Consider the following 63,532-nt stretch of genomic DNA (forward strand, 5'->3'; position numbering starts at 1 on the left):
GTGTGTCGGCTGATGTGCCCATAAGAATTCTAGATTCACGGATGGCATGTGGATATGGAATGGGGATACAATAATCATCATCATAGTTATCACACCATACAAAACATATCACTAATTACACAACTATCATAAAAGATATTGCTAATCGCATCACTGTCGTCAAGCGTCTCCAAATAATCGAAGCGCCACCATTTTTTTTTGTTTTATACGGTTTATAAGTGAAACAGCCGGACTGTTTGATTGTATACCAAATGCATTTTCTTTTTGTAGATCATTCAAAATTTTCAAAAATTGCCTACGTCACATAGCGCGATTGTAATCGTTGAACTGGGTGGCTCGGTGAGGCGTCCACAATAAATCGAAATGCAGAATAAACGAAATAACCAAATTTCACTGAATAAGTTTCCAACTAATTGCTTCGTGCCCCATTGAGATTTACGCATCGTAGCCGATGAGCTTGCAAGGCATATCTACTCGCAACGACTTCTGAGGGTGGCTGAACGGAGATGTTGATGATGTTGCATCTTTGGTTACCAGTGCGACGATCGACATGGGAAGTAAGAGAAGTGACGGGAAAGGAAGAAAAATATCCCTGGCAATATTTCATAAATTGTTTTATATGTCACAGTGTAATTAGCTAAATAGTGAGATTGGGTTCGTTAGTCTATTATAAATTTTTATTTCTCATGCAGATGTTCGAGTAATTCTGCTCGAGGACTAGAACGAAACTCCTGAGGTAGACCTCAGGAGCTCTGTTTTAATGCGAATCATTACAAAGGAACCTGTCAGAAACGTCACGCAAGATCATTTTAAACTTTTTGGTTTACCTTAAAAATCAATCTTCCCCTAGGAAATCCGGCAAAAGGTTGCTGCAGTCTGAAACTATACCTAATAATGTCTCTGATATCCAAACATCATGAGGATATGAGTAGTCAGTTCGCTGCTGCATTCTTTTATTCAAAGAATCAAATACCGATAGGGACACGAAGAACTTTACTGAAGGGATCCCGAGAAGCGCCGCCCCTGAGGGCGACACCACGGGCCGCTCCCACGTGGGGACAGTTAGGCCTAACTCAAGTAATCAAATGAAACGGATCTTCTTTTTTTTTTCGGGTTTTGCGAGGAGTGTGAAGTGATACGCTAACATAGGAGTTTGAAAATAGCCAATCTGCAATACGTATGTAGTATGGGTTCATTTTGGTTGAGTAACGTGACCGCAAAACATAGTGGGGGCGCTGGGTCCTCTTCTGGGCACGAAAGCCACGTCACGCGCCAGAATGTCCGAATCGAGTAATTTAGATCAAGGGTTAGAATTGTGCCATCGGCCATAGGCAATTTTTTAATATTTCGGACCTTCTAAGAAAAAAAAAACGGTACATTGCTTTGCAAAACAATGATTCCCGTTCAGAGTGTTTCGGCCACATTAAAAATATTTTTTTTTAGTCAGAGAAAATAGCAGCTATAAGCTTTGACACCACCATGGAAGAGAGAGAGAGAGAGATAACTTTATTGTTTGCCCGGGTTGGGGTCAAGGGAAAGAGAAGAGGTGGTAGATCCTCTTCCGTCTTCCCCCTTTCTTCCCCCTTTAGGCGGCAGCCAGGTGCCCTTGGGCCCAGGCGGCGTCTTCAGCCATCCGGTGGAGTGGGACTTGCACTACCATGCAAGTTACTTTTCTCAAGAGCTCTTGCCGAACCTTGGTGCATGTAAATTTACTCTTTAGATCAATAGTGCCCACCTGCAAATAAAATGTTGGGAAACTCCTTATACTGAACACAAGTGAACCCTGTGGGAACTGTAATTCTAAAACGTGCTCCCTTTTTTGCGACTGTTAGCTACAGTGTTCGTCTTCTCGAGTTCTTCATCTCAGCTTTTTTTTCTTTACTGCAAGCTTTCCGTATGCAACACCCTTTATGAGAGTGAGAAAGGAGGAAGAAAGAAAATTGCGCTGGAGAACGGGTCCCGTTTGCTGCCAAGCACGGGGGAAAGCGAAAGAGAAACGTACAAAAAAAATAAAGGCAGAAGATTGTAAATCGTGCACGAAGCTGAGAGCCAGCAGGCTTGACGGTGAAAGCGTACAACTCAGGTGACCACATCCCCACCGCCTGCACCTGGGCAAAGACGGACAAATGAACCCACAGCGCATTGGTGCAGTGCACTAGATGAAGAAGTGAAAAGACAGCCCCAAGTCTCTCGGTCAATTGAGAGCAGTAACTCAGAACTAGAAACAAGAGCCCTCAGTTTTGTGAAAACGTGGCATGTAATGGGGTAGAGCATCTGTAGAGTAAGTTATAGTTCTAGCTCAAATCTTTTCCAACCCCTCCTCTATGATTATTTAGTCGCGAGCCCCTCGAAGCCGATAAGTACAACTGGTTCTGATCCTGGGCACATTATTTCCGCTGTACTTGGTCGGTTAGTGTAACCTTCCCTTCGCTACCGACACGAGGTAAGTGGACCGCGAGTACGCTTTCCATTTCTCTCGCTTTAGCAGCCGAGTTGAATGCGCTGTGGCCGCGCTATGGATAAAGTCTTATCGAAAACATTAAAAAAAAAAAAAAATCGGCGCCCTTCTATGCAGTATCTGAGCAGCGTTGGCTGCGAGCGGTGCGTGACCCCGCACGCTACGCTGAAACACGCACTCGATTATCTTTGGATAGCTGTCGTCATTTCCCGACCACGTCTTTCGTTTTATTTCTTTCTTCACGAGCAGCGATTAATCGAGCGAAGCCTCGCGTTTCCCCGGATGCCGCGTTGTTTGCGCGTCGCCAATGTCGACGACCTTCCGCGCTGTGGTAAGCACTAATAGCTCGTATCTGCCTATCGCGTTGCGCCTCTCTCGTCCCCGCGCTGAACGGACGACAAGGACGCCCAGCTCCCTTGAAGCCGCGCGGTTTTCCGCATGGTGCTCTATGTGCACGTGTTCTTCGTCTGCTCTATTTCCCTTCGTGTTTTCCATCACGAAACGTCCGCCTCGCGTTCTGCTACCTGAGCCAACATACTCTAGGTAGCACGAGGCCTGTGCGCTTCGATCCATGCGTGGCGTCACGTATACCTCGCCCGACTTTCAGAAATTCCAGCGTGGATGCTCCCGAGTAAGGCACGGTGATTTTGACGACGCCGCATTCGTCGCGCCGGGCTCGGTGATGGAAATTTCGGTCCGAGTAGCATGACGTCATAAGGCAAAGTACACGGGCCTGCTGCCTAGGAGTTGCTGTCTCAGCGCAGGACAGTCATAGAGCCAACGGAGACGATTTTTAATGGGAAGCATTCTTGGCGATTTGAATCGTCCCCTCCCAGATGCAGCCTGGGCGCTCTGCTTTATGACGTCATGCTACCTGGACCGGGATTTCCATTGCCAAGCACGGCGTGACGAAAGCGGTGTCGTCAAAATCACCGCGCCTTACTTGGGAGCACCCCATTCGATTCTATGGCAGACGGGCAAGGTAGCGGGGCGTCACGGATCGTAGTGCACCCGCCTTTTTGCTTTCTAGGACGAGGTGATTAAACCCAGTTTCCTGTAACGACTATTTGTCTATTATGTGGCGCTTTCCATGGGTTGGTGCTCAAGATAGTGCACCTCAAATATGTGGGCCGATCCCGAAGGTATGTGAAGTCTTGAAAACGTGGGCCGTTACCATGGGTGTGCGCCTGGTGGGTCGCTGAATATGTGCCGCTCTTCAATGAATCTCTTTGACGCCCGCTTGGGTCACTGTGTAATGTGGGCCATTACCATTGGTATATGCCGAAGGCTAAGTGCCCCTGGGTCTGTGCCAGTATCCAAGGAGCTCTTTGATTGATTGATTGATAAACTTTATTAAAAGAATAATCAGAAAAACCGCTAATGGTCGGGGCCCTTAGTCCAGGGCTCCGCTGGCTCTTGCCATCTTCTCAGCTCTCTTAATCAGCTTGAGCTGGTCGTCGAGGGCCGAGCTGGACAGCAGTGCCTCCCATTGCTCCCTCGTTATGTTCGTGTCTGGGTGTTCTATGTTGTGTAGTGTGCACTCCCACGTAATGTGGTATAGGGTTGGTGTGGCCCCACACCTCTTTGAAACCAATTTGGGTGTGTGATACTGGTTATGTGCGGCTCTTCAGTGAACTTTTTTTGAAATCAACTTGGGTCACTGGGTGATTTAGATTGCTGCAATGGACAGTTTTTAGTGACTCCAAGGCAGCCTTTCAATGCATGCAAAGCCGGATGCGCCACGGACCCAATGAACGACTGGCCCCAGAAATTGGACAGATATACCATCGCAGCCATGACAAGAGCCACAACATAATATTTCGCTGGCTTCCAGGTCATTGCAATGTCAGCTGGAATGGACACGCCGACGAAGTCTCCCGATCTGCGCATGAAAGTGGTCAATGTGTCTTGATTTGGCTCTCGCGAACCGGGCTGCGATTCATGTCGCGTAAATGTACTTTGCCCCTGTGGAACCCGAACGTTTTCACCATGTGTCGTTTGCGTTCGTTGTCTCCGGACATACGGAAGAATCTACCGCCGGGGCTGCCACGACGTCAACAGGCCATGCTTGTAGTGTCTATGACTAAACGTTGCATTTACCAACTCTTATGACTTTCTTTCTGGCATGGCCAATAGCCCCACGTGTGACACATGCAGCTGTGAGGAGACGGTCGCACACATTATCTCTCTCTGTCTGCCCGCGCTATAGTGCCGAGAGGCAGGTGTTGTGCAGTGTGATGGTACCATTGTGCACTCGTCCACTGTCATAACCAAAAGCTTTAGGTCAGTGCTCCCAAGGAATATGCGCGCAGAAGGCCTTACTCCCGTCACTAAGATTCCTGCGGTCAATGAGCTTTGACGCCAGCTTGGTTGAATGGGCATTGCAACAACCACAAACAGCACCATGCCCAGCACTCCGCATCAGTTTTCTACACATCTAAAAGACGTTAGCCGTTCTCTGGGAGTGACACGATATTCTTAAGAACCGTTCTTTACCAAAACGAGATTGCTTCTCTTTACGCGGAACTGCATTGAGTGTGATTCAATGTTTTGGTGTAGTTAGTGTCTCTTGGGTTCAAAGGGAAGCGCTTAATATGTTTATTGAACGTTTGGTTTCATTGTTTCCTTCTAGCTATTCGATTCATTTACCAGTACTTAGTAAAGAGTTCATTTTTTAATGTTATTTTCGGGTTTCATTAAGAATCTGCCTTCGTAAACTCTGAACTAATATTGCGCGGAAACGTATCGGGCCAGATGACGACAATGCGCAATAAATCGAACATGACGGCGCTTCCTTTTTTTTCTGGCTCTCGTCGTACTCGCGATGCTCACATGCTGCTGGCTCTTTCGTTCGCGTTCCATTATGTTTCTCGCGCTACGCCGCTGTGGGCCGCAGCATTATCTTGCCACTCACAGATCCGTACATATCTTCTCTGCGGTTTCCAGCACAGCTTCTTTGGTAGCGTGCTGGTAAGTCGCCTAAAGCAGAGCGTATCTGTCGCTCGTAATAAATTCCCTATTAGCGGCGAGAATTTGGAGTGATGCCCTCTCGCGAGTGACGTCACGGCCAGGACGCCGCTCGCTTGGCTGCCGCGCGCACTCGTTCCCTCCGTGTATTCTTGGGGCATGTGCCGCTCGTGGCGTCCTTGTTGAAGGGCATGTCGGCCTCCTTCTGCCGCCATGCCTGAATCAGTTTCTTCTCCAAAAGCGCGTGAGTCGAGAAAATTTACGGCTTGGATATCGCAAGCTATGTAGCGTTGAAGGGGTCTACTGGTTTTACAATGCATATATGCGCTGTGTCTGTCCATAAATTTTGCGTAAAAAGAATGTGTGCGAATTCAACACGCGAAGTTGCGTATGATGCTTCGCTAAACACTTAACACTCCCTTAGTATTTAGCTATGAGAGACATTGCATTTTACATGGAAGAAAAATCTTGGTAATTGGCGTCAACATGTTGTCCGTGTTAGAAAGACAATGCCCAGCGAAGCTGTCATCGTGATTCTTATTACTCTGGTGAGTCGTTCTAATCAAGTATGGTCATCTATTGATGCGTAAAAAAAAGGTAGGCGCGCATTAATGCGCGCCTACCTTTTTCTTTTACGCATTATTAAATGGTCATACTTGACTGTTTCTTATGAAAAAGCTTGCTGCTACTTTCACAAACCCTCTCTGAAACAGGCCTCCAAGAAACGAATTGCTAATGGCTGCTAACACGACGGCGCGTCATGTAGAGTATTTACATCGTTAATTCACAAATACCATAGTATATCAATCACTTGAGAGAAAAGTTTCGTGGTTAAGACCAAGAGCCAATCAATTGCAATCAAATGGTGGCCCTCAGTAGCCTTTATCGACAGTATGGCACATCCCTCACGCAACGGTAGCACCCGACTGTCGGTATGGCACGCACCCATTGTTCGCGAAACCCATCAGTTCACTACAGCTGCGAATTGAAACCATAAAGCATTTTTTTACATCGCCAGTTGGAATGCCTAAAGTATTCTCGAGGTACTGCAGCGCAGCTTAGATTGCCTAGAAAAGGAAAATTCAAGCACCTTCTGCCTCACTGTGTCTCGGTCCAACGTTGTTTAATTTTATAAACGGAGAACTATTCGCTTCGTCGGTACATAAAAGAGAACCTCGTAAACCTTCATAGAGAAAACACCACAAGCCTTGCATGTTTCACTTGATTTTTGACCCTCCACCGGGGAGTTATGATATTTTCAATATGTCCCATGCTACGCATGATTGACGCTACGGCTTCTTTCTGGCTGCAACCATACGGTCCAAAAGGCATATCTCACTAAAAAATTTGGGCCGAGCAGCCTGTGTCAGTTCGCCAAACAGATGTATATGTCATGTATATTCCTCAAGCAACAAGCACCAGTAAGTTTCTCAAGTGATCGAGTTGAACATGTAGCGCAGAAAATGGAATATATTGGTACATTCCTTTTCTTATTCTGAAAATAGCTGTAAGCCTTCATTAGCTTTACTTCAAATTACCGCCACTTAAAATAAACACGTGAGGAATTGCCTGATTTTGAGATGCAGATAAAGAAGCAAGTAGTGCTTGTAGAATCTAAACTGCAGTGTTAGTTATGTCCTCATGTTACTGCCGAGCGTTTTCCTGAAGAAATGCTAAAATTCGATATTATACCATGAATCACTCGTCGTGAGCAAATCTGTTTTAATGGATTAAAATCAAAGTAACTGTTGTAGAAGTGGTGTATACTGCTGGGAAGTCGTGTATATCAACGTAACTGTTGTAGAAGTTGTAGTGCAGAAGTCGTTTGTGACATACTTGTTGCACCGCAACTGGTGTGTTGTCATAACTGGATTCTTATGTACTACGCTTTTGCGGTTGTGGATCCGCGCATGAAAAAGCCGCAGTGGGCTGATGCGCGCTCCTTCAGGTGGCACTGTAGCGTTGCCTTTGAGAGCTGCATTGTCGTCTAAGAAATGAGCTCTTTAAATAAATTTTCGCGAATGAAGACGTCGTAAAAATATATTGGAGACGATCGCCATAAGTATACAAGCAGGGAGAACGACGGCGAACAAACCAAAGCACCGCAGAAAGCACCCGGACACCGCCCGAACTATAAGTCACTGTACCCGAACTGTAGCAGACGACAGGCGCGAGTCGGTGCCCTGACGTTACGCGAGCGGCGCTCGCAGCGCCCTTGTAGTTCGCTCTCGGGACTAATATCTACATACAGGTGCGCGCATCACTACGTACAGTGCTCAGCAACTGGAACGCAGTACTCGGACCGCATAGCGGCGTGGTGTTTTCCACGCAGCCACTGAGCGCTGGCCGATGGCTGAAAAATTCAGTCACACTCGCTCTCGTGTGATATAAGAATACATCAACCTCGTGTACCCAGAGGCCAACCGGTGGAGCGAAAGAAAGGTGCCGTCAGCTATGCGCTGCTAGTACCGCGTTTCAATCGCTGAGCACTGTACCTGTGCTTTGAGGGAACATCGAAGAAGTGTATGGTGCCGTGACCTCGCAGACAGCGTTGAAGAAACGTTCGCGATGTCGTCGTACGAAGGTGTCGCACCACCACGCGCGGCAATACGCACTATGAATGCGTCTGACGCCTGCCCAAAGCTGAGCGAAGGGCACTGTGCAAGTTTTCGCCAAGCTCCGGTGCGAAAACCTTCCGCAAAATGGAACTACAGCGATAAAGCATATCGCCGGCGTCATCACGGTCGCAACGTTTGGTCAATCCAGACTGCTGTCTTTATTGCCTTGAGCCGCTCACGACCTAAACGAAAGTTCACGTCTGGCTTCCGCAGGCATCGCCTAAATTATATTACACGTCAGCGATCAAAAATATAACGCGCGAGCTGTAAGGCTTATATTTCGCTTAAAAGCGCTACAAACAAATAGGCTTAAACTTGCCTCTAGGTAGAGGCGCCTCTGTACACTCTTAAGCAAAATTACACCCTGTTGCCACACAACGATAATCGTCATCTGTCCTCTCCGCATTTCTTTTCTTTAACGCTGCGAGCCCAGTACTTCCCAATAACGAACGGCATGCGCGTTATCAACATGACATAGCATTCCCGACAGGAAAGTAGCGCGCACGGCGTTTTCAAGAACGGAAACGCAAGCAATGCAGACGACGATTATCGTTGTGTGGCAGAGATACACCTCAAAGGGTGTAACTTTGCCTAAGAGTGTAGTTCGGAGGTGCTGGCGTTTCATGGCGTGGCCGCGAAACCCGACTTTTGTTCCCCCGCTGCCACGCGTTGCTGCTCGTCCGCATTTGACTCGTCGTAACGAAAGTCCTCGCGCCGCCCCGTTCGTGCCCCAGACGGACGCCGCCGCGCCGTCGAACAGTCTGGACATTCACCCTTTCTTGCGCACGGCTAGGAAGGGTAACCGCGCTTTCCCCCTTCTCCTCTCTCTCTCCCCTTCCGCGCGAGCCGCGTCGCTGAGCGTTAGCCGGACCGAGCAGCAGGCAGAGTTCAGATTACCCAGCCTGTGCTGCGTGATAGCTCCCGTCTCCATGACCTAGCCGGTCGGCACGGCGGCGAAGAGGAGGAAGGCGCAGCAGCCACGGACGGCAACGGCCGCTGCATCGGCGGCGGCCAGGAACGGAAACCCCCCTCCCGCCCCCCATTCTTTTCTTCCGGGTGGAGCGACCGGTCGGTCCCTCGGCGATAGCCGGCGAGAGAGTTGCGAAGGGGGAGTCCCCCCCCACAACAGCAATAGACGTGCAGAGGGGGCCACGCAGGTGCCTCATACACGCGTAGTGCATCGGAATCGGCGAGCGTCCACTCGGGTGCAGCCAAGTGCAGCAACAGGTGTATTCCGTGACTGAGCGCTCAGGGTTAAACGCCGCGATGCTGGGCCTGGTGTATCCGTCGGTGTGCGCGTCGCTGGCGCTGGTCTCCTGGCTGATCGCGCCGGGGCTCTGGACGCTGGCCCAGACGGCCGGCGCGCTGTGGTTGCTGTCGGTGGTCGGGCGCCGGATCACCGAAGAACTCTACGCGCTGATCGGAGGAAAGCACGTGGACCCCAAGGGAAAGGCCGTCCTTATTACCGGTACGTGCGCGTGACTCACGCCGAGTTTTCCGCCTTTTCTAAACTTGCTTGCACTATTGAGGCGGCGAGTGGCTGCAGTTTCCAGAAGGCTCTTGCGATGCCAGTATAGCCGAAACGAAATTATCGGACGGTACCGCCTAAATGATTCCACACTTATAGTAAGACGAATGAAACTTGACTATATTAAGACACCAGAACGTGCTTCCTTAGCCTGAAGAATTCGAGGGACTCGTTTGTCGCACTAACGGCAAGGTTTTAATTTGCTTTCAGTTTAAGCGAGCACTTGATCTTCTTTCAAACGAATTTCTGGCTCTAGATATATGTCAGAGCGTGGTTCGGTTGCGTATCTTCAAGCGTTAACACGCAACTTATCTTTGATATGGCGGCAAGGCGCACTTATGGCCTTGAAGTCGGCTGCTGTTCGGGGCATGTCCAGATGTAAAAACAAACAAAAAAAACCACATGAGACAGAAATAATTTCGAGATATGTGCACTTTTGTGCAAAGGGAACACTCGAGTGTAGAGCAAGTGCTCATATTACCCCCTGGCAAGTGTGGAAACGCCCGGCTTTGCAGCAGACGATTTGTGGCTGGTAGCGATGGCACCTTCTTGCATCATTGTGCGCTACATTCGCATAGGTTTAGCCAGCGCTTGCAGCCGAAATGTTATTAAAGCGACAGGCGCAGATTAGCCTGTTGCATTTAACATGTACGCTTCGGTCTACGGTTAGCAAGAAAGACCCTGAGAGAAAATGTGTTCGGCATGTGCATACACTGAAGGCGTAGGCAGAAAAGATCCCTTCAATTCCATTTCTCTGGAACTTACGGCACCGAATCAGTCATAGATATCTTGCATTGTTGCCATCGTAGCCGCCATCTTATGGTACCAGCAAGTCGAGAAACTGCGTAAGCAAAGAATAAATAACGCAACGCCAAGACAGCACGAAAGTCGCGTCTTCTTTAGTGGGACCACACAAGCGATAAGGACAGTTGATTTCTAACATGACATCGCTGAAAAAAGAAACACAGGAAATGACACAAGCTATTTATGGTCTTGAAAGCAGACGCTGATGGCTTGGCCGAAATCTTCCCAATGCAGAACTAGAGCTGTGGGATAGTGTATGGTATTGCTTTAGCGTTAAACAAAGCCGGAGCAGCGGCCAGATGGACGATGCTAAATCAACTTTAGAAATCACCCAGAGGCTTAGGATCTGGAAGAGATAGCTTGAGTTATCGTTCTTCTGCGGCCACACTGGCTGAAGTTGTGTTCCGGGGTGGCAGATGAGTCACGCCTTCGAGCGCAGATGTTTACGAGCTGATCGAACGAACTTTGCTTCAACGGCATCTTGCACGCCGCTGTCGCCTGGTTATTTGTCGAATATTAAAGCGAAGCCTTATTCGCCTACCGTCCCCGATTCGGCATGGCTACTTCTGCAGCCGTGTGCCACTGAGCGTGTCCATCTTGTTCCATTCTCCACAGTGGATATGTGCCACAAGAGGTGCGGCATCCTTAGTTAGATTTGTGTGGCACTTTTCCTCGTGCACACCTGCCATCACCGTTGTTCCACCGACAAGCCTGACGCATTGCCTTCGCGACGAAGGGAGGCGGCATCACGGAGAGAGGCGTCGTGACGGCCGTTTCTACACCTCGCTGAAGAAGTAATCTGTCAACAACACGCCGCCGTGCTTGAGGGCAAGCCAGTTAACCCTAATGAATTTTACAGAAAATTATCCGGCTCTCTCTGTTCTCTTGTACGTCCGATGATTACAGGTATAACATACACGTAGATATGCACGGCGATCGGAGAAAAGTCTACAGATAACACGCAGTAGGGGCGGAGGTGGGGATGAAGGAACTCGGCGAAACCGCTTATGCAATGTTGTTCTTTCGTCACACGGCACCGCTGCATTTGTTGCGATGTAGCTGTATTCGCTGAGCAGCAAATGGAAGCTTTCAGCTACGATGGCAAGTGGGCTCGAATCGTGGGAGTAAGTTGCTTCGTTTTGCTGCGGTATGTGGAAACCAACACGATTTGCCAAGGCAGGGCTGCCGTGAGTTCCGTCTTGAAAGCTTGTTTTCTTCATCCGCCTGTCACTGCTTACCTTGAAGTGCTACAGTTGCAACAGGTATGTTGCGTTGAAAGCAAGCGAAAGGCAAAACACACACCTACGTACATACAGGGCGTTTTGTAGCAAGGAGATAACGCAAGCTGCTCGCAGAGTCGGACTGGACTCGGAGACGTGACGAAAGACGGGTTGCAGCCAGTTTCGGTTGCAAGTAGCCTGCCAAGGGGAACTAATTGTTCGCGTAACTCTCATATGAACTCCGCTATTCAAAATTTGATGGTTGGGATAAGTTTAGTGTCGAGGATGGGCCCCGGAGTACTAATTCTGTCTAGGCAGCTATTGTTAATTAGGAAGTTAATTACCGTAATTTCGATCATTACGCTGGTAAGTGCGGCAATTGCCTTGTGTCTAGAGGCTTGGAATGCGTAGAATCGAATGGTAAACATGACGTCAGCGTGATGTACATTTTTCTAAATTTAAAAATTTGGTGCCGCTAGAAACAAAGCTCCCTCTATATATATATTATATACAGACAATAATGAAAGTAAAAAGATAAGAGATAACGACGTACTGGAAATTGGCCATCCAAGCTAATAAGTATAAAGGTGCCGCAAGGAGTGTTCACAAGCAGAGTTCACTACTATTGGAGGTGCTGCTTTCTTTCACATATATGTATATATGCTTCCACGCAGTTCTTTTTGGGTTATTTTGGGTGACATTCGTTGTAATTCGCCGCACTTTTAAGCCACGACCAGAACGCACGAAAGCGCAGTCCCGAGTCGCTGCACTGCGCGCAACGACCGACCTGCGCGCCCGCCTCGGCATCGCGGCCTCGCGAAGCGCGCCGCGCGTTTGATACGCTCCGCGGCGGCTCCGGCCTTGAACGCTGCACAACACGAGGAAAAAAGACGCGCCAGAGGAGGCTGGGCGCGTGCCGCACTTTCTCCGCGGCCGCGTGACGACGATACCGTGTGGGAGGTCGGCTGGAATCGTTGATTGGCGAGTGGCCCTTTAGCGTCGGGGAGTAGGGGGGGGCGTTCGGCGCCGAGCCGTGTCAAGTGCACACTGCCGCGTGGCGTTGCTTTTCGTTCTGTTCTCCACGGAAGGTTCGCCCGGCGGCTCGAAGAAGGTGTAGGTGCATGCACGCCCGGCTGGTAGAGAGAGAGAGATTCTTATTTGTGGGAGGCGCGCGTCGAGGGTGTAGGGCTTGCCCGTCGCGGTAGCTCCGTGGACGGAGTTCTGCTGTTCGCCGAGTGCGAAGTCGCGGGTTCGATTACCGGCCGCGGAGGCCCCATTTCGGTGGGGGTGAAATGCAACGAAAATGTAACTTCGCGCGTTGAGGTGGACGTTAAGGAACCGCGAGCGTTAAAAGAAAATCAATCCGGGACCCTCCACTGCACCCCGTTCCTTATGACCCACTCAGCAGCTCAAGGCAACCTTTCCATGAAAATAAGGCGGGTATCTTTACTAGTACAAACGTGAATAATGCCTACCGTTCGCCATAAAGACGCGTAAATCGGCAAAAGAGAAATGAAATAAGGTATATCTGACAGGTACGCCTGCGAGATGCACCTCTCATTTGCTGGACAAACAAGGAACCACATCAAATGCACTCGCGCAGGAAAGAAACGCAGGGAAAACACTGCCAAAAACAAGTAAACGAGCGAAAGTCTAAAATAAAGATTCCTAGTAGCGTTTTTTGAAATAAGTCTGGAAGAATTTTAGAGAAATATATATTTGTTGGAGCAATCACAGTTCTTTTACGGTTAAGTTTCTTAATTTTCGCTTTTCCTTCCTGTTTGGCTCTTGCCTCGGCTCTCCCCATTAGCTGATCGCGTAATTTCTGAACTCCTTGCGACTCTTGTTTCCAGTTGCCAATTTGCACGACACGAGATCGCGGGGTCGAATCCCGGCCATGGCGGCCGCACTTCGATGGGGGCGAAATGCGAAAACACCCGTGTACTTAGATTTAGGTGCACGTTAAAGAACCCCAGGTGGTCGAAATTTCCGGAGTCCTCCACTACGGCCTGCCTCATAATCAGAAAGTGGTTTTGGCACGTAAAACCCCATAATTTAATTTAATTTGCACGAAAAGGGCTATACAATTAGGGAAAAGCCAGACGAGGTAACGGGTGACCGTCATGTTGCTTATGGGTTTAACGGTTATTGGAAGGTCTGATGACGGGCGCTGATTCGCATTAATTTAATTTCCACCTTATCTAAACCATATCACAGGTTCCGAGGATCGGCCAGCGCCGCGGTGAGCCATCACTCGAGGAAGTAATGAGGAAAAGTTAAACGCAGCTGGCGCTTTCTCCGGGCGCAACTTCTTCCAAGAGCATAAAGACCAGCTTAATGCGAACTGAATCCCTTTCCTGGTCCCTGGATGAGTCTAAACAAAGAAGGTTCAACTAACGAAGGAGCATCGATGCGCTTTACCTCTGCAATAGATGGTGACAACTCAACGCCTCTCTAATTAATCGCGCGGGCACCAAATCGATCAGAAAACTGGCCTTCACACCCCAGGAGAAGGCGATAACTATCACCATCCGAAAGCAGTGAAAGAGGCAGCAAAATGTTGACCGCCGAGTAGCTGTCAAGTATCAAGCGTGATTTGGCAGCCCTTGGGGAATGTGTGTGGTGGCGTGGGGTCAGGGGGTGGCCCCCCCCCCCCCCTCTGGGCACGTGCCTGGCTCGTGCCGTGATTTCGTCCATTGTTCTCGACTACTCCAGTGCTTCAAATTGTTAGTCGTAGTAATGGACAAACGTTTAATGCGTGGTTTCTGTTAACTCATGAGAACGCATGCAAATTCATGCACATATACTGGAAACTCAACAACGTATTAAGTTTTACCGAGATATGAATTTGGCATATTTGGAACCTCACTATTGTCTTCAGTGAAAATGAAAGTTCAACGAAAGCATCTTGCAGTGTGACCAACCGTTTTACCGCGTGTTCGCGGGTTGGTTTTCACGCGAAATGTAAAGAAACGTTGCTATTGCTACATCACACCAGGTGTTTCAGCCTGCGTGAAAACATTCGTAATATTACTATAGTCTGTTATCATTTATTCGTTATTATGTCTCCGTTATTTGTGTGATCGAGTGAAACATGGCCATGCGCAAGCGGCAAGAATCTGTATCGCTTTCCTTCGTATTACTCAGAGTATTGTCACCGCAACCAAAGCAATCATGGTGGCGCAGCTTTAATTTCTTCCAACTTCCAGTATCACGGTAGGCTTGACTTGGCGCTTAACGTTTTTAAATGTGAATCCGTTTCGATTGAACTGCATGAATCATGAATTTCCCAAGATAAATATAACTTAGCTGCGGCTTACATTTATAGGTCACGCTCACCTTCTCTTAATGGTTTGTTTGGCTTTGGGCGAAACATTTCATTAGCTATCATTAGAACAAGAAAATTAATCAGCCCTTCCACTCTGTGAAGGACGAGCAGCAAAGCTGTGTCGTGTGTTACCTCCATCGACGCATCTATGCATATGTAGGTATTACGCACAAAGCGTGTCAGGCCCATACCAGAGCTCCGTGGAAACTGCCGATAAGGTCGCCTAGGTGACTATGACGTAACCACAGCACACAACGCCCACTGGTGGTAGCAGTGTGTATAGGACGCAGGTGGCCGTTAAACCGAGCCTCGACGCGAGCGACGATATGCATCGAGTCAACGGAGTGCACGAAACAAAACACGTCTGTTTGTAATTTCCTATGTGGCATACTTCCTAGTTCATTAGCTGAATGAAACGTAGAAGGACTAGATTTTTATTCTAGCGGACAAGCATGCGGCTGTACGTGTCCCTCCCGTAGAAGCCCATGTATTGACAGAAGACGGGAATTCTGTAACGTTCACAACTTGACTGTGAACTAACTAATTATGACTACTAAATGGATCTCGGCGTAATGATAGAGTCGTCTTAGCGGCATATTTCAGCGTGATTTTTTCCAAGATACCCATATTAAATTGAGAGCCACAGAGCATTCGCGGGAAACTGCAGAACATTTTCACGCGTCGATGGACGGACATCGACCACCGCCGGAGGGTAGCTACATACAACTTCGCTGTAAACGTGGTCTTTATATTAGGAGACATAAAGACTAATCTTTTATGACAGTCCACCACGTCTGTCAATGATTATGTTACAGGCATCAACGTATATGGTTATGAATATACCTGTTAATTGTTCCAATGCGTTGAACTTCAGACGCATAAGGTACTATTATTGACCACAGATGATCTAATACTATTACTCCTCCTAATGCTGGTGTTATTGAAGCACCTATAGACCACTTTTTCGTAGGCGCCACCATATTGTGAACGCAGTGGCGCCGCCTATGAGCAGCGCCATACTGGCTTGGGTGAAAGCGGTCTTTTGCATGGCTGGTATACGCAAGGCGGTAGGTTCTGGCGTTTGTTTTCGCCGTCGTGCGGTCTGTTTAGTACGACGTGCGTCTTCTACGTGGTAAACGGTTCTGTGAGACGTGCTGAAGGGGTTTAAGGCGTCATGGCCGAAATTTCTGCTGGCGTTGAGGTGGACGGAACACGCAGCACAATGTGTGCGCGCATATTTGAGCCTACGATCAGCCTCGGAGATCGATTGTGTATTTCTGAATGTTCCAGTCTATAATGTGACCTTATTGCAGTATTATCCTCTATTTCTAAGCTGCGGTTTAGGAGCCATGAAATATACTCGACGATCGTAACACCGTGGGTACCGTTCTGCTAAGATAGGATCGAGCTGTGATGTTATACTTTGACAAGCGTTCAAACTGTTCGCTGCAGGTTACATTGCGTGACTACTTGGTTTGATGGATGAGGTTTCCGCCCCTGAATAAAATAGTTTTGGCAAGTAATAGTAGCATAACTTACAGTCTGAATTAAGCTTCTCCAGCAAAGGTAATGTTTACGAACTGCGCGAGCGTCGTAAGCAGTGGTAGGTGCTGGATTAGAGATATCTTTGTTCTATATACCGCATGGTCCAAGCATACGGCATCAGCGGTTATATATTCATAAGCGTTGTGCGGCGTGACTATGCGAGGTCGTATTGCGGCGTGAGCCCGTTTTTTCTTGCTTTTTTGAGAAAGAGGATGATAACCGAATTTCTTTTTTCGGTTGTGTTCGTTCGGTTCTCTGCGACGCACTCACACGTATTACGGAAATTTTGTCCTCAAAAATAGCCATCACATTCTTTTTATGGAATCGCTCATATATTGTGGCTGTATACAGTCCAAAAAGGCAATGCCGAAGCGCACAGACTACATATGTATCGTGCTGGTTCACCAACCGCAGTGATCGCTGTCTTGAGCAGCACCATAGGCCTCGTGCAGGAAGGCTAGCGTATAGGCATATGAACGGTACTGGTGCATCACAAATATTTGATAGCGCCTGCCGCTTAGATGTATCGTGGTTGCCTTAGGTTGGCCGTGCACGAGCATGCACTCTTATGCTTTGTTTTACTCCCTACGCCAAGCGATCAGATAGTGAGCAGATTTACCATTTCATGCTGCTAATACGGAGAGACCGGTTTTCTTTGTTGCATTAAAAGCGATATAAGCAAAATAGTTCACGACACATACACACACCGCGACTGATAATGTGCGTACACCGCGGCTGATTAAGCGCGTCACACTTTTGCTCCCCCAAGAGATATTTCCGCCTATTGTAGTTATCCATGCACCGAAAGGCTGCCCTGACGACCTTATATATACGGACATGGCGTAAATTTCACAAAGTACGATCTAAAACATCTCGAAATCGTTCCGCAGCACGCGGCAGCAATACTTTCAAGCAGCGCCGCGCCGGATCGCCCAAGCCAGAGAGGAGGAAAGGCTCTCCGCGCGCCCTATCCTCCTCGCCCGATGACAAGGTCTATAACTGACCACTATCCTGTGTTCACTCAATTAAGTATTCTGTCTGAAACTAAAAACAGCCGTTTAACAGCAACCTATAGAACTCATTATTCATAGATGTAATCAGCTGCACAGGCTGGACACCAGTAACAGCAGCATTAAATCCGAAACTTGCTTATCAGAAGTTCTCGAGCATTATAACTAACGACCTCACTACAAGCACTAAATTAGTTGCAGTAGGCATAAGTTTTCGACTTCATACAACACGTGGATAACCACTAGCCTATTGAACTGTCTGCAAAAGATAGGAAATCTTTATAAAAAATACGAAGACACAGCCATTCCGCATTGATTTACCTAATGGCTATAAGACATATTCTAACATATTAGGGAGACTTCACAAGGATACTAAAGATACTTATTGCGAGAACAAGATTAAAAGCGCAGGCAACAATCTGAAATAGCAGTGCAATGTGATCAATGCTTTTCCTGCAGGAGTACGTCTAATACCCTCATAGCCAAGATTTATTCACGAGATCGCGCCTACGATAGCCAATATGGCATTAGAAATGTATTCAATAGTTCATTTTCGCTACACGAAGCCGACTATTTTAAACCTGTCGATTCCTCGTGACCTCGTTGACTTCACACCTTTCTTTATTCTCTCTCACCCGAAGAAATGCACATTGTCATCCAGAGTGAATTTCTTCAAATAAACACCAAACGCTACAACAAGATTATAACGTGCGGCGATTTCAATCTGCCCACAATAAACTGGGAACAACTGAGCTCACTACCGCCTTGCTTACAGTCTGAAATGATGCTTGAAACTGCGTACTGCTTTAATCTCACACAGCTTGTGCAGATACCGACACGTGTCACTTCCAGTTCCAGCACCACACTTGACCTTGCTTTTGTTTCTCAAGCCATTCTTGAAAAGGGCCCTTCCGTGGAAGTTTTACCCGGAATATCCGATCACAAGATTATTCTCTTAAAATGTAACTTTGCGTTAGCACGATCGCGCGGACCTATGAAAGAATTCTTAGATTTCATTAACGCCGAAGACGAAAGCATTCTCGACTACTTAGAACAAGATTTTGACACCTTTTCCCAAAAACAAAGACAAGGTTTCCTAGGCGTCAATGAGATGTGGCTGCACTTTAAGAGCGCCGTGCACGAATGCATCAAAAAGTACGTTCCTAAAAAGCGGAAGAAGGTCAACCGAAAAAACCCGTGGATTACTCGTAATATCCTGCACTTAAAGCGTCGATTAAAACGTTTATCATGCTATCGGTCAAGCCACTCTGTTCTGGCGTCCCTCCGAGCAGATCTTAGATCCGAATTAAAATTAAGTAAATACCATTTCTTTAATGTCAGAATGCACAACTTTTTAAAAAACAACCCAAGGAAGTTTTGGATGCATATATCGAAGCGGAACAGTCTCGTAGACAAGATAAAACTGAATGATGTCGAAGTTACCGACACTCAGCGCCTTGCGGAAGCTTTTAACACGTTTTTTTCGTCAGTATTTTTACGTGAACCCACCCAGAAAGATGATACTCGTGGCGTTGGTCTCAAGCTTTCAGATCTTGTCATATCTGAGGAAGGCATATTTTCGTCACTGCTAAACTTAGATCCAAAAAAATCTGCAGGTCCTGACGACATACCTAACGCTTTTCTTAATCGGTACGCTGAATGGTCCGCGAAATACCTGTTCATAATATTTAACGTAAGTTTAAACGAAGGGGATCTGCCTAACGACTGGAAAGTCGCCAAAGTAGTCCCAGTCCACAAAAAGGGAGACAAGCTTAATGTAGAAAATTACAGACCTATCTCCCTACTCTGCACCGCTTCTAAAGTTATGGAACACTTTATTTCTAAGCATTTAAGTTCCTTTTTAGAAAATAATGACTTCTTTAGTGAGAGTCAGCATGGATTCAGGCGTGGCTTTTCTACCACTACGCAGTTACTTCATATGACCAACGAAATACTGGCAATCTTGGATCAAGGTGGGCAGGTAGACATTCTTTTTTTAGACTTCGAGAAAGCCTTCGATCGGGTTTCACACAAAAAAATGATGATACAGCTAAACAGCATCATACGCAACGAACAAATTTTGCGTTGGCTTGATTCGTACTTGACGCATCGAAAACAATTTGTCAGCATAGGTGCTTCGAATTCATCGCTCGCCTCTGTACTTTCGGGCGTTCCACAGGGCTCGGTTTTAGGGCCACTTCTTTTTCTTATCTACCTAAATGACCTGGCTTGCAAATTTTCCGTGCGGTGCCGCTTTTTTGCGGACGATTGTATTGTTTACTCGAGCATACAATATGTGGATGACCAATCTAGCTTAACTGACTATCTAATAGCAATACACGACTGGTGTATCCAGTGGCATATGACCCTAAACATCTCGAAATGCGCGCACATGGTTATTACACGTAAAAAAAATCCGCTAATTTGCACTTACACGGTAAATAATATGGACATTAAACAGGTAGAGGAATTAACATATCTTGGAATTACAATTGATTCCAAGATGAGCTATACCGCTCACGTTAGGTATGTTTCTGCGGCAGCAATGAAAAAGTTATGGTTATTAAAGCACCGTTTAAAAAACTGCACTAGTGCTACCAAATTAACCGCATATAAGGCAATTATTAGGCCAACACTCGAGTATGCCGATATAGTCTGGGACCCTCACACAAAGGCTGGTGTAGACATTATCGAAAGAGTACAAAAAAAAGCTTTTAGATTTATCTACAATGCTTACAATTGGCGCATTTCAGTCACCTCTTTAAGGTTGCGATCTGCGCTCCAGACACTAGAAACTCGTCACAAAATGCACCGTCTACAAGCAATGTATAACATAGTTAACAACCACACTAAAATGAGATTTGACAACTACATGCAATTTAACAAATCGCGACTGACCAGAGGTAAGCACAATCAAACAGTATTGTTGCCGCGTGCTAGAACAAACGCATATGTTTATTCCTTCCTGCCCAAGACAATTCGCGAATGGAACACTCTTCCGCAAAGCGTGGTCAACTCAGCCACTCCAGATTCCTTCTTATCTGCAGTACAGACGTGCTTGTAATGTCATGCATTCACTGTACCCTTGCTTGTTACGTATTCTGATGACTCATTTATTACGCCTTTCCTATTGGCAGCAATGTGACGGCATCATCGTATTTCCTTTGTGTATTTGCATGTGTTTACTTTGCCTATTAGGCTGTTTTTTTTTTACTTTATTTATTTATTTTTTTTTATCCCCTTGAGGAAAAAGTTTGAAATCACGTGATGTTTGTACCACTCCTGCCTGGGCTTCCAAATGGAAGCCGGCAGTATTCTGAAATAAATAAAATAATAAATAAATAAATAACATGAAAGACACTATTGCTGGATAGGAGGGCTTTCGCTCCATTTACGTGAAATTAGTCGCCCATTTAATCTACGACACGTTTTCACGCATCAACATAATAACTGAAACAAGCATCGTCCCGGCAGCATTAAAAAAAAAAAAGCAGCGCTAATTGCTGTTTTTACGCAATGTGACAAATGCCTCAGCTCGAACCATCGTCTCATCGTCATGCTTTCTTTCTTCAGCAAATTTCTTGAAAAAGTTATTGTTACTCGTTTGACTATAACTATTTGACGAATTTAACACTCTTGGTCCACGTCAATTTGTTTTTCCGCCAGGCATTTCTACTGTGCTCGCAATACTATTTTTAACAGACGACATCAAATCTGCAATAGATGCTGGTAGTTTTGTTGCTGCGTTATTCATTGTCCTTTCAAAGCCATTCTATTCCATTGTTCACTGCATATTGTTTCGGAAGTTAGAATCGATTGGAACTGGGTCCAGCTTTAAGCTTGTTCCGCACTTACATGATCGAGAACAATCTGTATACAAATCTGGTACTTGCGCACAGCCTCAAATAACTAATATTGGTGTGCCGCGAGGCTCTATTCTTGGTCCTCTCAATCTATATCAATAACATTCCCTTATGTTGAAGCTCATCTAATTGTATACTCTATGCTGACAACGCTATCATACTAAGTGAAGGTACATGTATAGACTTACTGTTATGCAAAATTAACAAAGACGCCGCCAATGTATTGAGCAGGTGCCGTAGTAATGGACTAAGTATTAACACTAACAAGTCTAACTTTATCTTTTCCTCGCACAATAGGTACCTTTCTGGAACTCCATCTTTCCATATTGGTAGTAACATAACATTCAATTCTGACAATACTACCTTCCTGCTAGTAAAATTAGGCATCTAAAATTTACTACGCATATAAACTCATTATTGAAGAAGTCGGAATGCGGCTTAAGAATTATATTAAAGGCTAGGTCATACTTTGATATTAAAAACCCTGCTATCAGTTTATTGCGTAATTATTCAGTCAATTGAATTACTGTATCTGTACATCGCGTAACACTGACCCCACACAGTTGTCCCCATTGCAGCTCATTCAAAATCAGGCTATGCGGATCGTGCCAGTTAGCAGTCCTGCAGCCAATGCTTCACTGTTGCTTCACGTGGCGCGGTGGGTTAGTGGCTATGTTGTTGCGCTGCTGAGCACGAGGTCACATTTCGATGGGGGCCAAATGCAAGAACGTGTGAGAGTACAACGAGAGTGAGAGTGAGAGTGCAAGAAGAGAGTCAGTGCAAGTGCAAGAAGGTGTGAGAGTACAACACCGCACATTGTCTTGCAAGTTATTCAAATATTTAGAGAGCGTGCTTAACCGAGTTGGTTCACGGCCTAGTTGGCACACTTCTTGAAAACTCGGTTTGTGCGGCGCAAATGGACGGGACACAAAGGAGCAGCGCATACTGGCATGCACGTTTGCGAGAACACAAACGAACACGAACCTAAAGCGAGATAACAAATTCTTATCTAGGCTTCCTGAGAAATAAACGTTTTCGTGTGTGTGTGTGTGTAAAGAATATAGATTATTGAGCGTAAGTTACCTGCCCCGTGCGCTGGCTCATAAACTGGTGGTATGTGCGCAAGCAAAGGAAGAAAAATCGCGGCTTTTTCTTACTTACAGCAGAATAATTCGGAACAATCCCCGTGGGCATTGATCTCTCTCTGCTGTTATACCTGCTGTGCCAACAGACACGAATATTCGACTATATCGAGTATTGAACTCGCGAATTGAATGCAGTAGCGAAGACTGCTCGACTCGTATTCGAAATTTCCAATGCTCGCACGGACGTAGTATCGATAAATGCGCAGAATATGGCTACGTTTCATTTGGCTGTGCGGATACAAAGTCTGCCGTTTCCAAGTTGAAAAAGAAACGGGGCGCAGGCCCTTTCTTTGTTAACGAGGAAAGGTCAACGGCAACCGAACCCGGCTGATGTCCGAATGCGTTGAACACGAGCTGCTGCGAAGGACAACTTTAGTTGCGTTTCAGCGAAGGCACGGTTTCGCTTCTCTCTTAACGCACACCCAACATACGAGTTCCTCGGCAGTCCCAGCACTCGATGTACAGTCGTCCGCGAAATTTTACGGAACACGAAATCTGAGAAAGAAGCTGTCTATCTGCGCAGCCTCACAACGCAGCGTTGTATTCGCATTTACGGCCTCTGCCAGTATACGCGAACAACATTGTGATGTGCGATTTTACTGACTACTGTTACGGGCTGCTCGTAAATTGAATGTTTTCTGAGACCCGTGGTCCGTAAGCTTTTTTGCTTGACTCTACATTTTGCCGCCCTTCGTTATTGGCCATCAAACAGCAGCTGGGTCATCATGGTGTGTCCGCCACTCGGAGTGACGGACGATGTAGCAATAAACCACGAATAATAATCCCCATTTTATCCCGACGGCTAACCGGCGCCATTGTTGCCTGGACACTGCGCGGTTGACAGAAATGAGGCGCTGCGGAGACCGGTTACCCGGACCGGCGAAGCGACGGCTGTCGCAACGACCTTCTTGTCTGTTAACTTACGGCAGCGACTCGAGACACAGCGCCTTGCCGCAAACATAAACGCAAGGTATACAGCGCCTATACCGTAGGCGTTTCACAAACGTATCTCTCGTCCGAGGTCGCGCACGGTTGCCACAAACGAGCTGTCGCGCGCAAGTTGGTAAACACATAAAAAGCAGTGTCGTGGCAGTGGCCATGATGGAAGGGGACGAGTTGCTCGTTGCGAGCGTGTTTCCATTTATTCGGTTTACCTCTGCGCTCAAGCACAGTGCGTGCGGCGGCGCTTGCGTGTCACGTAGGCGGTGCGCTCTCTAGCTTTTGTTTATGTCGTTGTTGTTCATGTTGCAACGTAAGTGTGAAACTATAAAGCCTTTTTTTTTTTTTTAGGGGGGTGGGTGGAGATAGGGGGGGGGGGCAGAGAGGAGTTACGGCTGGGGATCGCGTGTCGGAATGTAGGAAAACTTCGCCACCGAAGCGAAAGAAAAGGACCATTCGCCGCTGCGCAAACCGATGGCGTGTGTGCGGAGACATGCCCCGAATAGCTCTGCTGGCCCACTTTCTTCGTCTGTGCATTCGTGTTTCGTACCTGGGCCCCGAGCGCTCGTAATGTTCCACAGCGTGCGACGACGTCTCGGGGAATCGCGCCACACTTGCCTGAAAAATTTTGTCTTCCTGCGAGCTATTCGCGCTGTCGCATTCTTTAGTGTTGCCGCCGGAGTCCCGAACCCCGAAGCAGTATACGTTGCCTCATCCTCTGCGGACGCTGTGTAGCTCCAGGAATGCCGTGCGCTCAGCTAAAGCGAGGCGTGTGCGTACGCGAGTGCAGGCGCAGAAACATTGGGATTGGCAAAGGGTGGGACGCCCAGCAACCATCTCGTGGCAGTACTCTATAGGTTTAGTTTCCGGAGGAGCGCATCCACGAGAATTTTAAGAATAATAAGAATAATAATAATAAAAAAAAGGCGGAGACAGGCGACCAAGCGGCGTTGTTGAACCGCCGGGGTCTTCTTTTTTTTTTTTTCATGCCTCATTGTCTCGTCGTTCGATATTTACCTAGCGCAATCTTACTGGATAGCAAGCAAAACACCTGGAAAGAATGCGTCACCGTTTATGCTACTTGAGCAAAACTGTAGAACACGTCCCGGTACTGCGAATGCCATGGGTACGAGGTCGTATCCATTTCGCTTATCCTGTCCAAGGCCGACAGTTCTCTTCCTCTTTTCTTTCTTCTGTTCCACCGAGGTCCGCCATTGTCTTCGTATCCCGACGGCGCTGCCACAAATCGAAGATGCGTAGCAATTTCCTCGTGGAAGGCCGCACTCTGCGTCTCCATTCAAGAGTGTGTACCGTCACCGGAGTGTAATCACGTCCTGGCCTGAAGTACAGCGCCACTAAGACTTATCTGAAACAAAGAAATGTATTGCGGATGTACCGACATCCAACGAATGCTTCAATCAAAATTTATGGAGCCAGTGTCGCAGCACATAGGGGAATATTTACCGAGTATGGTGGAGCCCGTAAGGTGGAGTAAGGTCTAAGAAAGCAAAGCCAACGTCATCCACCAGAATGTAACAGGAACCACCGAAGGAAACCGACCCGGAAAGATCTTGGTTTCAGGTTCGAGTCCCGGAGCAGGCCAAATTTTTCTTCTATTGCGAAGCTTCCTTTCTGGGAAGCCCGTATGGGTTTCCTTTGTAGCTTCGTGTAACACTCGGGTGAACGACAATATTCCCTTCCATGAATATCGACTATTCTTATTTATTATCTTGTATGGAACTCAATCTTATTGGGTGTTCGGCATGAGTATATTTTTGCATGTATATTTACCCACTTCAGTGGATCGTATGCCTGAAACGGGCGAAGTTCTGATGGTTGGTTCAGTATACATTGTGGCTGTGAACATCTTAGAAAAGGAAGAGGAGCACGCACACGTAGCAGAGTGCTTTCGTGTAGGTTTCACTGCGAACGTAGCAAGAAATAGCTTTAACAATCAACATGTGAAAGCAAGCGCTCATGTTTCGCGTCCTCCTGCTCGCGTAAACACTCGCTCAATATTTCGCGCGCAAACACTCGAACGATTTGATCACAATTGCGTGATTCAGCAAGATTTCTAGTGTTCCAGGCCTAATTGGCCTAATGTTCGTTTATAATGCGATGTGGATTGCGCCTTGACGTCATCGAAGATGCCGTTATACTGTGCAGTCATGGCTCGAAGAAAGCCTCTGTGTTATCTCGATCACCTTATCTACAACATCGCTATGGAAGCCACAAACAAAACTACAATATGGCATGCGTGACGACATGGAGACGCTATCTATTCGTCGCTTTTGATGGTTTTGCCCCTGTTGTAAATATAGTATTTTGACTCCGTCGTCGAGTGTTGTTTTTTAATTATGTCGTCTCTATTTTGTCTCCGTCATTTCGCAAAAAGCGTCTGCCTTTTGACAACAGCCAGAATTCCGGCGCGTTTTTGTCTGATTGCTGACTCGTTGCTTGGCATTCCTCCACAAAGATTTCTGCACTTGTATCGTATAAAGCTCCCTCTCATTTCTTGTCGTTCCAATGGAGCATCGTGCTGTGGGTCCGGTGTGCTGACATTCTCCTCGCGAGCAGTTTCCATTTTAGAGACAGATAACCTAAGCTCCCCTTGCGGGGACACATCCCGAAAACTTAATTCAGACAACATACATTCGTTCACTAGCTGGCAGAGCTTCCATTCAGCGCTCGACCTTGGCTTCTTATTTTCTCTCACAGTGCCTGCTTTTTCCTTAGTGGTGTCGCCGGCTAGTAATTCTCGTCTCGAAATACATGTGGCTTTTGCCTTTGTGCATTGCAAGCTAATGGTTTCCTGTGCCTGTTTTCCTTATAAGCGGATTAAGAAGAGGAAGTCATGTGCGGTGCCAATTTGCCGACGTGCATAGTTTAACGCATTATTCTGCGGAGATCAGGCGATGGTTGTGCGAAAAACGCGAATATAGACGGAGAAGATTTCCAAGACTACTCATTTTGTTCGGGGTCTCAGTTTGAGCTCCTGCTGTGGGCGGAACGTATTACCTTGATTTGAATCCGTACATCGAATGTAGTCCGCGTAGTTTTCGTTGGTGCAGAGGAGCCGAGAAGCATCGCGTCAACGTAGCAAAGCGAGGAAGTCCAGAGTCTGACTGTGTCGATCAGTAATCACAGGGTCGACGTACGCGATTGAGAAACAGTGGGCCTGGGAGGAAGGGTGGCAAGTTTAATCCCACTGTGGAAGTTGCAGAAGGGCCTGGTGCTCAGCGTGGTTCGTGTGCAGAGCTGGGTGTGCACTTACGTATAGGGCAAAGCGCGATTGTTCGCAGGTCTGCGAAGGTGATGCGTACACGGTGTTTTGTCGGGACTTCACAAACTTGCTCAAGTGCCTAAAGTTAACCGTTCAGCTTCCTTTTGTCGACAATCTGGCTGATTTTTGTTTGTAAGAACATGTTTTCATTGGTTATCTGCTTTGGCTAATACTTTTATTCGCTATCACGCCATGCTTTTGTAGCCTGTACGTTAGTGGCGTCCTAGCGGGTTCTGTGAGGGCGGCCGCTGTTTTCCTTAAGAGTAGACCGGCACGCCTGGATCGCTGTGCTCGGCTGGCAATCAATTGTGCGATCGTTACTTAATTTCAAGGCCGCGCGTGAGAGTGCAACTGTTAGTGTTTCTTTTTCCGATGATCTTTTAGTGCAATCGTATAATGTTAAAGAATCTCCGAGCATTTTGCACGGCTTTCTGACTCTCATAATTTAGTCAGTACTAACAGGAATTATGCGGATGCACTACGCGTGCATGTACTTAAAGAATCACTCGTGCTCTTGTAAAAAAAAAAAAAAAAGCCTTTTCCTCTTTGCATTGACACTGACAGTACTGCAGCGTTAAGAGGAAGCTTTAGCTCGGGCCCAACTCCGACGCGGCCTATCCAAATACATGTAAAACGCAAAAACGTTTTTATGAGATAACCCCTGGACCGATTTTGATGAAAGTTTTTGCATATGAAAGAGAAAGTTAAATTCTAGTGACTGTTGGAAGCGGAATATTGATTTAGGGCTTGAATTTTCTTAAAACGATTTTCAAATATTTGACCGTTTGAAAAAAAATAGAAGCACGAAGTTTATAAATTCATAGCTCTGCATCAAGAACTGATATCGCGGTTCTGTAAACGGCATCCATTAGATCATTCAAAGCGGACAAATTCGATATGTCATTTTACATCTTACGTGAATTTGTTACGTTGGTTACAACGGTTTTGCAAAAGTTGTATTTCCCTTTGATTAAATTTTTTATATTCATGTGTAATATATCAATATTGTCCGCTTTAGATGTACTATTAGATGCAATTCACAGAATTGTATTATCATTTTTAGTGGTTGAGTGACAGAGTTGTAAACTTGATAGTATCGTTTTTTCAAAATTTTCAATTTTTGACAATTTTTAATAAAAAATTGACAACCTAACTCAAAAATTCGAAACCAAATGTCACTAGATATTAAGTTTGTCTTTTAAATGCAACAAACCTCGTCAAATTTGGTGCAGTGGTTGCCGAGAAAAACGAATTCTCCTTTTACATGTATTTAGATAGGAGCACTCGAGCTAAAGCTTCCTCTTAACAGAGGCTCCTAGGATCTGAAGTACGCAGCAGCTGACGCTTCCGGACCACAGCTTCGTACTTTTCGTAGTTTCGTACCAGTTATCGTGCACCAAGCCACAAGACAAAATTAAATGTGGCAGAAACCGTTTGGGCACGTCTGTCAACGCTCATCCAATTAGCGTTCAAACAGCGTAGCGACACACACTGTATTGCGATGGCCGAAATGCGTCTTGTGCGTGGCCTGTACAGCAGATGGGCTCCGTTCTCGCGATTTCCTTCACTGAGGATCGACCCATGCCCAGTGGCACGTATGCGATGACCCGAGTTGGTTAGGAAAAAAAAAAAGAAAGCGATAACAACCGGTCATACATAAATATCGGAAAGAGCGTCAAGGGTTCTGAGAACGCTGGTACATTAAAAACCAAAACATTCTATGCGGGTGAAGCCAACTGGATTTTGTTACCAGCAAAATGAAGAAGTCCCCAGAATTTTGTATTGTGCGTAATTAATTAGTTTGGAATAATTCACACATTTTAGCTATTGCAATTTGTTACAGTTACTGAAAATATGTCAACCCCGTGTGCACGTTGAAGAAGCCCAGCTAGTCCGAATTTCTGGAGTCTCCCAGTGCGGCCTGCCTCGTAATCAGATCGTGGTTTTGGCTCTTAAAACCCCATAAATTAACCTAAATATGTCAACATTCTCTGTTAGAAATATGCGTGTGCGAATGTTCAAAATTTTGAATACCAATCTTGTAGTCCTTGGTATTTCATTCTTATTCGATGCGAGGATTTACTATTCGAAGTTGTCAAGTATTAATTTCTTTCGCGTAGTTCAGGAATGGAAACAGTCATTGAAGACTCGAGGTAGAGAGAATGATGGCCCTTAGGGGACAGCTACGGATGATTTCGCTGCAAGAAAGCTGCGGCTATTGCACACGAGACATTGCACGGGGCACATACCTGTTGTTCAATATTTTCCATTTATTCTATAACAATGGCCCGCTTTTTACACGCTATAGACGGATTTGTTGAGATGTATTATTCGAGTAGTCTCACCATGTCTGCATCCAATCTAAAACAATGTGTGATACTATGTAGTACCGCACTTTTCTTATTTAGTGAACACAGCACGGCATGTGAATCTGTTAACGCGCTGTTTTCTTTCACTTCCGTGTTGCCACAGTTTATACGAAGCAGCTGTTTATCATTTACAAGTTCCTCAGTCATTCGGACGCCTACTTGTAAATGCCATTACATGCAAGTGTCGGTGTGTATAAGGCAGATTTCTTTTATTGAACCTACTCCGCACAAACTTCGTATTTTATCACGACGAACTGGTGGGCTAGTTGGTTACGTAAGTCTATTTGATCGCAGCGCACAAAACATTGACAGGGACCTACAGCGCTTTGTGCTGTCTACTCTGTCGGTCCCTGTAAATTTTGGTGCCATGTGGTCAAAACATTCGTATGTTATGTTGCTCCAGAAATGGTAAAAGATTCGATTCGGTAATCGGGGGTCCTTTTTTGATATTCTTATTCGAGCTGATTAAGAAGCTTCGCTAATGGATCACCCTTAGTCAGAGGGCATTCGGAAATATAAATTTCTATTCTTTGGAGCATGCTATCACTCGTGTGACTCGTTTCCAAACGAAGGTCCGCGAATTATAACAAATCTGATTCCGCCCCCCCTCCCCCGTCCTCACTTTTATGCCGCTGCAGTGCTGCTCTCAAACAAGAATTGATTCTGTCCGCGTAACGCATATTGTTTCCTACAAAAATTGCCACAGGGAACTGTGGCGCTGAAATCGTTCCGAGCTTAGTGCCCGTGGCATCATGCGTAGTTGCGGCTTTGTTTCCACCTCTTGTCCAATTTTCTGTAGTTTTCAGGCTATATTCACTAAACAAAATTCAAGTCAGAGCAAACCGAATCGCCGCGTACTCATCAACCTATACAGCATCTACCACGGCACTGCCGCGCTCAGTGTTACGATGCGCCAGATGACTCCGACCATGTTACACCGGCATTTGTGAGCTGCCAATTCCGACGTTACTCGCGCGCTATAACGAAAAAGATAGGCTATGCCATAGTGGTTGGAGTACTCGGCTTGAAAAACACAATATTCGCGGCTGTCTCTCAGGTCGCGGATACGTTTGAAAGCGAAGGTTCCTTGGCAAGCTCTCCCGGACTTTTCTAACTGTGGCTGCTGCTGTCTCACCGAATGGCTCGCACTTAGAAAGCAAGTTGAACTGCGTGCCTGACGGTGGGATTGAAGCTCGGTCTTCCTGCACGGCAGCCCGATTCTCCATTGAGTGTAGGCCGCAATCGCGTGTACACTTCTATCGTGCCAACGCCAACTTGTTCTTTGAGATGAACGCCGCGTGTGTCACAGTGCATAGCGCGGTTACGCGAGAACGCGTGCTCGCGCGCGCCACCTTGCTTTGTGCCAAAGGCGCGGGAATGAAGTGGGCAAATTTATAGCGTTTCATTATAAGCTCTTCACGGAAGCTTCGCCTCACGTGTATTCCAGGATGTGCGTTGAATGTGCATAATTTTTAGAGCGAGCATGACTTCCTCATTTTCTAGTTCGTATAAGCTATGTTCGCTCCAAGTGAAAGAACAGGAAAAAAAGTATGTTTTGGCATGTAGGTAAGATTTTATTCCTGGCGCGACGCCACGAAGGTGTAACCTATACTGCGCCAACTGGCGCCTTTATATATGCACTACCCCGCGTAATTTAGCTTTGCGATAGCCGATTAAGCCAGGTGATCAGCATAATTAACTGGGCCCGTGTTCTCGGGGAAGTTGACGGCCGCCCTGTTCTTCAGTGCCCCGTCTGGGCGCTTTTGAAGAGCTACGTTCCTTTTTTAGGTTGTGGAGTTATCTGTCCGGTTTCTTTAGCGTGCATCGATTCGTGTAATTCACAAGCTCTCCGAAACTCGACGTTCTGGTGCTGGTCCGTCATTTCCTAATTTAATGTGTGGGTAGAGTTGGGCAACTTCGATAGACTGAATATTGATCTTCAAGGAGGAGCCATTTCCATTGAAATGAAGGGGATTTGTAAATTATGCGCTTAAACAGTAACAACAAAAGTAAAACGCATTCTTATTGTGGTTTACACAGCGCCCATGTGAAAACAGCCAAATATTAAAAGGAAGTGCAAATGACTATAGTGGACAGCGGCTGTCCTGTGCATTTACTCTTCTGTTGTGCCCGCTTTTATGTGAGCGCCGCAGAAGCGCTAAGGCGAATGCTTGAAAACTTGCTCTGCTTTCGATCCTGATGAAGTAAAGGAATTGAAGTGGTGAAACAAATAAAATAAACAGAACCTGCTATTTAACATCCTAAATTTGTGGCGTTAGCTAAAGATGGCGTCGCACTGGATAGGTCGTGATTAATTTTGATCCCCTACACATTGCGTTTTAATTCAGCCTGCCGCAAAGCCCACTTAACGAGCCCGCCTTCAATCTGCGCCATGCTGCTGCATTCAGTCCCGCATTCAGCTCTGAGCAGCAGAAGGCCACACAACCACTGAGTTGACCTAAAATATAAATCATGGGGTTTTACGTGCCGAAACCACGATCTGATCATGAGGCACGCCGCAGCAGGGGACTCCGAATTAATTTCGACTACCTGGCCGCGGTTCTTTAACGTGCACCTAAATCTAAGTACAGGGGCGTTTTTGCATTTCGTCCCCATCGAAATGTGGCCGCCGTTGCCGGGATTTGCACGCGCGATCCAACACCAAAGCCAAAAATAAGCACTGAGTCACCGCTGCGCATAAGAGTGAAGAGCCGGGCAAGCAATTGATGTCGTAAGGATCGACTGTGCAGTGGCACTAATGCAAAGACGCGCGTCAGCGAAGCGAGAGTTGCGTGTCGTAATTCATTTCGCCTGTGCTCCCCGGGAAAAACATCGGTTCAGTTTCGGAATTATACGGCGACACGCGTCTATTTTTCCTTGTAACTGAAGGTTGTATGTTCTCGTTCGTGTGGGCATGGTCCGAAGCCTCCTATTTCATTTTCGTTTTGTCTTATCTCGTTGTTGGTACGCAAAAGCGCTCGCCCCCAACGAAGAACGCGAATTCCGCGCAATGGTATTGTTGAAGAACAAGTAGTAGAAGAATAATAAGAACGTTTATTGCACTTAAAGGTGTACAAATTAACTGTGACAGCATGTGGATCCATAGCCGATATGGCCCATCACACAGTTGAGGACCAATTACGAAAAGGCTGTGTAAGCAAAACATCAATTAGCACTTAATTGTAACCTCTCCTCACGTGAAAAAAAAAAACAATTACGGCAGAACTCATCTCACGTTGAATGTTGATGGTAAGGCGAATAGCAATCGAGCAATGTAGTGCCAGACCGTACTTCGAAATTCAAGATAATGTCATACACGTAGTGGTAATTCTGATAATTTTCTTGCTTCGTTTATATTCGGCGTACTCCGATATCGTCCCACATTGCTGTGGCACTCGCTTGTCAAGGTCGCCCATGAGCATGGAGGAATGTGAACGACTGTACAACGCCGAAGCAGCGACGATGAAACGGCGAAGAAGAAATGACGTCGATGGAACGACAAAGGCGTATAGCGTCGGTGGCAGGATAACAATGAGATGACGTTGCTCAAGTGATCACAGTGATAGGACGACAGCCTGACGAAGATGGCGTGATCGGGACGGCATGAAGAGAGTAGAATGACAAAGCTGGAATGGTGACGACGCCACTACCACGACGGCCTTTCGACCCCAAACATTCAAGCATGGCACAAGCTACTCGTACTAGACAACTTGTATCACTGGGTCGTAGTAGAGGGCCTGACGACGGCGCACGGCGAGAGTAAAATCACGAAGCTAAAATGATGACACTAAAACGACGACGACGTCATTACGACCACGAGCCTATACCTAGTGGCCCAAGCTGGCAGACAACTTGGTCCACTGGGTCGGCATATCAGAGTATATAGATAGATATCCAACATGAAGAAGGGGATGGACAGATGGAGTAGCCACTGCGGTACAAAGGTTCAGAGGGGATAAGGTGGCCCAGAAGGCCTTCATGAATCACCTTATCCCTGTTTATAACATTCAGACAATGGATTGATTGATTGATTGATCGATCGATCGGCTAAAGTAGACAAAAATGATATTCCCATTAAAAGAGAAGCAAGGATACGGCCGTCTAAGATGACCTGAATGGGGTCTTTAACGTAGCCTCATTAAGAGGAAGCTTTAGCTCGGGCCCAACTCCGACGCGGCCTATTCAAATACATGTAAAACGCAAAAACGTTTTTATGAGATAACCCCTCGACCGATTTTGATGAAATTTGTTGCATTTGAAAGAGAAAGTTCTAGTGACTGTTGGAAGCGGAATTTCGATTTAGGGCTTCAGTTTTCTTAAAACGATTTTCAAATATTTGACCGTTTGAAAAAAATAGAAGCACGAAGTTTACAAGTTGATAGCTATGCATCAAGAACTGATATCGCGGTTCTGTAAACGGCATCCATTAAATCATTCAAAGCGGACAAATTCAATATGTCATCTTACATCTTACGTGAATTTGTTACGTTGGTTACAACGGTTTTACAAAAGTTGTATTTCCCTATGATTAAATTTTTTTATATTCATGTGTAACATATCAATTTTGTCCGCTATGGATAAAGAGCGATCTTTATATATCTCCTGTTCTTCGAGTTGCTAATCATGCGTCCACCGGCAGGGGTGCTTCCACGCGGTATCCGCAGATTTTGGTCGATTCGCTACCTGAACGCAGGGAATGTAACTTTCAAGGTCAGTTCTCGTCAAGGAGCGTTTCATCACGGAACTGCTTGAATGGGGCATCATTTCATGCTGAGTACATTAACCGCACAATGACCTTTGTTCAACGCCGGCAGGCATAACAAGTAAGGAACGGGGATGTCTTTGAAGCTCACTATTTATGAACACGCGTTACTAGGTTGACGTAGCGAGCACCACATCAGGGAGACCAGGGCTCGCATTGGGAAAGCTCTCACCTGAGTGCTGTTCGCTACGCTGTTCATCGGTGCGCTTGTCATTCGGCTATCAAGTGGGTCGCTATTATCACTGGTGGACACCCGATGGCTGGCCAGTCAGGAAGCCCTCTTGCAAACAACGCAGCTCACATTGGTCAACGGGAATCTCGGGCACGGATAGTGTGTTGGTTCTATCGAAATTATTCCCTTTAGTGGCAAATTATGGTTGACTATTAATGAATGTGCCAGTTTCATAATATTTTCATAATTTTATTCCAATGTGCTGCAGACTCGTCTGGTAGTCTAGTCGTTACGATGATATTTTGCGTACTTATATGGGAGGCTTAGTAATTGGAGTAAATAAATCTCGATTTAGGGAGCACTCGCTCACGTGGTGTCTTTTTCTGAAGAAGAATTGAGTAGTTAAGCGACTTGAAGGACGCGCGTGCGCGAGTTAGCAATTATGGTGTGCAGGAATTAGGATGAAATAAAACCCATTGTTCACCGCTGCTCTCGGAACACAGTACGTCGTGCGTGCCGTCAAAGGTGGTCGTGCCTTGAGTAATGTGGCCATATATATTAGCACTGCCGTGCTCGTTCGAGAGAAGTGGAGCAACCTTGGCCAAGCAGAAGGTTGCATTCACCCGCAGATTAACTGCCTGTGTTTTTCTGCCTTGCACATAAGTTTCTGCACGAAAGTTGCAAAAACAAGTAACGTGCGAAAATGTGTGCACGATTACTGAAGTTATTATTTTATTTTTATTGCTGCGCGAGCTGTCCGAATGCTGCTCATTTTATTGCCAGTCCCGACCTGTCGTGGGCGTTGTAGGGTGAGAACAAATAAAATCGTGCAAAAGGGATGGCATAATTGTACTGGCTTGGATGTATCATACGTTTTCATTTACACTTGACATTTGTGCATGTGACAAAGTGTTTCGCTTGGTAATACCTATTACAAAAAAAAAGCTAAATAATTGGTGAACAGACTCGCCCTGGCTCGATACTCTCCAATTATAAACATATGGTGAGTCCGTGCGGAGACATAATTTGGCGGTTGAATATATTCATCCCTGCTTATCCCAGTTTTCTTGTTGCATATGCATAGAAAAGATTTAGTCCTTATTTCCTTGTAGGGAATGGTAACTCATCGAGATGTATAGTTTGGCATTCATCTCTGTACAACTGCTATGCCGGCCAAGCCTGCTCACGATGAACCTGGCCGCATTGTTTTTCATCCCTTTTATTTTCTCCACCAGGTACTTTTGTCACGAATCCCAAAGAGGGCTAGCATATTCAGTCATAAGCAGTTGTGAGTATTCACCGGCAAGAAAGTTGTGGCCATGGTACGGTCTTCATGCTCATATATTTAGCAATTTGCTAGATAGGCATTACCCTAACCACTATAACGAAGGACGTTTACTTCCTATTTTTCTTCGGCATTTGATGATCGATTTGCCTTATATAGCCGAACTCATTAAAAAAAAATAAACGCTTAAAAGCCATTGCCTTGAAGGCAGGTCAGGAAACTCCAGGAAATCGGAGGCGGTTATATGTCCAGGGTCGCCTGCCGGCTCCTTTCACTCCTGGCACGCGCTTTTGATTGCGGACGACCTCGAATCTCACTCGATCATCATCGTCGGGGCGCTAATGTCGGCTCGCTTCTAGTTGATCACTCCAGGAAAACGCACTGAATGCCAAGGACATCTGGTTGGTGCGAATTTCCTTGGCGGCTTTCAAACACGCACACGCACGTTAGTACCGCGCTGGTTTCGAGCTCCCGATGCGCAGCGAAAGTCGGGCAAAAGGGGCGGCCAGTCAGCTGACGAGGAATGTCGATATGTGGTTTAACCTGGCGCACATGTGATCGGGCATAAAGAAAGATATCTTTTTTTCATGTTGTCTGGGTGATGGTATGTCACATGCCACGCAATTTCATTCTTGAAGCCTTTTCGCAGCGTTCTTTTTTTCTTCGGTTTTGCTTTTCGTGTTTCGCGGAGTTTGTGCAGTGCGCACAAAGGAACGATGCTGCCTCTCTGTAAATTTCACTTTAGCGAGGGTGTTCTTTTTTTATTACTTTGAGAGTATAGAGGAGTACCCGGCGCCTCTACGAGGTGTCAACATTTTCTTACATAAATAGAAAAACCTGAGTGCTGCGCTTGTCCTGTCTTTTCTTTTTCATCCGCATTACACTATTGTCAGCGTTACTGGTCCTCTGTCAGCATTGCTTTTCCCCGTCCTGCTTCGAAATTGTACCAACTTAGTCAAACTTCGATGTCCTAATAAACTTGCACAGCCAACAGCCCACTCGACGCATCTATTTTAGAGAGCGCGACGTCGGCGTGGCGCAACATGCGCGTTTCCACCGCCTAGTAGAGGTCGCGGGGTCTGGCAAATTTCGCTTTCAGAAAACGGTGACACATCGGAAATCCACCAGCAGTCACGCAGCCCATGTGTACAGTGGACACAGCTGCTCCAGTAAGTGGTAAAACATTCAGGGTGATAAGGTAGGCCTCCGCAGTGCATCTTGTCGACCGCCGAGGCTCGCCTCGCGTAGGTCGCTATCGTTTGTTAGTTAAGTGGAGTGGCGGCGAGAAGCAGGAGTATGTAGCGACGGGGAGCTAATCTAACGGTGCGTACTCAAAAAGCGTGCGGTTGTTTAACAGCGTCTCGCTGTGCGATGTTCGCACGTTATAGGCAAGCATGCAGTTGTTTCTACATGGCAACGCACGCGCACATACGCACACGCACGCACGCACGCACGCACGCACACACGCACACACACACACACACACACACACACACACACACACACACACACACACACACACACACACACACACACTTACACACTTACACACTTACACACTTACACACATACACACTTACACACATACACACTTACACACATACACACATACATACACACATACATACACACATACATACATACATACATACATACACACACACACACATACACACACACACACATACATACACACATACATACACACATACACATACATACATACACACATACACACATACACACATACACATACATACATACACACATACACACATACATACATATATATATATATATATATATATATATATATATATATATATATATATATATATATATAGTCATATCATAAGAAGCCAACAAACATTGACACCAAGGACAACATAGGGGAAATTACTTGTGCTTAATAAATGAAATAAAGAAATGAAGAATTAATGGAAAATAAAGTGGATGCCAAGGTCTGTGTGTGGTGGCGCTGGCTAACACTCCCAGGGTTATACTAGGACACATAAATACCCAAGAAAGTGGATGGGAAAACAGCGCCGCGGTAGCTCAATTGGTAGAGCATCGCACGCGAAATGCGAAGGTTGTGGGTTCGGTTCCCACCTGCGGCAAGTTGTTTTTTCATCCACTTTATTTTCCATTAATTCTTCATTTCTTTATTTCATTTATTAAGCACAAGTAATTTCCCCTATGTTGTCCTTGGTGTCAATGTTTGTTGGCTTCTTATGATATGACTAATAAAATCGGGACCCTCGGTTAACCCCCTTTCCTCTCGTTTATATATATATATATATATATATATATATATATATATATATATATATATATATATATATATATATATATACATATGCACACACACTTGCATGCGTGATGTCGAAGCTGGGATATTGCAGGGAGAAGGATAAACGGGGCGTTACAGCAATTATGGTTTAATGAACGATAATTGAGTGAAGTGAGATAAATGAGAGAAGTAAAGCGTGCGAAAGAAACGCCTATCACTCGTCTAAGTGCTGCCGTGTTGACTGTATCGGATATGTGTGTGCACCCGTGTCACAGAGCGCACGTAAGAAGCGTAGGTTCGTAAAAACTTACGCTGAGAAATTGGGCAACACAGGAGGCATGTTTAGCGAAGACGACTCTGTCAGCAGCAAACAAGTCTTACGAATAAAAAAGAAAACATAGCAAATTCGGTCTCTCTTTATTGACGACTTACGAATCGGGCAAAGTCTGCAAACAAAACAAAAGAAAGCTGTGCATGCCGAATGCACAGGTGGCTGGTACAAAGTGGTGTTACGTGAAGCAACACATCATCTTTTATTTATTACAGAACACACACACACATGCACATGCACAAGAAATGAAAGACGATAGATCGTGGAAAACAACAGTGGCGGAAACAGGACTACATCATCAACGGCATAACAACATTCTAACGACTGCGCATGAGTGACTCTTTATATAATAATCATGTATCAGGACCTATTCGTTTGACTGCGCACCGTTCCGTGTGTGTTGTTGTCGTCCATTTTCAACCTCGTTGTTCTGCATTTGTCTTGAGCAGCCCGGCCCAAGTTTTGAACGTGCAGAAGTTAACCAGTCCACACTCTAAGAAAAAAAGGACTAAAAGGGGTAGGGAGGTTAGTCCTTTTGGGGACTAACTGATTTGCCACAACCATTAGTCCTTTTGGGGACGAACTGACATGGGATTAACTGTTACTCCCCATGCGCTTACTCCTTCGGGGACTAACAGTTGCCCCTGCCCGATGGTCCTCAAGGGAGTAACTGTAATTCGTTCCGATGCTCCGCAAAGGTGTAATTAATTAAAATAGGCATTTATACCCTAATAAAAAAATTAGTGAGCTAAAAAAAAAAGTGCCCGACAGCAGGATTCGAACTCACGTCCTCTCACTCACAAGCCAGGTACTCTAACCACTTCACCACGCCGCTTGCTTGGCAAGACGGGCTATTTCGACAAGATTAAGCATGGGAACGCCAGTGCGGCAATATAAAGGTGACTGTATTTTGTGCAAGCTATGCAGTCAGAGTCTAACGTTGAGTGCACTTGCAACCATAAGCGACTGCGAAAAGAAATCAGCCCGAGTATTTTTAGGGTGATTTAAACTGAGGCACTACGCCATGTATACGTGTAGCGAGCTCAAACGGGGCACCGAAGACGACAGAGAAGCGCAATTTCTCTGTCGCTTAGCGCGTGCCGTTTGAGCTACACATCGCTTCAGTTCGCAACCTCCTTGGAACGGAAGGAACTCAGGTACTATAGACCAAGAAAATCTAGCCGTCTATCAGTGACTTGCGCGTTTAATGTGTATCGCTCACTTATGGGGTGCGCACGAAGGGCATGCCTCTTCACATTCCAGTTTTAAGTTTCACGTAATTTTATCACGAAGAGGCAAGGTGCTGCTTTGCATGTAGTTCAATAGACAATGCACGAACTTCGAACCATTCACGATTTATAGACAATACCGTTTTCGCCGCATCGCTCTATGACACGGACGAAAACAGCGAAGTGCCTGGGGAGTAACTGTTGCCGTTCGTCCTCCCATTGCTCTCTTTCCGAGCAGGGACTAAACACTTACTCTCCGAAATTTGCACACGGCCCGCACATTCATGCAGTTAGTCCTTTGAGGGACGAAAGCGCCCTTTTTAGGACTAACGGCGCAGTTACTCCCGTTTTCCCCGGGATTTTTCTTAGAGTGCAGTGTCTTGTTTGTGACCCTACAGATGGGAGTTCCGGAAACGCGATATCGGAAGATGAGAAAGCGGAGAAACCATCACAGCTCCCGATGCACAAGAAGTTAGGAAGCACAGCTAAATGCGGACGCAGCGACCTGTCGATCCTGGAAAACGTAGTAGTGCTTTGAGCATTTTGTAAATTGGAAAGTGTCGACCTGGTGCTCAAATATGGCCATTAAATTGACTCTACACTCGGCTATATATCCTTGAGAAGATCGCGCGCGAGAGAGGGATGCTGGCTTTAATGAGAAGCGGAAAGTGTCAACCTGGATGATGGCCTGGCGCGCTACTCGGCGAGCGATTTCTCTCTGTGCGTTATACTGGACGCTCTCGATAGAGATTCCTCTCTACCTCAGGAGTAGCATCAGTGTTTCACTAAGCTCAGAAAAAAGCGCTTGTGAATGCCATTCCCTGTCGCACTATCCTGAACATATTACGGAAATTGAAACTGCACTGAATTCTTCGCAGAGTACAGTCAAATGTGCGCTAAACTTCAACTTTTCCATTCAGCTAACGAGAGTATAGGTTAATGTGAAACAGTACGTTTCACCGGATACCGGCTCACTAATAGATTACAGGCAAAGAGCAAGTAGACGGGCTGCTGCATCAACCCGCAAAGTTATGAATTACCTGCGGGCCCAGTCTACTTTCAATGTTCGGTGCAGTGAAGCAGTTGCGCGTTGGTACACGCACCTGTTATATGAACGTCCGATATGCCGGTCGTCTCGATCTTACTGGTTATCGGCGAGGACTCTTTGATGGCAGCAGACGATGACTGGTCATTCGGAATCGCACCATTCTGTTTGCTTTCGCTATAGCGTCTTTGTTACCATGTGGTACTTTCACCCTCCGTCGCTTAACGTGAATTGTTACCCTCCTGGGTGAAGATGCCTGGCAAGTATGCTGCTGAGGTGTCGCGTATAGCGGGCAAATATGTCAAGACCACTTGGCGCAGCAAGCGAGAAGCACGGATAAGCGCCTTCTGATAGTCACACCATTGAATACGCTGGTTTTGGTCAGATTGTTCCTGGTCAGTGTGTGGAAAGGGAGACCTCTTGAAAACAGCTCTTGGTTCCGTGCAACAATTGAGTTGTCTGTCTTCAGCAATGCAGCTGCTAGTTCCGCTTCAGGAGATGTCGTCCCGTTTACCTCGTTGAACGAGTGGTGCTGCTTTTTCTGTTCACGGCGTAATGGGAAAATTATTTCAAGGTGTGCTATGTAAGTCTCAAAGGCTATCAAAAACGCTACTATCACAAGGAAGGCGCGGTATATTGCTGGAACACGAGAACCTGCGAAATATTGACTATTGAAAACATGAAATTTTCGCGATGGGGAAATTCGTCGTTTGTGCAAGGAAACTTTCACGTTTATATTGTCGCGACTCCTTCGTCTATGACTTGTGTAACCTGTTACTTGATATGTGTGAAATTTTTTGTGCACTTGTGAAACCCCTCCCCAGCGAAAGGCATATCCACTTATAATGGATGGCACCATTTTCGAGATATGGGCTGTTGAACTTCCCTTTAAAATGTACTGTCATTCTACAGCGTCCTTGTTTTTTAACGCCGTTTCATGCATTGAAGGACAAAAACAGCTGTCCATCGGTGTATTTCTTTGAAAAGGTCGCGAATTAATGTATCTAAACTGGTGTCATCCTGGGGATTCGTTCCAATTGTATACAACTTGTAAACTGCCCAGCTGCGCTTTGCAAATGGCAATGTGTGCTAGTAATCTCTCACGTGATCATAAAGCTATTTACCTGTCAAAAAGATAATCAGTGAATTTTTGTTAGTTATGCATTTCCGCTTGTCGTGGAAATATTGTCCGCATATTTTGACAATCTAGCTCGAGGACCAGAGCTGTGCTATCTGCCACAGGTGATATTTCAAAATTAGCTAATGTATTCAAATGAACAACCGGTATATCCTTACGTTAGTTGCCCACTTTTATAAATATCATGGTACTCCTCATGAACAGTGTTCTTGCTCTGAGGTCGCGGAAGATATGTGCGTAGTATGTAAATTAATAACTCTGGTTCAAAGTGCTCGTGTACGTGCGCGCAGTATGTAGATGAATGATCGTTTCGTGCTTTGACCTAGTTGTGGCCGGTGACATAATCAGTTGCTTTTGTGGCGTCTCCTCGCGCGGCGTACACTCATTCTTTCTTTTTTTTTACGCTCCTCGCAGGCTGCGACAGCGGCTTCGGCTTGGAGTTGGCTGTTCGCCTGCACTCTCGCGGCATGCGCGTGTTCGCCGCCTGCCTCCTGCCGGACAGTCTGGGTGCCAACAAACTGCGCGCGCTGTCCTCTTCCCCGTCGGAAGAGGGGAGAGGGAGCGTGCACGTGATCGCACCCATGGACGTGACGAGCGACAGCCAGGTGGAAGATGCCGTGCAGCAGGTCACCAAAATTCTAGCCAGCGAAGGTAGGCTGCGCGTCATCCCGACGAAGCCCAAGCATTTTGGGGGGGGAGGGGGGCATTGAGCTAATCGGCTTTCCATAAAAGGTGCAGCGCAAAACAAGACAGAATGACGAGTAAAAAAAGCGCTTGTCCTCGTCTTTAGCTCGTCCTTTCGTTTTATTTCGCGATGCATAAATCATACCTAGGCATGGGCTTCCCTAGTATAGTTAGAACAAGAGCGGCCCCTGCCTGGAACCAATGCTTCGAGAAGGGGCTTTCTTTCGTTAGGCCAGCAGCAAGTTTCTTTTATAGGGTCTATGCAACTCACTTTCCCTCCCTGGGCGAGGAGAATAATTGCACGTGAAAGCTAAACTGAGGGCTTCGTAAATTAAGCGGAAGTATACGATCAAAAGAAGTGAATAATTGTAATAATGGAGAGGAGATGGGGTTATGTAAAAAGTAAGATGGGACCTATCTAAAGGCATTGCGAATAGGTTTGTGGATGAGCTCAATTTTTACCTGCATTAGTTCGCCGTCATTTTCATGCTGAAATGCTAGCTCTGCTACGAACAACTTATCAGTCAAAAATTCGCTGACGATTACTATACTAACTAACTTCGAATTTGATCGCAGCTGTATGCGTGTTTTCATTTCGCGATGTATATATTGGCTGGCGCGGACAGTCTGTCTCGTGCAGCACGTTACAAACCGAGCGAAGTGTGCCACGACTGCCTCGCTAATCTGGAGACCGCGAGGACCAGCGCATGGGTGACGGGTGGGCACTATTCACAGCAGCCGCCTCCGACAGACCCCGCAGACTACGTGCGTTACTCTGGCGCCATTTCGTAGCCGCCGTTGCCGCTCTGCGCTTTTTCTTTCGCCCTTTCACCATTCTTTGTTCCTCCGATTTCCGCTTCATGGTTTCGCTGCACCTCCTCCTCCGCTTTCCTCTTAGCGTCTTTCTTCCCCCGCTCCCCTTCACATTCGCTTTCATCTTTCGCTGTGCTCGTTCGCTCGCTTACGCCGACGCTCGCCCCAGAAACGGGCCCATAAGAGCTCCGTTTTAAAATGAGACACTCGCCTAGACTATTGCATATATGTAAACGATTCTTTACTTCATTCTTTCTTCTATGCTCTCTCTCTTTTACTCCCCCTTCCCCCCTCCTACGCCTTACTCTCCTACCCACTTCGATCCGAAGGCAAGATGTGCTCAAGTTTACCAATCAACCTTTGTGTGATGGGACCTAGGCCGGCTTCTTGGCCTGATGTGATGTGGTGAAGACTCTAATCAAATTATTGCACGGGAGCGGTCTAGATCTCAGACTCAGAAGTCCTTGCGGTTCAGGTTTGCTCTGATTAACTTCGCCCTCTAGATCAACACCTCACTTCCTCTCTCTATTTACTCCCGCCTCCCTCTCCCAATGCTGAATAGCATGCCAGAACTTTGACTCAGCCCGACCTCTCGGCATTTCTACTAGAATAAATCTCTCTCTCTCTCCCTTTCTCGCCCTTGCTATACCAGTTCTGCATCGTGACAGCCCTAAATAAATGGTAAAATCGACGATTGCTTAGTCCTTTGTCACGCTGAGGACCAAGTGTTAGCAACGTTTTACTGTTAAAGTGATTCGCTGTTCGTTGCAACGCCATAAGGCATAGAAAGCTGGCACAGAGTCGGGAAAGTGTTTCGATTTTCACCTCACAGACGGCGCCATAAGCTTAGCTTTGGTAGAGTTACTGTATATGCTACCGTAGGTAGCAGAGTTGCGCGTAGGTCCGCCATCTTGCCTGAGAAGCAACCAAGTCTATGCGGCGAAGCCGCACTCCGTTTTTGCAGGCGATATGCCTAGCGTATCGTCAATCGACCGTGGGCGCTTTTGCATCGCTTGTGCACCGCTTTTCCGCCTAATCGCAAACAAAGCGCATCGAAATAGCTGACTGGATTAGATTGTGAAGAAAAAGGCGCTGCCCTTTTTTAGCGCGCGGCGTAAGATGCAGCGCGTATATTAGTTTTTTTTTTGCCTTGCATTCACTTGTGCACTTTCTCCGCCCTAATAACGTATGGGCACTCGCGTATCTAGGATAGATTGTGTATTCTATATACGCCGATCAGATGCAGCATTCGTGAACCGCGACGGTAACGATTAGATCGCACCGAATAAACTTAGGGAATATGGTGATGTTATATTATAGATTCCGGAAATCTTACAAAAAGTTTCGTGCGAAAAAGCTAATTCACAAGGTAGTATAAGGTTCGAAATAACATAGCCTATTAAGAACTGGACAAACTTTAGTAATTGAGGTAAGCAATCAGATACTTTAATAACTTTCCTTCGCTTGAATACTGCTTGGCACTTAGGTTTTGTTTCAACAGAGATAAATACGCTACTAAGAGCAGTGCAGTGCTCTTTTAGCATGTAAACAGTAACAAAAAGCACCGAGCCGCAACTACCTCTTTTTTGGCAATAAAATCACAATGCGAATTTCAGAGAAAAAAACAAGAACACTAGTGTATGCGCGTGCAAATATTTTGATATAGTGAGCTTTATCAAGTTGTGCTCTTTTACAAAGGGAACTGTACTAAATATAATGAGGCCCATACTTGCTTATGTGCCATAGCTCTCAACATGTAGCCAGTCTAAAATATAACTGGTGAATCAATGACCAACCATTGATTTTTCGACTCTGGTACCCCATTAGATCTTGTGTAGGAACATATCCATCTACCAGCAAGCAATGGATATCAGCTACACCTGCAAGTGTGATTTCATTATGTGCCTTTTCACTGCCGGGATTCCAAAAGTAGCCTTCTGTAGGAGTGTAGCGAAAGTTTTTCTCACAGGATTGACATAGCTACATTATAGGGAATAATTCAAAACACAGTTAGGCCCTTACCATATGTTAAATGACGACATTCATTCCTCTTGCATCCTGATTCACATAAGCTGTAGTAGATTAAATATCTTTGCTTAGTAGTAACCTCTTTCATATTCAGAAACAACCCAAGCAGTGCATAATCATGAAAATGTGAGCTGGCTTTTTTACGACGCTTCTGTGAAAGCAGTGTGGTGCATCACATGCAGAAAACTGGTAATTCCAGCTAAATCTTTTGTATAACTCTACGCGCTTCCATTATTTTAAAAAATCCAGACTTGCAGTAGCTTTTATTATTCCAGCTGTGCATTTTTTAGCACAGCCTAAAGAGCACGTAGCTGTTAGTCAAGCAATTTCATCTCATACACACTTGACGCAATAAGCAGTTGACTGAAAATTTGTTTGTTCAAGTGTCTTTACCTGAACACCCTTCACTAGTTTTACAAAGGAAGAAAAACAATTACTGCAGTAAGGTGTCACGAGGCAGGCCGACGAAACAAACGTGAGATGCGCTGCGCACGTTGCGTTGTTGCTACGCAGCTAGCACGCACGTGGACAGCGAACGGCAAGATCGGCCGGATTGGATTTGAATTTGACTGGCGATAACTTGTGTCAATCCAGTTCAGTCAACCCGGCGGCGTCGGGAAATACAAAAATTGGCCCGAACATCTGCTTCTCCGCAATGCATGGTTGCTTGGCTACCACGTGATGACGTTCTGCCAATAGAGGCGTTAGCGGCGTGATAAAACAGACGCGCAACTCTGCTACCTGTGGTAGCACATACAGTAATTCTAAGTTTTGGTGATGCAGTCGCTGTGCGGAACGTTCTAAAAGCCGAATTCTTCAATGCATCATTAATTTGATTCTACGCTCCAGAATGGTAGACGATGAAGGCTTCTCAAAAGTTGATCTCTCGGAAGTCTGCTGCGGTTTTGTGTAGAGGCGGCAACATGCAATGAGGCCAGAAAGCGTTACGTATCGTAGAAAATAACTTTCTTTTGCTTACAAGCTGCACTTTAGTCATGCAGCTGTTTGGACTTCATAAGGACAGCATTCTGCTGCAGGCGGACGGAGTCATGGCTCTTTTAAGCACTTTTAGTGCTCAAGCCGTAGTTCCGGCTCTGTTTGGAATCAACTACTATGCAAAGGCTGCCTCGCTGTGATGTTTTAAGGTTATTTCAGACCGTGCGTTTCAAGTTCGTTGAAAATGAAGAATATGGAATAGTTTACTTCGTCTGTATAGCCCTTACTACTCAGGCAGGCATGTTAAATTAACATGACTCGAGCTGGAAATTAGTACAGCAACGTCGTCCGCGAGGCGCGTTGGTTTCTATTAGTGGCTGTGAGAAAGCAGCGGAAAAACACGAAGACAAATGAGAACTACACAGGAAAAGCGATTGCCCCGTGTAGTTCTTCTGCTTTGTCTTTGTGTTTCTCTGTTGGCTTATTTTGCCCACTAACAGAAATTAGGCTAGAAATTCTGAAAATCAGACAAGATTTTTTTTTTAATCCGTTAGAGTCAGACGATTGATTATAACGGAAGAATTCAAGTCCATCGTCCCACGAGCTCGTAACTGGTTCCAGGTAGGCGCGGCGCTGTATCCGATGAGCTGCCCCCACAGACGTGCACGACGTACGCAGGGCGAACGGACAAGGAGGACGACCAGGGTGCTGGACGTCCCGACGGTGACGACGGCGTCGGCGTCGCCGAGGCCCCGCAGCTGTGGGCCCTGGTGGCCAACGCGGGCGTCATCTGGGCTTCGGAGCTCGAGTGGGGCTCGCTGGAACCCATGCGCCGCATGCTCGAGGTGAACGCCGTGGGCGTTGCCCGAACCGTGCGCGCCTTCCTGCCCATGGTGCGCAGGACGAAGGGAGGACGCGTGGTCATCACCACCAGCCTGTGGGGTGAGTGTGTCGCCGACGCGCGCACAGTCGCTTGTCGGTTACCTATTTCGGGTGAATTCATTTCCCGATTTCGCGCTAATTTCGCGCTGCGGTATCTGGTCTAGTGCTACTGCTGCCTTTATTATTTTTTTTGTGGTTGGTCACATCGCGGCCTTTTCTGGTGTCCCAATCCAGTTCTGTTAACCAAGTAATGGTTCACGATGATATCAACAGCGGTCGAACTTACCACTAAGTTTTGCCAGGCTCATCTGTCCCTATTGCGACGTTCCTCGCTCTTTCCCGTCTTGGTATTATTTCACGTTGCTTCGCGTCATATTGCACCATAATTAGTCATCGGGCAATATACGTCTGGTGTTTTGAGAACTATAGAGAGCAGGTGTTTCGCAAAGTTCCCTTGTCTAAATGTTGGTTCCAGCTTGTGATATCTCGAGTTCGTCTATTGTTGGGTTAGGGTAGGTGTACTTCTCATTGCTTGTATGGAACTCTGTAATGTTCCGGTCCGTCCGTGCTGTGGACTACGCCGTCGCTCTCGCGTCACCTGTGACGTCAGCGTGTCATCAATAGCGGTCCACCTCATTACTATAACCACCTCTTCGTTCACAGCTTCTCCCATAGCGTATGAAACCACTGCCGGGAGGGGGGGGGGTGTGTAAAATTCATGCTCTTGCGGCAATGCAGATTGTGAGCCGGACTCGGCGAAGAGTGGGTCATCGCGCAAAAATCACGCTTGGAAAGTTGTTTTCCCAACTTTGTTTGTTATCACCCTTGTTTTCTCCTCTTCTCGTTGTTTGTTATCACCCTTGTTTTCTCCTCTTCTCGTGTCTGCCTTTATTCGAAGGCAGCGTTCCCAACTTTCTTGGCCCATGGCTATGAGCCAGCGTTACGCCGCACCTTGGGCACATACACTCCGCTGTGAGCGGCATATTTACCCGTTATTGATTCATTTTCCCCCCGTTATCTTGACATCCGCTGACACGCGTTTCCCGCCACGAGTGCAGCCTGCTATCAGAACCCGAGCGGACGTCATCTACAGGATATTATTGCGACAGTCGCGGGTGTTGTTGCAATATGTAGGCAGGAAAGAGAGCCGATTGTTTTTCTTGCGTTTTTAACCTCATTCACCCCTTTCTACCGAATGATCTAGGATGAACTCGTCCTCCTTGATACATTTACTAAGGTTCCCCTTGTGCTCCTGTCTGAAAATTCAACACCGCTCCATTGCCGCATGATGGGCTTTTAAAGATTCCTTGACATTAGCTGCGGTCCATGCGAGGCTATATTTTAACCTGCAGCTACGTGTAAGCAGGCGTTCGCGTAGACGCCGCATTGAACTCGTCGACATTACACGACGTTTTCGAGTGCTTCTCAACGAGCTTCGCCAACCCTGCAGCTGCATCAGCAACAGACCCGCACCGTCTACACCCAGCAGTGCTGGTAATTGGAAGGCAGGAAATGCGAGAGAAACCCGGAAGCCGAGCCGTCCACGAGGTGTCACCAATACATGCTCCAGAATCCGCATACCATTGATACTTCAGGCTCCGGGGGAAATGCATTCGCCCCAATGTTTTTTTTTTTTTTTTATCGCGCTCTCTAATGATTCGAGTCACGCTTTCTTCCACGGCGCTCGTTTTTGAGATTTTCCGATGCGACAGAAAGATATACCGACGCAAGTATTATCGGTCCGCTAGAGCACGCGGTGGCCTTGGCCTAGCTGTGGCCCAGACGTAGCTTTTCCATGAAAAGGAAAACCGAAGGTTGGTGAGATTGGAAGATACCGTCAGGGATATATATATATGTTCTTTTTTTAAACCTTAAGTCAACCCATGCCCGAGGGAAAGTGCGGCGAACCCATGAACGAACGCAAGTGGCTTATTCACTGTCTCTTATTTGTGCAGTAAAATGTATTCAGCCTGAGAAATTAAGTAGAGTAACAGCATCTTCCAGCTTGCCTTAGTAATACAAAAGCTCCATTTATATTTGGGACGCACGGCCTGCCCACTTTTGCAGGTGCTGATGTGCATTGGAAATGCGGGCTCGCACTGTGCCATTGACGTTACTGTAGTCGCTGGCAAAACACGAAATCGTTCGTGAACACCATGCCATGTGTGGCACTGAGTCACGCGAAAGCGACCCCTGCGTGACTGAGTCGCCCAGACGCCTTTCAGATAGGAACATAAAGGAAAAACAGAAAGCAATGTAGCCAACAGTGGGCGTTTGCGCATCTGGTTACACGTTGTGAAAAGCTGGAAGCGTGCCTCCCGCTAAGACTAACGCGGCGACTAATCGGAGGAACTCGTGCAATGAAATGCACGTTAGAAACAGCTTCTGAAGCGAAAGTCAAAGGAAACAGATGGAAGTCTTCGAGCGTAGTTTTTTAAAAATTTATTGCAGTTCTTTTTTTCGCTCTCCTCTAATTAAAATGTATTTCTGTGTTTGCCGTATTCAGAACACGTTACAGAGGCGGACGAATCAGATATCCTATGGGATGATGCCTGTACATAATATATATGTATATCTGGCCAGCATACGGAATACATAAGACACAGTTGGTACAATTTCATCCTGAAGCAAAACTCTCAATTGGACCTTCTGCACGTACTTAGTCACAAGACATTAGTGCGTACCCTTAACATGGCGCGCTGTAACATTGCGTTAAATAAAAAAATAACATAAATGGTCTCGATAAGTGCACTATAGTGCACAGTAGGTAACATAATATAGGTAACATAGAACAAAATAAATAGCATTGTACGTGACAGACAGTAAATACAGCTGTGAATATTTCGGTGATCTCTCTAACATAAGCAGCAAAACGCCATGCAGACCGGTTATTTTGCATAGGTAAGCGAATTTTTCGAAGACGCCGAAGAGTTTGTCTGACAGGTTGCAATTTTAAATGACAGTTACGTAAACTCTCATTCTGTTTCTTCTATTTTTGCCACCAATGTCAATCAAACTTTGTTCATGTCGACAAGGGAAAGGCGGTGGCGGGAAAAAATCGCTTAATTGCAGCTTGACTAAGCCCAGTCCCCTGTATTACAATTCGGCAGTGAGCAGCACTGGAAAATGTAAAAGGTACTTTAACGTAAATCTAGGTACTATACAAGACACATAAAAATGCGAATAAAAATTACAATGCAGAAACCAAATTGTACAGGAATGAAGAAGGTTCAGTTAAAAAAGTTGCAATTTCTCGCACTAAGGCTTGGTATCACAACTAGTATCCAGCGCTGAATTAGTGTCGTATGCAGCACTTGTATGGAACGTGCCACTCTTATTACCGCGTTGCTCGTTAGAGTATAGCAACCGTTGAAAATGAAAGCTCCATTGTCGATCTCCATCAAGCAGGGAATGAGAGCAGTGATTCGCGTTATGTTTTCGGAAGGTGTTAAACCCGCGGAAATTATTCATCGAGTGCAAGCGCAGTATGGTAACAGTTGTTTATCGCGAAACAAGATCTACGAATCGATAGAGCGTTTCAAACTGGGAAATACTTCTTTATGTGACGAGGAAAGATCGGGCAGGCCATCGACGTCTACGACTGAGGACAACTTGAAAGTCGTTGAGGGTATGGTGATGGGAAACAGACGAATCGCTGCGGAAGAAATCGCCAGTACTTTACATATTAGTCAGGGTTCAGCGTATTCCGTCTTACATGACAGGCTAAATTTACGGAAAGTGTGTGCAAGCAGGGTCCCGAAAGAATTGTCAGTGCAGCATAAGACACAAAGCTCGGACATCTCGTAAGCATTTGGCCCGTTATCGTCTCGAGAGTGATTGATTTTTAGAACAAATTGTTACTGTAGATGAAACTTGCGTACATCATCACGAACCGGAAAGTAAGGTTGTGAGCATGGTTTGGAAAATCTCTTCGCCAGAAGTTAAGAAATTTAAACGTCAGCCATCAGCTGGTGAGATTATGCAACACTATTCTGGGACATGAAAGGTGTAGTAGCCGTTCGTTTGACCCCAAGAGGCGAAACTAGAAACTAAGAACAGTGAGAACTGTTGTGATGTGCTGCGATCTAAACTGAAACCTTCAATGAGATCCAAATGTCGTGGAAAACTGCTAAAAGGTGTCATCCTGCGGCAAGATAATCCTCGGCCATCTGCCAAACGGCCGGCCGAAACAATAAAGGATTTGGAATCAGAATTGCTGGGACACCCGCCATACAGTCCAGGCCTTGCTCCAAGCGATTTTCATATGTTTGGACTATTGAAGGAATCACTCAGGAGAAGATTTGCAACCGATGCGGAAGTCATTGTGCAGGTGCAACAAAAAACATTTTTTTCCGATGGAATCTTTAGAGGATGCGGTATCCTACTTCCGAGCTAGAGGTCACTGGAACAATTCTGAGCCATGGCAGCTGCTCTCCAATTAATTGTGTACTGTTACCCCAAGCAATTACTTTAAATGATTTACCTAAGAAAAAATAATTGCAGAGGACAAGGCCTTTAACAAACTGACTTGGAAATTTGTGTTTCAGAGAAAATTTTTTGGTTTACGAAATGCAAACGTCTGATGGGAGATCAGTTAATAGAATCCCCCAGCTGTTAGCAAAATCGCATGTGTGCCGGGTGATGAAATGAAGGCTCCTAATATTTTGTTAGCACTGTATGGCAGTCCCAGATTCGCGTTCCGACCGGTCGTTTTGAGTCCGTCCTGCGCTGCTCACGTGCCTTTTCTTTCCTTTGATCTCGCAGCGGCTCCCCCAGATCGAACAGTCTGCGGGAAGAGCAACACTTACATTCTCACATTATTCCTCTCTCTGCACGATGATGTAAACGGCTCCCGAAGGAGCACCTCTACGGTGGATCACTTCATAGGCGCAGTCCTCACATCCTTCTTCATGTGATGCAGGAGAGGTGCGCCGAGCTGCGTACAACCTAAGTGTAGCAATTCTAGAAGCAGGCAAGCTCTCGACCGACCCAGCTTTCTCTAAGTGTCGACACACCCGCCGACATCTAAACCACAGTTGCGAGCAGGCTCAGCCGGTACAAGCGTATAGCCGTCACAGTGGTTTCTCTACGGGGGCTCTGCGCCGTCCCCACATGCGCCGGGCCGTTCGGCTGCGCCCAATTCTAAAGGAAAGCTTGTCTTGTCTACTCTGCTGCCAGCTGGAAGGCGTCAAGCGGTGTCTTCGACGATGGTGCGGAGGCTCAGATTTTTGACAAGGAGCAGCAGATCCGCTATGAGATCCACTCTTCGCGATTCATGGCGGCGTCGATTTCAAGACTGTCAACGTTGGCAAATAAGCAACATGGAACGCTCTGCGACAGCAAGTACTTCTCACTCGCTGTCTTGACGGCACTGTGAACAAGTTATCGTGCTACACACGATCATAGCTGTGAGAAAAACATCATTGATTCTGTAATTGAGGTAGTGTCTGCGGACAGGGCAGGGCCCTAAGGCCCAAGTATAAGGCGCCAAGTTGGGGACGACCTCGGTTCGGCCCTCAGCTATCTGTTGTGGGTCTGTTCTACTTCATTCGTCTGCTTCTTTCTTCAGATCTCTCTGGTGCTTTAGCCGGAATATTAGCCTGATCTACTAAATAGTTCTCGCCAATCATGTTTGCTCCATTGGTGTTTCCTTTGATCCTTAGTTAATCATCGCCATTTTCCCACAGCCTGGTCGAAACGCCACTGCTTGTCGTGCGGTGTAAGTTTATAACAAGCTTTGCTGAAGCCCGAAGGCATGCTGACATGTATCAAGCGTGCAGCATTTTCCGTGATTTTTCTTTGTTCTTTCAATAACCTTACAAGGCCTCAAGAAACTAAGGTTGATACTGTGTTGCATATCTTGCGGAAAAAGCAAATGGAGCACAAGAAGTAGACAGGACACTTTCTTCTTGTGATTTTTCGTGCGGTTTCTTGAATACGTAAATGCTGTTCCACCCTTTAAGGGTCTAGTTTGTCACATAAACACCATCACACTTTATGCGGTTTACAGTCAGAACAGCAAGATCAAGTTACACCTGCGATGAGACAAGCCGCAGTTGAAAACTATGCTGGAATTCTGACACGATGGGGTGCACCGAAAGATCAGAAACTAGATTTTGACAACTTTAGCGATTAAAGATTTTTCACGCACTTTTCGGGTCGATGTCGCAGCTATAATCATGTTTAATTGCGCCAGATTATAGGCAAAAATGAAAACCACTTTTGTGCCCACAAAGAACTGGATCTGACTCATTTAAGATTAGGGTGTTAGCCGTGCGACAAAGCAGTGCCTTTATGAGTGTAAAAACGTTTACCTTTTAACATAAAGCTGCTACAACAGGCTATTGTTTAAACGTTGAAAAACTTCATGAATTTCGTCGGTCTTGAGTGTTGTGTTTCTATCCGTACGCAGGGTACTTCGCCATTCCCTTCTCGGTGGCTTACTCCATGTCTAAGTGCGCAGCTCGCTTCTTCGCCGACGGCCTCCGGCGGGAGATGAAAAAGTTCGGCGTCCGTGTAGTCTCCATTGAGCCCAACATGTATGCGTAAGTAGATTCGATGTTGCTGTTCACCTGACGTTAAGCGCGTCTGCACTGTACAGAACGCTTTGTGGAAAATACGTACTGAACACAAAAGAAGAGAGCAATTACGGCTATCCTAACGATAGCGATATAAGGCTACGCACGCCATGTCTCTATCGAGTATTGATATAGCCGCAGAATTCCTTGTATTATCAGGTTTCAGATCATTAAGAAGTCTATGGAAGTCCGGCTTCATGGCGCTGGGACATCTTCCTGCCCTTGCAACTCGCGCTGGAACCTGCTCTGCAACTCTACTGGTTTTCGAATTCTAAATTTTAATCACCCTTGTGGATGATTTGGGAACGCGTAACCTGGTGCACAGAAGGCAGATGTTATTTTAGTCGTCTTCTCTCGCATGGTAACTAATGCAGCTATGCTTACATAACCACAGTCACGAATAATTTAATGAAAGATATGAAAGAGAATTTGGAAGATGTGTTAAATGAAAATGAGTTGAATATCTTGATAAAGTTTACATGCAAGGTAGCCGCCAGACATAATATACCTCTAATAAATAGACTTGGATTGTCGTAATTGCGGTGTTTCTTGCGCACAGGGACTATTGTGGGTATCGAATTAAAAAAGCAAAAAAGATTGAAAATTGTGCGGCGGATATGCAGTTCCCAGAATTTATTCTTCACAGACTGCAGGAGTTGTCGCAGGATCATGCGCAGAATGCATGAGCCCTTCTAGTGTGTTGAAATGTGCTCTGCTATCCCACGGAAATAAAAACACGCACGTGTACGCAATGCCATGTTTTAGATAGTCGCTTTGCCTTGCGCAAGAAGAGTCGAGAGGAAATTAGTGTTCATTCGATCAAGTAGGTACTCCACATGCTGATAGCCTCAGAAATAAAGAAAAGCTCAAGATTAATGTTCCGCCAGCACGAATTTACATTTTACCGTTTCGAGGACTGCTATAAATAAGTATTGGTCTTGGGAAAGATGAATCGCTGTGTCCATCTTTGCTAATGCACCTTCACGCGTACCCGCACGCATCTCCATATACATGCGGGAGCGTGAGGGAATGGATGCCTGTCTACTGCGAGATTAACGCTGGTACAAAGGTTATGCACGATCGCTGTATTGCCGTGATAACACTGGCAGTTTCCTTCATGGCACGAACAGAATGTCGCACGAATCGTAACGTCTCCATTAAAACTTCTTTCTGGGCGAGTTGGTGCGTAGTTGATTTGAAAATTATAGCCGCGCTAACGATGTGTTGCGCTGTTATAATTTTCAGATCAGGTATGCACCAACTCGTCCAGAAGGAAGTTTTAATGATTTGTCTCGTCCTTGTTCCTTTGTGGATGTATGTGTCGGCGCTATTATAATTATCAAATCATAACATGTGTTGCCTGTTTCCCTGCAACAGAACCAACCTGACCGCCGACGGCATACTTCTGCCGGCCATGGACAAGCTGTGGCAGGAGACCAGCGAGGAAGTGCGGCGCGACTACGGCCAGGGCTACTACGAGCTGAGTCGCCAGTACCTGCGGCGGGCGCTGGTCAAGTCCCGAACCGAGATCCACGAGGTGGTGGACGCCATGGAGGCCGCTGTACTGGCGCGTAGGCCGCGCTTCGCGTACCGGCCGGACGGCCCGCTCAGGGCCTTGCAGTTCGGCATGCTGGAGATGGCGCCGCCCATCGTGCAGGACGCCTTCCTCATACGGGACACGCAGCCGCCCGCGTCCACGCTTCCCGGCAACCGAGGCATCGCCAGAGGCTGACCGTGGCTCCTCCGTGCGTGGCTCTCCGAACGCCCGCGCAAACTTGAAGCGCGAAATAAGACAAGGACTGACGCTGAACCCGGGTGCCGCCGTTTCGCAAATGGCAGTTATGGACCGGAGGCGTGTAATACGTTTGCCCTTCGTTTGCACTGAATGGTCACTCATTGCCATCCCTTACTAAATGAACTAATGGTGGTATGAAAGTTAGCAGCATCCTTGCTGTCTGTCCTTGGGCTATTATGCGTTTTCAGTTCTGTCATGCCAACAAGACCGAACGTCAGGCACTGTAACAATGACGAGAGTCTGCAGAAAATAAGGAACGTCACTCGCCAGCGTCTTCGGCGTTGTGACGTGATAAGAGGTGAAGTTCCTAGCGGCCTTCTCGGTACGCAGTTGGGAATCGAGTATCGGAGTACTGTACAGCCTACCAAAAAATTGTCAGCCATCAGTCAATCGAGTGTGTATTGCAGGGTTTAAGAACTGCAGCGCTGCTGTGTCTTCTCTGTTCGAAAATATTCTTTGACCAAATGAGTCGAGGCTGTTTCTACGGCAGCGGTTTCTGGTATGTGTAGGTGAGGAATAACGAAAATTCAACCTCATCTAACAAGACATCGTAAATGCTGTGGTCTGCGCAACTCATAATAAGCGTAATGGAGAATGTTAAGAGCTTATCTTATGGTGACAGATATTACCTCGTGCCTAAATAATAAACTATACGATTAAGGTGTTTCATTTATGACCCCCAGTATGGGTTCGATGCCAGCGCACGCGCGTTTTCTTCCAGACGGCAGCGCGAACGCGTGGGTGTGCGGAGGCTGACAGGGTGAACTAACGTGACTCGTTTCCGGGTGCGCCCTTCTGTGTAAGCACAGTGCAATACTGCCAAGATAAAGTACGTTTGCTTCAAGTTGTGTCATCTTTCTAGAATTTACTGCGCGCTCGTGCAGTGCTCTCATTCAGAAAGTATCGAATGCAATTTGTGGCCTCGACATCAAGGCTTCCGCTTAACTGCAGCTTCGGTTATGGTGACATTATTTCAACGCTGACATCCAGGCCAATATTTGCACTTAGAGTTTAATCGAGGAGGACCTCGCAGTTTACGCTGTGCGCAACTCGGCAAAGTAAATGCTGGGCGTCGCTTATTTATAGCCCAGGCTACTCGTGTATATAGTTTTGTGCTGCGCTTGTGTTTAGGAAGTTAGGGTGAATTATGAAGTTCGATCATCTACAGGTCTTTCCTTCTCGATGGCGAATAGCGTAATGGAGTTAGGCAACATTATTATAGCTATCATTTCATTGTCTTGGACCTGCAATTTATTTTTCAAAATCCGGGAATATTCGGCATCCACTTATTGACCACTGATCAAGGAATGTCCCGTGCATACTACTACATCAAATAATCTATTATACTTTCCGTATATTGCTTACATAATTTATACAGGTACAGTAGAAAAAGTGTCAATTTCACAAAATTAGTGCAGAAGAGATGCGGACTTCTGGGCTATATGTGAAACGCTTTTGTAGGGATACTGCAGGGGAGAATTACCGTCGTTGATTCTATTCGCATCGGCTCTGTGCTCCGAGAGAACCACTATGTGCCTTTTGTGCAACCTCAGTCTAAACCGTCGCTTCAAACAAGTGTCCTTAAATTTCTTGCTGAGACGAATGACTTGGGAGAAGTATAATAAACATCTTTGCCAATTTTTGTGTGTTATGTTTTTTCGTGTTGTGCTGCAGAACAGTGGCAATTGCGAGCAATTTGGCGCCAGCAACTAAGGCCAGACTATCAAGTGCATTCAGGAGGACTGAGCATACTTGCGTCAGGTTATCAACGACGTGACAAAGTGATAAGGCGTGCTCGAATCGTCCTAAGGCTCACGCCATTATTCGCGTGAAAGGTCTAGGTGGCCGCAACGCTGTATCAATGCGGCTCTAGCATAGACGCAATGAGCATGTGGAAAGCCTGGCGGGCCCTGAAAGAGGTAGTCGGCTCGTTGCTAGATCAACAAATGTAAAGAGCAGGTTTGTGTCGAAAAATTGCCGCATGTGATTTACGCGAGCAAAACGCTACTTCGCAATTTCACTACTTTCTCGAGCGGTAAGGCGATTTTATACTCGCGGTAACCCGCTGACTGAAAGTTTCATTTTACCTTAAAGGGGCACTAAAGCCAAATAAGTGGACGTTCAAATACCATTGATGAAACCTTGCAAAGCTTGTTTCAGGTCGGCGACAAACCTTGCAGCCATGTGATATACATGGCTGTGATTGCATCCCATGCTCGCCGCCACGGCGGCGTCCGTTCGCTGCGCAGTTCCAACAACAGCAACAGAGGCAGTCATAGACAGGCTTTCGCCTATAGAAGTTTAGCTCAGCAAAGTGCTCATAGATTTTTTGAAGGGATGCGTAGTTGTGATATTTTCTCAAACAATTTTGGGAATTCTCATGTGGAGCTTCAAAGCAGCACCTCGAGGAATACGAATGATAGTAATAATTTGTTGTTTGTAATGCAACTACCGACAGTAAAAGAAATATGGAATATACGAAATATTCACCTGGTTCTAGTTCCCAAAATTTGTAAGCCAAATCACGCAAAAGAAAACTACTTGTATGCGTCAATACTAGCCATAGTAACGTCCGTGCTACGCAGGAAAGCAGTAAAATCACAAATGTGAAAGCAGGTCAGTTCCTGTTGCACCGGGAGAGGAGCATTTTTTTTTACTGGTTGCAGCAGGTACCTGGTTTGTTTTTCACTGCACTCTTTAGAATCGTGAAGCATTGGCTGTTAGGTCAGGCGCATGTAGAAGCCTCCTCATACTGTAATGTTGAGTCAATCAGAGGAAGAGATAAAGCAAGGACAGGAAAATCTGGGAGGTGGGGCTTGAAATGTAAGAGCTTAGACAGCTAGTCAAGCTTCGGTGGAAGGTCGGTTTGAAATCAACTGCGGGCTCTTGTGTGACTGAAAGCCATGCACACACGACGGAGAGGATTGCTCGTAAGAATTTGGACATACGCTGTCCAAGCGCCGATGAATAAAAGGAATCCATTGTAGGAATTAATCCAAATAACACGCACCATGACCATCTACCGTTGTTTCAGACATCGTAAAAAGAGCCTATATGTTGGATTAGAAATTTAACAATTGCAGAGTAGCTTCCATGTCATCACTGCTCCTGTCACTTGAAAATTACGTTGCCGAGTCTAACAGAGGGCGAATTTGCGACTTATCATCGAAAAAGCGCTACGAGCAGTGGAGGCTAGTTTCGACGGTACCTCTAGTCGAAGTTTTATTTCTCCCGACTTCCCAATCTACCGAAAGCTGTAAAATCTGACAAATAGATAAAACTCAGTCGTTATTTCAGACGGTGCATGATGTTTCTGGAAAAATAATTCTAACGGAAACGCTTAACGACGCGTAGAAAAGCTGTTGAAAAAGGCGCGGTAACGAAAGGGTTAGTGTCTGGCCTTTGGATCGCTACGGGAAGTGTTATTTTTCTTATTTTATGTTTCTTCTACAGTCTTGCAGTTTCCTTCATTACGCGCGAGCGTGTCCTCAAACTGACCTGTATTTTCTTTGAGAATGTGTGGGAATAGAATGGTAAAGAATGTCAGTGCCAGACAGGTTTCGAAAAACCCGTTCACGCGCTGGAAGCGCGCTACAGAAAAAGAAAAATTGCGCCACAGCCCATCTTGCGATGACTGTCGACGGTAATGCGAATAGCATTCGAGCGATGTGGCAACAGACCGCATTCCTGAAGTGTCGTTTATTTCACACGCGTAGTGGTAATACCGAGACTTCCGTTGCTTAGGCCACATGCCCACATACTCCGATATCGTGCCACATTACTACGACACTCCATTGCCAAGATCCCTCACAGACATGGCGACGGCCGTGTGACGCCGACTCGGTGATTATGGAACGACGAAGAAGGAATGATACCGGTGGGACGACAAAGGTGGTAAAACGAGAATGGCATGACGTCAATGAAATGTCGATTCTTAAATTATGACGATGTTATTAAAAAATATAACAGTGTGATGACGACGATATGAGGAGAAAGAAATGAAGATGGCGTGATGACGAAGGTTAGTGAAAAGCGAGGGAAGGTGCTAGAATTACAACGACGTCATGACCACGGTGGCATGAAGAAGGCGGTTCGACAACGGATGCATGACAGCGTCTGTCTGACGACGACGCAACGAGCACCGTGGCAAGACCACGGCAGTGAAATCCCATTGAATTAGGACAGCATGATTGTGATAGAATGATAAACAAGAAATGACGTCGATAGATCGATCAAGCCGCTATGATGACGACGGGATGAAGACGATGGGATGACGTTACTGAATTGACGAGGATGGTGAAACGACAGCGTGACGGCCATAGCATGACGACAACGGTGCGACGACGATGGCTCACAACGACAGCATCACGACAGTCGAACGTCAAAGTTACAATGAAGGTGATTTAAATTAAATAAATTATGGGGTTTTGCGTGCCAAAATCACGATCTCATTATGAGGCACGCCGTTGTGGGGACTCCAGAAATTTCGACCACGTGGGGTTCTTTAACGTGCACCTAAATCTAAGTGCACAGGTGTTTTCGCATTTGGTCCCCATCGAAATGCGGCCGCCGTGGCCGGGATTCGATCCCGCGACCTCATGCTTAGCAGCCCAACACCATAGCTACAAAGGAACCACGGCAGGTAAAGGCGATTTAATGACCGTGACGCCATCACGACGACGGGGTAACAACGAACGCATTACGACGACGGTATGTCGACGATGCAATGACGACGATGGCAGGAGAAGGAGAGGAAGAAAGGGTAGGAAAGACAGGGAGGTTAGCCAGTGTAACTACCGGCTTGCTATCCTGCGCAGGAGTAGCGGGTAAAGGGAATAAAAGGTGACAGAAAAAAACAAATAAAAAAATAAGATTAAAAAATGTCACACAGTAATGCGATCCTATGCGCTACAACTTTCAAAGTCGATGACGTGACGACGACATTAGGGCAACGCCACTACGATAATGTCATAGTGATGACTTTATTAAGCAACCCGTATGCCGACGTTGGTGTGACGATGACGGTTGAGCGACGGATGCATGATAGAGACTGTCTGACGATAACGACATGACAATTAAGGACCGCATAATGACAGTTGAGTGGCTACAGTATTATATGATGTGATGATGCAGAAAGATTGACGTCGGGAGTGACGAATGCGGTAGGATGACTACGCCAGGACCACAATAAGAACGCGTTACTGAAGTCATGACAATTACAAAACGACAGCGTGACAACGGCGGCATAACGACGACTGCCTGACGATGATGGCGTGGTGACGACAGCGTGACGAGATTAGTATAATCACGCTAGAATGAAGACGATTCAGCGACCACGATGGAATCACGTCCTCGAACACATACCTACAGAATACAAAAAAGAAAAGAAAAAGAAGTATCATATACAAGATATACTTGTAGTTCTGTGTAACTCTGTGTACTTCCTCATCTGTTTATAAGCTTATCGCAGTCTACATCAGGGCTGCTTATGTGTGTTCGCGACTTTGTTTACAAACTGGTTGTCGTGCAACTTGCATTTGCCTTTTATATTTATATGGTCATGGGCGTATAGGACTGTGTGTTGCGGATTCCTTACCTGCCCCATGACGTGGTTTTGCCTCATTTTCTTACATATATTCTTATATCGTTGTTTCCGCTATGCGAAAAGGAATAGCCGTCATCACTATAAGGTGACTACGTCTCTTGCTTTTACTTTCATTTCAAGAAGAGAAAAACACGTACTTAGTGGCCTGAGCAATCAGACGACTTGGACCACTGGGTCGGTGTAGGGGCACGACGAAGACAGCTTGACGAGAATCAGATCGCAAGGCTGCAATGACGACGACTGGACGACCACGGTGGCATCACGATGGCGGTGTGACAAGCAGCGCATGACGACGTTGGTGTGACGACGACGGCATGACGAGAGCCGGATGACAAAGCAGGAATGACGCCAATACAGGGTCTATGACGGCATCACGAACATGAGCCCATGCCTAGTGCCCCCCCCCCCCCCTATGTCGATCTCGGGCGACTTGAGCCCTCCGATGGAGATGACTGCTTTCCTATCTGATAGGAAGCTCTTGATGTAGTTATACGTCCGTTGCCCTAGTCCTATTCGTTCGATGTTTTCCAATATGGTTGCGTGGTTGGCATTATCGAAAGCTTTTTAAAGATCAAGGCCCAAGATGGGGGGCCATTGTCGAGCGCGTTTTATAATTGGTTATCTGATGCTTAAGTTGGAGCATCGCACCTTGTGTCGAAAGATTTTTGCGAAATCCTATCATTGTATCTGGGTATAGGTTATTATCCTCTAAGAAGTTGTCTACTCTGTTTAAAATTACATGTTCCATTAATTTTCCGACATAGTATGTTAGGGAGATTGGTCTGAGGTTGTCGATCTCAAGCTTCTTACCAGGTTTTGGTATGAGCGTTATCGTCGCTTTCTTCCATTGAGCTGGCACTTCTCCCTTTACCCAACAGTTTTTTTTTTATTGAAGTGAATGTTAGGAGAGGTCGGCGCCTTTATGTGGTGGCACCGGCTACTCCTTGTCACTTGGCTGACGAAACAAATTTGCGCAAAAAGGGAGAATAGCGACACTAAATATAACACTCAGTAGAACACCGGATCAATAAAAAATATACAGTCCAACAGTACATGAGTCGCAAAGTTCTGTGCATGAGTTCAGTCCACGTACGCATATATGAAGTCCGATGTTTTGAACAGCCAAAACACACAACAACACTTGTAATACACTACAAGTACAGGACAGAATTATACGTATTGCGTAAAAGTTGCGATCCCCACATAAACCAACTACGCATCACGAACAACGTTTATGTAACTCATTTAGCGTATTCGGATCATCCAATACTTAATATTTCCCCAAAATGTGTGTCTCCTCTAAAAACTTTTTCAGAGCAACACTCGTTTATGTATTCTGTTAGTTTGGCTATCGATTCATCATCGAGGTTCCTGAGAGTCTTGTTGGTTATACCGTCCGGGCCTGGGGCGGATTTGGTGTTCAACTTTTGTAGGGCCGCGCGGATTTCTGCCTCCGTGAGTTCCTCGTCTAATTTTGCGTTTGCAATCACGTTGTAGCTAGGATAGATGCAAGGGGGTGTCTGTGTTAAGTATTTCTGCTGTAATTCATTGAGAAATTCCTCCTCTGTGCCCTCATATGCCTGTATTAACTTATTAATGGCTTGCATGTGATTTTTCTTGTTATTGTCATGGTCAAGCAGGAACCTGAGCATGTGCCAGGTTTTGCCGGTGCTTAATTGTCCGTCCATGGAATTACATATCTCGTCCCATTGTTGTTTGGTCAATTGCTTAGCATGTTCTATTTTTTTGTTGAAGAGTGCTATGCGCTTTCTTAACTTTCTGTTATGCTTCTGACCGCTAAGTCTATTCTGAAGCGACTGCTTAGCTTCCCACATGTGGAGGTCTGCTGTCGCATTTATCCAAGTTAGATTCAGGTGGTGCTATTATTGTGGCAGCTTTGACGTCATCACTGAGCTCCTTAGTCCATTGTTCTATGTCTGCGATTGATCGTTGCTGTGTCGTCTCTCGCGTTCTACGAAATAGTTCCCAGTCTACTAATTTGATCTGTCGTTCCTTGGGTCTATTCGGCCCTTCTCTGACGTGTAACTCCAATATGCGGTGGTCACTACCCAAATCTTCCAGTGTGTTGTGCCACGTCACCTTTTCAATATTCTTGGTAAAGGTTAGGTCTGGGGTTGTGTCCCTGTTTAGCGCCGTGCCTACTCTGGTTGGAGTGGCGGCGTCTGTGACGAGCGTGAGGCCTAATTCTTGCGAGTCGTTCCACAAGTCCCTTCCTTTTGCTCTGGTATATAAGTATCCCCACGTGGTGTGTGGGGCATTAAAGTCTCCTCCTATAACTACCGGATTTTCTCCAGCAAGTCTGAGTGTTTTCTGGAATAGGTTCTTGAATTTGTGTTTATGTAGCATGGGGGTGCTATAAATGTTGAGAATAAGCTACGTCCTGCCTTTTTTTTGTGGAATGAGTTCCAATAGAATATTGTCAAAGTGCGTTATGCCTGTGTTGTGCTGCACGCAAGTTACGTTTCTTTTTACCAGCGTGGTTAATGCCCTGGTGTCCCCTTGGCATAGCCAAAAGATCTGTATCCTGCTAGCTTTGCAATCCCGTGTGTTTCCTGCAGAATTATGACGACCGGTGTATCCTTGTCTTAAATACTGCTGCAAAACTGACTTCTTGTTTTCGTAACTTCTACAATTCCACTGTCATATCCTGAACCATTCTTTAGGGCGTCTCATTTCGGGTGCGACCATGGGAGGGAGACGGGAGGTTGCAGAGAAGCTGATCTTATATAATTATGCGGTTGTGAAGTGGGTAAGGATTGTGGTGCTTCTGACGCAACGGAGGGGAGTCCATTACCTGGTGACTGGTTTGCCTCTAGGATGTCTAATCTACTCATAATTGCTGTTAATGCCTTATTTATTTG

General features: G+C 46.2%; 1 protein-coding gene and 1 non-coding gene across 3 annotated transcripts; both read left to right on the top strand.

The window, feature by feature from the left end:
* Positions 1-8,736: 8,736 nt before the first annotated feature.
* On the top strand, positions 8,737-56,672 carry LOC142590561 (short-chain dehydrogenase/reductase family 9C member 7-like). Of its 2 annotated transcripts, none has more exons than XM_075702809.1 (5): positions 8,737-9,511; positions 41,744-41,980; positions 46,412-46,732; positions 53,085-53,217; positions 54,628-56,672. In XM_075702809.1, the coding sequence occupies exons 1-5, from the start codon at positions 9,310-9,312 to the stop codon at positions 54,980-54,982; spliced, it is 1,248 nt and encodes a 415-aa protein (XP_075558924.1). In that variant the 5' UTR covers positions 8,737-9,309; the 3' UTR covers positions 54,983-56,672. The 2 variants fall into 2 exon arrangements, with proteins under 2 accessions (XP_075558924.1, XP_075558925.1); XM_075702810.1 differs by having other exon boundaries at positions 8,742-9,511; positions 46,469-46,732; positions 54,628-56,671.
* TRNAS-CGA (transfer RNA serine (anticodon CGA)) lies at positions 37,341-37,413 on the top strand. The gene has a single exon. It is a non-coding gene; the product is annotated as a tRNA-Ser (tRNA).
* Positions 56,673-63,532: the final 6,860 nt, after the last annotated feature.

Source organism: Dermacentor variabilis, chromosome 8 (assembly GCF_050947875.1).
Source record: "Dermacentor variabilis isolate Ectoservices chromosome 8, ASM5094787v1, whole genome shotgun sequence".
NCBI classification, from domain to species: domain Eukaryota; kingdom Metazoa; phylum Arthropoda; class Arachnida; order Ixodida; family Ixodidae; genus Dermacentor; species Dermacentor variabilis.

What these genes read in the sequence shown, in the direction of transcription:
- LOC142590561 (XM_075702809.1), top strand. Translation starts at nt 9,310, where the DNA reads ATGCTGGGCCTGGTGTATCCGTCGGTGTGCGCGTCGCTGGCGCTGGTC. An exon ending in AAAGGCCGTCCTTATTACCG is followed by an intron (nt 9,512 to 41,743) that starts GTACGTGCGCGT and finishes CGCTCCTCGCAG; the next exon opens with GCTGCGACAGCGGCTTCGGC. An exon ending in CAAAATTCTAGCCAGCGAAG is followed by an intron (nt 41,981 to 46,411) that starts GTAGGCTGCGCG and finishes AACTGGTTCCAG; the next exon opens with GTAGGCGCGGCGCTGTATCC.